The sequence below is a fragment of the Sceloporus occidentalis genome, unplaced genomic scaffold, assembly GCF_023333645.1.
Source record: "Sceloporus occidentalis isolate IW3139 unplaced genomic scaffold, rSceOcc1.0.p SCAF_3, whole genome shotgun sequence".
In the NCBI taxonomy this organism is placed as follows: Eukaryota; Metazoa; Chordata; class Lepidosauria; order Squamata; family Phrynosomatidae; genus Sceloporus; species Sceloporus occidentalis.
In genome coordinates, this window is record NW_028316983.1 from 18,827,463 (window position 1) to 18,899,551 (window position 72,089).

At 41.1% G+C, this 72,089-nt stretch overlaps 1 protein-coding gene across 7 annotated transcripts; it reads left to right on the plus strand.

The window, feature by feature from the left end:
• The first annotated feature begins 1,209 nt into the window (after positions 1-1,209).
• Positions 1,210-38,227, plus strand: LOC149315618 (transcriptional repressor CTCFL-like). Of its 7 annotated transcripts, XM_089513761.1 has the most exons (13): positions 6,576-6,624; positions 7,022-7,266; positions 9,107-9,231; positions 10,776-11,331; positions 14,101-14,362; positions 16,105-16,272; positions 16,791-16,924; positions 19,289-19,409; positions 22,452-22,601; positions 30,146-30,306; positions 33,153-33,335; positions 35,078-35,195; positions 36,034-38,227. In XM_089513761.1, exons 4-13 carry the CDS (start codon positions 10,789-10,791, stop codon positions 36,153-36,155), a joined length of 1,962 nt encoding a protein of 653 aa, XP_089369887.1. In that variant the 5' UTR covers positions 6,576-6,624; positions 7,022-7,266; positions 9,107-9,231; positions 10,776-10,788; the 3' UTR covers positions 36,156-38,227. The 7 variants fall into 7 exon arrangements, with proteins under 7 accessions (XP_089369883.1, XP_089369882.1, XP_089369889.1 ...); XM_089513757.1 differs by lacking the exons at positions 6,576-6,624; positions 7,022-7,266; positions 9,107-9,231 and adding an exon at positions 1,210-1,361 and having other exon boundaries at positions 36,034-36,154; positions 36,759-38,227; XM_089513758.1 differs by lacking the exon at positions 9,107-9,231.
• Positions 38,228-72,089: the final 33,862 nt, after the last annotated feature.

The window sequence follows — 72,089 nt, forward strand, 5'->3', positions numbered from 1 at the left end:
ATGATGTCATACAGTAAGGCACATAGAAAAGCATTACTATCTGGATGCAGATAGTAGGATCCATGGGGGTCCTGGAACCAAACCCCTGCAAATGCCTATGGCCCACTGTGCTGTTATGGAACCATTGAGGAAATATGCCTACATTCAACACTATTCCATTGACCTACATGACCTAAGCTCGACTCAGGCTTGCATCCTTCCGAGGTCGCCAAAATGAGTACCCAGACTGTTGGGGGCAAATTAGCTTACTTGCCAATTAGCTTACTTGCTGTTCACCGCTATGATCTTTGGAATAGCGGTATATAAATAAAACAAATTATTATTATTATTATTATTATTATTTAGAGCCTATGGCCACTCACCTTGTCTGCATGGCATTTGCAACAAGGAGACTTGACTACACTCTGAGGCAGCATGTTCCACTCTTACCATCTTATTGTTTCTTACTGTCAGGAGGTTCTTCCTAATGTTGAGATGGAAACTATAGTGTGAATCCATTGCTATGGCTCCTAGTCTTTGAAGCAGCAGCAAACAAGCTTGCTCCATCCTCAATATGGCACCCCTTTAAATATTTAAACATGGCTATCATGCCATCCCTTAACCTGTCATATTGAGGAGGGAGCAAGCTTGTTTTCTGCTGCTCCAGAGAATAGGACCTGGAACAATGGATGCAAGCTACAGGAAAAGAGATTCTACCTAAACATTAGGAGGAACTTCCTGACAGTAAGGGCTATTCAATAGTGGAACACACTCTCTCAGAGAGTGGTGGAGTCTCCTTCCTTGGAGGTCTTTAAGCAGAGGCTGGATGGTCATCTGTCAGGTATGCTTTGTCTGAGAGTTCCTGCATGGCAGGGGGTTGGACTGGATTGCCCTTGTGGTCTGATTCTATAATTCTCTGGCTCAGTACAGATGGAGCGAAAGTGCCGTGCTGGGACCAAAAGTAGGGCTGGGGAGCGTGATTGCTGTGGGAACAAAGCCAGAGAGAAAGGGGCTGAGTGGCCCCTTTCTCCAATGGCTGTGCCTTTTGAGGTGTTCATGGGGTATGAAGCCCCATGGGCACCCCTTTCCAGGCCATGGTGAAACAGCATTTTGCCGCTTCCCCGTGGCCTGGAAAAGTGCTGGGTTGGAGCTGTAGGGGCTGCCGGTGAGGCTGCCCTGCCTCCAACCCAGCAAGAAAAGGGGCGGCTGCGGACCGCTCCTTTTCTGCCATCTGTACCCCGCGTATGAATGATTCTCTTCTCCAGTCTTTCCTCACAGAGCATAGTTTCCAGACTTTTCACCATTTTGGCTGCCCTCCTCTGGATGCACTCCAGCACGTGCCTATCCTTCTTGAATTGTGGTGACTGGACACGGTATTCCAGGTGATGTCTGACCAAAGCAAAATAAAGATGTACTATTACTTCCCTAAGTCTATATACTATACTACTATTGATGAAGCCTAATATCATATTTACTTTTTTAGCTGCTGCATCATCTTGTTGACCCATATTTTAGCTTCTGGTCTACTCCTAAATCCCTTTCACATGTACTGTTTTCAGTCTAGGTGTCACCCATCCTATATCTATGCATTTCAATTTTTAGTACCTTGCCTTTCTCCCTGTTGAAACTGGATGCAAAAATGATTTTTTGCATGCCAAGGCTGTGAGGTAGGTTCTTGCAGGGAAAATAAATTGTGGGGTCAAGATGTACGCAGATCTGCTTTATCTCTCAGTTCTAAGCATGTATACACCCCCAATTCCTAAGCCACTAGTTTTCACTTGGGTACAGCTGGTGGATCTCAGGGTACCAGAGCAAAAACAAAGCAATCTCACAAACTTAAAGCCTGCCTATTCTTGCCCCAGGATGCCCAGTACCATTTAATACATGTCCAGAGTATTTGACTTGGCGGTTCATTGTCTGCTTCTGTTTGGGCTTTTTGTGCCTTTTTTCTTATCACCATGTGTACCCTCACCCCAACCGTACTCATCCCAAACAACTTGCAACACCTTGCTTGAAGTGATCTGGACATCTCAGCCGTGTGCACGTAATTTTGTGTTTTTTGGGCTGGGCTAAGAAATCTATTACCCCCATTTCATTTTATGGCCAGAGAGGATTTTGTTTTATAGCAGACCAAATTTTAACTCCCAGAACCAAAGTCGGAATCGACTTGAAGACACACAAGAACAACAAAAAGCAGACATACAGTCCAGGGTGGAACCCTATACAACTGGGCTCTAGCAAACTGTACTTTTTTTTCTCTTTAAGTATTTCCCTATGAAAAACAACAACCAGAATCGACTGTTAAGTCCTGCTTTGTTCACTGGAGTTTAGTCAGTAGAAAATTCATTAATATAGGTTGTCTCCATTATCCAGAATTTTGAAATCCCAAATATTCCAAAACCCCAAACATTTTTCATGGCTGGCTGAGATAGTGACACCTTTGCTTTCTGATGGTTCGATGTGCACAAACTTTGTTTCATGCACAAAATGTTAAAAAATATTGTATACAATTACCTTCAGACTATGTGTATATGGTACATATGAAACTTAAATGGATTTTGTGTTTAGACTTGGGTCCATCTCATTATGTATTTACATGCAAATGCAGGTACAGTATTCCAAAATCCAAAACAATCTGAAATCCAAGGCTGCACCTTCACTGCAGAAATAATCCATTTTGGCACTGCTTTAACTGCCATGGTTCAATGCTATGGAATCCTGGGAATTGTAGTTTTGTGAGACCTTTAGCCATCTCTGTCAGAGAGTTCTGGTTCCACAACAAACCAGAAATCCCAGAATTCCATAGCACTAAGCCATGACAGTTAAAGTGGTGTCAAACTGGATTGTTTCTGCAGTGTGAATGCAGCCCAAAACACTTCTGGTCTCAAGCATCTCCAATAAGGGAGACGCAACCTATAACTGCAGTCTTACTAAGCCTCTTTCACACTATACAATTATAGCACTTTAACGGCTAGGCTGCATCCTAAAGAATCCTGGGAGCTATAGTTTGGTGAAGCAGTAGATCTGCCTGGCAGACATTCTAAGTAGCCCTAAAAACTACAGATCCCAGAAATCCATGGGATGGAACCATAGCAATTAAACTACTATCCATGTATATGAAATATATAGTGTGAATGTGACCTTACTCTATCTTACAGCGCTGGGGGGATGTCCCAAAAATATATAGTGGTATCTTGCGCCATATATATAAAGCCACGCTACTGGTCAACACAAATCAGTCCATTGTAACAAACACTCCTACACTGCTTCCAAACAGCTCTTTTAGCACACACAGCCCCTAGGCAGGAATAGTGCCATTTCTTTTTCTTTTAACACATGGAGGGTGTATGTGGGTGGTTTTCTTGTGCAAGACACTACTTTTTTTTATGGTGCAGAAATGAGAAGAGACGATGAGCCAATTAGCACTGCAGAATTAATGCAGTTTGACACCACTTTAACTGCCATGACTCAACGTTATAGAATTCTGGGATTTGTGGGATATATAGCCTCTGCCACCAGAACGCTCTGGTGCTCTAGAACTCTCCAAATTAGATCGCATTGAGCCATGGCAGTTAAAGCAGTGTCAAACTGCATTATTTCTGGAGGGCAGATTAGCCCTATGTCACCTTCATTTTGCAACCCTCCTGTGTTTTCCTTCTTCCATATATATATTTTTATCAACAAGCATGCATACTCAGAACTTATTCCAAACTAAATTCCGAAGCCTGTCCACGGCTTCCTGGAAGCATAATCCTATTACGATGTACTTAACTGCACTGCACCCACACAACATGCACCAATGCGTTTTTACTCACTAGCACTTCGTCTCATGTAAACATATCCAGCATGGTGCAGTGATTTCAACATTGGCTGCAATCTGAAATGCAGAAATAATCCAGTTTGACACTGCTTTAACTGCCATGGCTCCATGCTGTGTAATTCCAGGACTGGTGATTTTGTGAACTATTTCGCCTTCTGGTGCCACAACAAACTACAAATCCCAGGATTGCATGGCATGGAGCCAGGGCAGTTAAAGCGGTGTCAAACTGCATTAATTCTGCAGTGGGCACTATGAGGCTGAAATTCAGAACAGATTCACCATCTCACTGTCCACAAAGGAGGACAAGGCACCGCAAATGTAGGACATTCAAGAAAAATGCAGGGCATTAGGGAATAAAAGGTAAAAACAACAACAGAAATACACATTCCTGCTTCGCAGTCGTGCTCAAAATGAACAACATTTTGGAATTCTTCCTGGACCAGGGTGACCAGACGTCTTCCTGTCTCAGGACATGTCCTACATTTCAAGCTTCTGTCCAGGAAGAATTTATTTTATTTCATTTTTATGTTACCTTTCTGCTCAAAAAAGGGGCCCAAGGCAGCTCATGAAATAAAAACATTTTTTAAAACTTTCCAGTAAAAATTTAAAAAGTTAAAATCATCTAAATAAAACAATATAAAAGAAACATTGAAAACATATTAAAAATTAAAAAATAACTAAAACACCCCCACCTGTTGTGATTATTACGTTATGGAAACAAAAAGTCTAGGGGGGATAAAAATGAAAAGCCAAGTAAACCAATAGGAAGCAAGAGGAATGAGAGAAGATAAAATGTATGCAATCCTGTGGACAGACAGGTTTGTGTTGGCCTGTGTGCCACATCCTAATGTAAACAAGGCTGGTGTTGCCAATAAATACTAGGCTTAAGAACTGCAAATCCCAAATAGTATAACAAACAAAAGGAGGTGTCAAACATACAAAGTGCTAGTGCAATAGCAGATAAATTCCTTTACACCTCGCAGAAGGTAAATAAAAGGGATATCACAGTAAGCCCAATTACAATTAAAAAAATGAACTAACAAAGACCAAACGCATTTCGACTTAGAAGTCTTCATCAGTGGCCATGGTAAACTGATATTACAGCCTTGTAAAATATATCATATAGTATGTTGGGACATCCAGTCGCAGTAAGCAAGTTGTTGGTCCTCTTGGACCTAGTATGGCACATCAGACTTGGATGTCCCACATGTAGAAACAAGCCTGCCTAAACAAAAAGAATTCCAAATTATCCTCCATTTTGAGCACCGATAAAAAGTTCTGTAAGTATATTGCAAACCAAGAAGGCTTTTTAATGAAGATATGTTCATTAGAAAAATATGGTTGAGTAAATAATAATAATAATAATAATAATAGAACAGCAGCATGGTGTAATGGTTTGAGTGTTGGATTATGACTCTGGACATCAGCATTCAATTCCCAGCTCAGCCATGTAAACCCACAGAGTGACCTTGGGCAAGTCACATTTTCTCAGCCTCAGAGGATGGCAATAGTAAACCCCCTCTGAAGAAACTTGCCAAGAAAACCCTATAATACCTTAAGTTCGCCATAACTTGAAGGCACACAACTATAACAACAACAACAACAACAAACAGAATAAAATACAGCATATGTAATATCAGTGTAAGTAAATCATATGGAATGAATTTATATATCTTTGGAGTTTATCACACGGGGGGAAATCCTGTGCAAAAACAGGATTTAAAAGGTAGAAAAAACCCGCAAAAGCGGGTTGATTTTCACACATGTCGTTCTTAAACATGTGTTAACCCAAATGGAAAGTGAACAAAAGCCTCTCCTTTTTACTTTCAGGATTTTCCAAAAGTAAAAAAGCATCGGCCTTTTTTCTACTTTTGCTCCACTTTCCATTTGGGTTAACATTAGTTTAACAATGACGTTGTGTGAAAATCAACATTTTTCCAATTTAAACCTCTAGCTTTGCACAGGATTTGCCCTGTGTTTGTAGCCTTTGATATCGCAAAAAATGGAAATTATTTCTGAATATTAAATTGTTAATACTCAAGGAAACTTTAACTGAGACCAGAAGATTCTCTTTCCCTAACATAGAGGAAGCAAGTATTAGGTTGGAATATTTCTCACTATGCGTGAGGTATCGCTTTCTACCTTTTTGCCATACGTTGTTTGGTATGTGATATATATATATATATATATATATTGTATGTTGGACTCAAAATATAATAAAAACTTATTCTTGTTTTTAATCCTCTTGTTTGGACATTGGGTATTTACTAAACAAGAGGGAATATTTGCCTTTTTCTAGGCGGTAACACTTTTCTTTTGCACTGGGCCACATTTTGTCCTCCTTTGTGGTTATATAGAGTTTCTATATTATTTTTGCAGACTGTGTTGTTATTGTTGTTGTTATTATTTATTTGCGGTCACCCTGTCCGGGACGCAAGGTTGAAATGTAAGGCAGGTCCTGGAAAAGGAAAAACTCTGGTTACCCTGGGAGCCCCTGACATTTCTACCATCCTAAACCGGGCCAAAGTGCAGGATTTCTGCAGTGGAGATCCAGTGCTTGGCTTCTGGTGTGCCACAATGAATCACCATCCCCAGAATGTCATAGCCTTCAGGGTATGGCGGTTAAAGTGCATTATTTCTGCAGTGTGAATGCAACAACTGGTGCTTCCTCCAAAGAGGAAGTGCATCCAGAATCCCATCCCATTCCCAGGCCTCCTCTCCTTTGCAACATTTGGAAGCCCTGCTAGCTCTCCTGCTTTGCCTCTTGGGCAAAGGTGGCAAATCCAGCCCTTTCTGGGGTTCGAGGACAGAGAAGCTCCCTACAGGTCCAGTGTGGGGATCCAGGGAAGGTCTTCTTTGGAGGATGGGGGTCTGGACTAGATCCTCACAAGAGATCTTTGTGGGATGGTGGGGCCAGGCAAGGGCAGACAAAGGAGATGGTTAGATGAGAGATTTCTGCAGAGTTGAGGAGGATGAGTTTTTTTGTTTTTTCCTTAGGGTGAAAAATTGCAAATAAGGATCCAGATATTGGGGCTAAAGAAATGGAGAAAAGGGTTCTTTTTAAAAAAAAAAAAGATGCAAAGTGAATCCTGATCCCACAGTGCTTGCTTGCAAGGAAGCTCCATAGCCTTGCAACCCAAAAAGCCCATGTCTGGAGAGCATGGTTCTTCTTCTTGTTGCCTGCCTTGAAGTTGATTTGTTTTCTTTTTTCCACTTATGCAGGGTGACCAGACATCCTCCTTTTCCAAGACATGTGCTCCATTTCATCCTGCTGCCCAGGAGGAATGTCAAAATGTCCTCCATGTTGATCATGACTTTTATTTTTATGACTGCTTTTAGCTCTTCTACATTTTTCTTGAAGGGCCTCCATTTTGTGATGCCTTCTTCTTCTTTGTGGTTAGGACCTCTGGTCACCCTGGACTTACGGCGACCCTAAGGCCACCCGATCATGGAGTTTTGTTGGCAAGGTTTGTTCTGAGCAGTTTTGCTATTGCCTTCCCCTGAGGCTGAGAGAGTGTGACTTGCCCAAGGTCACGCAATGGGTTTCCATGGCCCTGCAGAAAACTGAGCCCTGGTCTCCAAAGTCACACTCGAACACTCCAAGCATGTAATTTGGTGGAATTTATTTCTGAGTAAATCTGCACAGGGCCCACTTGGAAAATGTGGCTCCAATGCTAGGGAATATTATTATTATTAATTATTGTTATTATTATTTACTTATATCCTGCCTTTCTCCCAATATAAGGACGCCAGCCGGCAAACTGCAAATTTAAAGCACTAGAATTTAAAAACAGTACATAAACATTAAAATGTAAGGAGGCAGAATTGATTTTGGGGGAGCCAAGTGCATAGGGCAGGAATCCTAAAGGCCCAGATTGCTTAAATCTTATGCACCAGAAGGAGCTCACACTGAGTAAACACACATAAGATTGTAAGCAGGATGCCACAGGCTCAAATGGTAGACTTTTATTTTATTTACTTATATCCCACCTTTCTCACAATATGTGGACTCAAGGCGCCGAACAAATCAGTTCTAATCATTTCTTTGAAATGCTTTTTTTTAAGCAATTGCACTTTTTACAAGGTTGGTGAAATCAACTTCTTTAAACTTGCTTTTATCCATCAGCAAATTTTCTAGACAGAAAAGGTATCAACTAAGGCAATAATCAATGAGAACCGTTTGTGTATACAGCTGTTACAACAACACCATTTGTGTGCCAATATTATATATTACGGCTTTTCCCCCCTTGATAATACCTCCTGTACCCGAGATCCTTCACTCCAAAGAAAGCTGTTTAGTAGTTGGGAGGGAATACTTTAAAATGGGTTTAGGATTAAGCCGGTCAGAATTCAAAATATTCTGGGAATTTGGAATGAAGTATGGGAAGTGAAGTGCAGAAGATATCTGGGGTCAGGAAGATTTAAGAAAAAAATTGAGAAGCTAGGACAAGATGTATTACTGATCACTGAGAGGACCAGGGGGAAAATCCTGTAGTGCAGGAGGAAGATTATCAATGCAAGGGATTTAGGTTAGGATTAAAGCCTTGAGACCACCATGCAAATAGGTACACAAAAATTAAGTCATTGGAGACGTATGTCAGCCATTTGTGGCATGGTGCCATGTCATAAATATATAACTTTAAAATAAAAGTAGGCATGGCATGCACAGTATTGCTACTTAGACATTTGGGGGGAGGAACTTTTACAGAGCCAAAAATGAATCCAACAGTTTACTTGAATTAGAACGAACACAGAGGTGAAGAATTAAATGGTTAAAATTATTCAGGACAGACCTTGGAAAAATTATGTTTTAGATTACATTTCTTCAAATCTTCCAGCCAGTGGATTGGCAGGCTGGGAGCATCTAGGATTAGTAATTCCAAAATAACTTGTTTTCAAACTGATTTTGGAGGAACCAAGAATAGAATAAGGTAAATACAGTGCCAGGTGTGTGATCTGGACTATTAACAGGCTCAAATACTCAAATGGACTAAACTGTGTTAGGAATCTGTTGGGGAAATTATTAGTTTATAGTCTGGCATTTTGTTTGCACCTAATGTTGAAATATTCTGGGAATATGGAATGAAGGAAACGGAATGAAATGTGAGTGATGTTAATGAAGGACAGAAGGCAGGAATTTATTAATTTAGAATTAGATGTATGTTCTAGCCAGTTTTAAGTTTTCACTCATGAAAGGACAGATACAAGAGATGGTCAGAAGAATCCAAACAGGGCCAAAAATCCAGGCAGAGTTGGATGTGTTGATTTATTATCTAAATAACTGCGAGGCAACTTCTTTTCTGCAAGGGAGTTTTAGGATGGATTGAAAAATGGTGCACTGGAAAGACCAGAGCTTGCAAGAATTAATTTTGTGGACTCCCAGAATCCCTCAACTGGAATGAACACTTTTACAAGCTTTGGACCCCTACCTGGTTTGCATGTTCTTTTTTTCTAAACAATACTTGCATGGCAATGTAATGACAATGTAGGGCAAGGTACATAGTCAACCACCTGAGGTAGAAGAGTGCAGAGCTATCTTTACTCACAGAACTATATTTACTCCCACTTAGTGGTGGTACTACAAGTTAATTCTCCCTTATCTGGAATTTCAAAATCCAAAATATTCCAAAATCCCAAACTATCCAAGTGGGTGGCTGAAATAATGGCATGCTTTTCTATAGTTCAATGGACATAAACTGTTTCATGCACAATTTTTAAAAAGATATGTATAAAATTACCTTTGGGTTGTCTCTGTGTGGGCGTGTGTGTGTGTGTGTGTGTGTGTGTGTGTGTGTGTGTGTGTATATATATATATATATATATATATACTATGTATGAAACATAAATGAATTTTGTGTTTAGGTTTGGGTCTCATCTTCAAGATATCTCAGTATGTATGTATGTATGTATGTATGCACAATTACAGGTAATCCAAAATTCAAAACACAAGCATATAAGGGTAACCTGTATTAATAGTTATACCAAAAAATGAACAACATATTACTATAATTGATTATTTGTTTTATTATGAATTCTGTGTTTGTGTGTATAGATTTTTCTTCTTCTTTTTTGCATTGTAGTTTGCTATTGCATTTTTAGGATTGTATTTTGGTATTGCATTCTAATATTGTATTTTAGTATTTTATATTGAAGTAGTTATAAATGTTTTATGCTGTTGTAAAGTACATGTACATCAATGATGCTATATAAATTAGTAATTTTTCACTCTGCCTCAGCCCTGGCCCTTTTCTGTTTCCTTTCTAACCTGTAGAGATATAGGGAATACTTTTGAATATTTTTATCCTCAGTGAGACACGGGAAACTTCCCTGATATCCATCAGAAAATTTTTCACATCTCTGTATATATTAGTGAGTGTGTGCATGAAAAGTTAGTTTGTGTGCATTGTTTCTACACAGAAAGATCCTCTTTCTAGCACAGATTCTTTGCAAAAATGACCCAAAGCATGGAAAAAATAACTTTAAAACAAACATAAATTCTTATCATCTTTCCCAGAAAGGAAAAAACTAGAAGTTGCAGATTGAGTCTCTCCTATCCAGAATGCTTGGGGCCTGAAGTGGAGTTTGGATTTTTTAAATTTTGATTTTGATTTTGATTTTGGAATGTTTGCATATACATAATGAGATATCTTGGAGATAGTCTATACACTGCCTTCATTATTGTTTTGCATACACTTTATACACATAGTTTGATGGTAATTTTATACATGATATTTTTAAAGAATATTTGTGTATGAAACAAAGTTTGTGCACACTAAACCATCAGAAAGCAAAAGTGTCACTATCCCAGCCACCCATGTGGACAATTTTAGATTTTGGAATATTTTACATTTTGGAATTGTAGATAATGGGGACTCAAGCTGTATTTGTTCTTGTTTAGCTTACAAGATTTTAATAAGCCAAGATTTGCATTTCTTGTAACCTGAAGCATGGCAACTCTTTCCCTTCCTTTCTGTAGGTCCAGCCCAAAGATGGAGAGCCCAGAAACCCCAAAACTGGGTGAGCAATTCCCCCAAATCAAAGTTGATGAAAGATTGTGGCAGAAAACACAAGAAGTCAACTGTACCTCCCATGAGAAAATGGGGGGCTGTATTTATGGTGAAGCAGAGGTGGCAGACCTACATCCCATCTTGCTTGGTAGTTTCCTGGAAACGGCCATAGATAACGAGCCTAGCCAACCTTTGGGAGAGAGGGAGAAACATCTCATTTTGCTGAAGACAGTGAATTTGAAAATAGAAGAAGATGATTTACACGGAGTTTCTCTGGACAATCAGCAGAATGGGCTCCAAGCCATGATCCAACAAGAGGGAAGCCTCTTGCAACCCTTGGCAGTGATGCCACAGAGTATAGATATTCAGGATAACCCTGAAGAAGTCTTGGCAATAAGTTTGCCTGAAGACGTTTATACAATCCATGAGATGGAAGTGATGCATATCAATGGTCTGAAGGAAGGGCACACATTTAATGAGGATAAAAGGTCAACTGAGGAGTCCTCAAATGTTCTGGAGATCAAGGTATTGTTGTTATTATTATTGTTATTAATCATCATCATCTGAACACTAATATTTTCCCAGTTAGTGGAATTCAAAGACATAGCCATGTTAATTTAGTCTCAAAAATCAGTATGCAAAGGGATCTTGTAGTACCTTTGAGACTAACTGGATGATAGAATTTGGTAACATGATTTTTTGTAGATCTGAGCCTACTTCCTCAAATGCATCCAAATGCATTTGAAGAAATAGGCTCAAGTCTATGAAAACTCATGCTACCAGCTTCTATCTTCCAGTTAGTCTCAATGATGTTGCAAGATTCCTTCTTCCCAGATAGGGACTCAAAGTAGCTTCCAAAAGTCTAGGGGCTTCATTAGCTCCCCAGGAGATATTGGAAGACTGTACTCCCTGCTCACACAATTTGAAAAAAAAAGAAAAATGCCCCCGAACACCCTCAGGGTTGTGGACAGCATTTTTGCCATGTTTTCGCCCCTTCTCCGGGCCATTTTATTCCCAAGATGCATGTTTTTGACAGAAGCAAGTGCACAGCAGACACTTCCTATTCTAAAAAAGGCTTCTCCTGGGACTAAATAAGATCGAGGAACAAACATATGGCAAAAAATGGCCTGCACGCCCCCAGAGGTAATTTTGAGGTAATTTAGTTTAGTAAAACCTGAAAGTTATTTGGACATCCATCTTGGTTTCTTTAGACACCTCTTATTTTTCATCTTTGTTGGAACAGTTTGAAATTGTGTCTTCAGTATCTCCCTTTTGAGAAACTCCCATCCCTTCTCTTTTAGTATTCCTGACCGTGGGATCATACCCAGTATTTCCCTATGTTTATTGAAATCAGCTTTCTTGAAGTCTAGAATGCATGTCTGACTACCATTGGTGTCTCCTTTCTGCTGTATAATAAACGCCAGGAGAACACAGATACTCCAACCTGAGAATCCTGCCACTCCTACCCCATTAACCAGGTCATCAATGTTGGTTAGAATCAGATCCAAAATAGCTGATCCCCTTGTTGCCTCTTCCATCTTCTTGACAATGAAAATGACTGAAGAATTTGTTGGGCCTTGTATTCTTAGCAGAGTTTGACTTCCAACAAATATCAGGATAGTTAAACTCTCCCACTACTATATTTCTACTTTCTGAATGTTCTGAACCCTGGATTCTAGGATTTAAGTCATGGATCCCTTCACAGGTGTAAGCATCTTTGACTTAAAATGATATTCCTCATCCTTTCCTCTTTGGTCTATTTCTCTGAAGGAAGTTATACCCCTTAGTTACTACATTCCAATCATGAGACTCAATCCATCAGATTTCCATGATGCCTATTATATCATATTTGCTTTGCTGCATTAAGAGTTCAAGTTTATCTTGTTTGTTTCCCATGCTTTGTGCATTAGTCTAGAGACATCAAAGACCTTGGATCATATCCCCAATCTGCTTCCCCCCCTCATGTTAGGTTCTTGTATTTTTTTGCTCAGTTTCCTCTATTATCTCAGCACCTGATGAATTCCTGTCCTAAAAAATATTGTCTCCTTCCTCCATATAGTTCAGTTTAAATCCTTCTTAATCAAATTTGTGAGTCTCAGCAAAAATGTTCCTGCCAATTGCTGTGAGGTGCAAACCATCACTTTCCAGGAGTCCATCTTCATGAAACTGCAGTCCCTGGTTCAAGTAGCCAAATCATTCCTCGTGGCACCAACTTCAAAACCAGTTGTTCACCTTCACTATTCTTCTCTCCTTCCTGGGTTGTGTCCTTCAACTGGGAGGAGAGATGAAGTGACAACCTGTACATCAATGTCCTTCAGCTTCCTACCTAGAGCCTTGTAATCCCTTGTTATATCCTGAAGCCTATGCTTTGCAGTGTTATTGGTTCCGATGTGGACCTAAGGGAAGGGGTAATGGTCCGTGGACTTGACACGTCTTGTCAGCCTCTCTGTTACATCATGGATTTATACTGCATGGAGACAGCACACATATCATACAGATTTTTAGTCAAAAATAAAAGTAGCCAGAAAACTTTCTGGGCAGCACACCTATCTAGATAATCAGAAGTAAAGTTCAGGTTTAAATCCTTGATGACTTATTCTTGAGTGTTACATTTGAAAACACTTTACTGGTCAGACTAAATGTTTATGGAGTATTTTTGTGGACTGATATGTGATGAAGTGGCCCCAAGTTCATAAAATCTTATACCACAATGACACATTTGTTAATCTTTATGATGCCACAAGACACTTTTATTGTTTGTGCCGCAACTGCCTAATATTGCTTTCTTGTTGTTGTTATGTGTCTTCAAGTCTATTCTGACTTACAGCAACCTTATCACAGGAGTTTGTTAGCAAAATTTGTTCTGACGTTTGTTTTTTTCTAAAACGGAGAGCATGTGACAAGTTGGTTTCCATGACTGAATGTGGATTCGAATCCTAGTCTCCCTGAGTCCTAGTCCAACACTCAGACTAGTACACCAACAGGTACACCTCTGGAAATTGTATGCTCTTTAAATATCATAGTTGCTTGAATATTAACAGCAATATTTGTATATTGAGAAGGTTCGTGTGGACTGGTGTTTCAACCAAAATCTAGACGAGTTATGAAATAAGCCAAAGCATGAATGATTGTTTAATTAGTGACTTAACATTTAATTATATCTATATGGTTTTGTCTGGACGTGTAAGTATAGAGTACCACTGCAGTTTTAACTGTGTTGAGATCTGGGATCTCTCAGTTCACGTTACATTTCTGCTCCCCCCCCCCTTTTTTTTTTTTATTTTGTCTAAAAAGCAGGCTGATAGAAGAAAATATATAATTACATACATTGAATGTGAGGGTCAGCAATTTCTTGCAGCTGAAGAGGCCAGAATAAGCTGTTCATTTCCAGAAGAGGCAACAAAAATTTTGAATGGTAGGATTGAAGTTGATCCTGTACTGCTTCACAGTTCTGAGAAGAGAGATCAAAGCAATGAATGTGCATCCCAACATCCTGTCTTGACAAGTGCAGCAGTTACTTCAAAGGCCCATGGGAGCACAGTCCAGTGGGGAGATGGTATGTACATAAGCACGATTATGCAATTGGTCTTGTTAAGAAACAGTGCTGGAATAGAGACACCTTTAGGTTAACTAGTAAGAATGACAGTTCTTTCTTTTAGCACTCTGTGGGGCAGTTTTCCTCCCCAATCTCCAGATGAGTTGGACTACACTATCCATCAGCATGCCCAATGGCTATGGAGAGTGGGGGGATGGTGGGTTAAAACACCTGGAGAACCCTGGACCAAAGAAGGCTGCTTTGGGAGAGGAGAGGGATATTGTTCACTTGTCCTTTTATTTCCTTATAGAATGTATTTTACCATGGGTCCTTGGTATTCACTGGGGTTTTGTTTTAGGACCTCCTGTGGACACCAAAATATGTGGATACTCAAGTCCTATTAAATACAAGGGCATAGTAAAATAGTGTCCCTTATATAAAATGGCAAAATCAAGGTTTGCTTTTGGAATTTATATTTCTTTTAATATTTTCAACCCATGAATGGTTGACTCCATGGATAAGGAATCTGTGCATACAGAGGGCTAACTGTAAGATTAATTCCTGTAGTAAGGGGGCTAGTGTACCTTTAACCCTTGGCATTTGCTTACCCCTACTATAAATGACATCTGGGATTATACATCCAGTTAGTTTTGATAGTGAATTCATGAAGCTTCCATTATAAACAGGCCCCTTTATATGAGCAGCTGGTTTCTCCCAAATTGAACTGAAGGCATTTTATGTGGTGGGGAGGAAGGATTCAGGAAGATCAGGCAAAACTGAACACATTGTGGAGTTCCCCCAACACACACCTGAATTCGTGAACTGGGGTTATGTGTAGGGTTGTCATAATTGTCCACTTTTACCAGGGACAAAATGTGGAACAAATTCAAGACCAAACTGTAGGACAACTGCAGGACAAAACTCAGCCCAAAATGTAGGACATTGAAGAAAAATGGTGGACCTTAAATGTCCTACATTTTGAGCTGAGTTTTGTCCTGCAGTTGCCCTACAGTTTGGTCTTGAATTTGTCCTACATTTTGTCCCTGGTAAAAGTGGACAATTATGGCAGCCCTAGTTATGTGAGACAAAGCCAATTTCCATTATATATCTAGGATTGTCAAAGTGAAAACGGGGGATGTTTTTGGTGATTTTAATAGTTAAATAAAAGGATGAATTTCAGCAGGAGTTCCTTGTTACCTGGTTGCACAGAGAGCAACATCTACCGAAATTGCTTCTTCTACATCATTAAAGGTACAGAAGATATCTCCAGTTTTCACTCTGACAACCCTATATACATCTCTTTTGTTCAAGTGTTTCCAATGAGGTTTATCTTGTTTTTCTTAGTGTTAACATTACATTTTTATTACCTTGTAAATTACAGTCTCTTCTTTTACCTTTGTGGCTTTGGTTCCTCAAAAATGTTATTAACAGTTGAAATAGAGATTCCTAAAGTGCAAACCACATGAACATGTTTGCCAGTTTGTGACCTACCTGTTGAATGAACATTGATCAAACATTATATCCATGCTGCTGAAATGCAATGATGGGATTTCAGTGGAAGCAATTCACACTTATGACTGAAAGTCGCTGTGTGGTGAGACATCAGATACTAAATATACATGTATCAGTTTCTCACATGGGAAGAATTCACGTATTGATTTGTTTTTGTTTTCTTTACAAAAAGAAACACTTTTTATGACTTGTTTGACATAAAAACAGCAGAAACTGGGGAGCATTTGATATGAAAACAACTGTTCTTCTAGGGAACATGCCACAGTGCTGCAGGTTTTGCACATTCACCTCTTCCAGTTTGTCAGGCCTGACTCGTCACATGAGAAAACACTCTGATGAAAAGCCCCATATGTGCCACCTCTGCCTTAAAGCCTTCCGTACTGCTTCCATCTTGCGCAACCATATGAACACACATACAGGTATGATTAGTGTGCATTTGTTTTCTTTGGCATCTTTCAGATGGAACCAGCAAATCATAACATAACAGCTTGCGGCAACCATTTTTTTAAAAAACAAATCTTATAAGTGTGGATATTGTAAAACCTTAATCTCTTAATTTTTGATTGCAGGAGATTTGTGTGGGATTTTTGATTGCAAGGGATTTCTGTGACATACAGTTGTCCAGAATTTATGGTGGGTTGTGTTTGCCAAGCCAAACACTGTGGCCTATGTGACCTCATTTGGCTACATCCTTTAGTTCCCCATCATCCTTTCTTAGCAGAAGCATCAATGTGACACTTTTTGGCTTACTGTATTTACACTATTAGCATGATGTAGACTTGGCTGTTAGGTGACTGACAGGCTATTTTTCCACTTGAGCTCCAAAAGCAGGTGGATATAAAACAAGTACAGTTAAATACATATGTGTATAATTAAAGAGGATTGTCCTTCTAAAACAGATTTCATTTAAGGAAGAACATCTGTTTTCTTATTGCAGGGACCAAGCCATACAAATGCAGTGAATGTGATATGGCCTTTGTGACCAGTGGTGAACTTTCGCGACATAGGCGGTATAAGCATACCCTCGAGAAGCCTTTCAAGTGCACATTCTGTAACTATTGTAGTGTGGAGGTAAGGTTAGCATTCACAGCAAAATCACTTTTCATAGTATACTTGTATATACTCTCTGGATAGAAAGAAATGATGGGTTTTTGAAAGAGACATTCATTTGTACTTCATTATTACAATACATGAAACATTTAGTAGTTCTTCAGCTGAAGTTTTCAAAGCAGCTTATAGGAAATAAAAAAGAAAAAAAATCCAAATTCCAAATGAAAACACCTAAGATTAAAATATATTTTAAGACACACCAGTAATAACATCAGAATATAATATAAAACTAAGAGGCTTACTGCATTACAAACAAACCCGGCAAGCAAACAGATACAGTAAATGTGTTTCTCTTTCTGTCTCTACATGATGACGTGAGGGTTGTAAAAGCATCCCTTTTGCCAAACGGATTTTTCCAGCTTGGCAAAACGGACACTTTTACGACCATCTCCCATGCTTTTATGACTAGAAGAGAATGAAAGTGCTTCTATGTTATGTGGAGACCAAAAGAGAAACACGCTTCTCTCTATTTGCCTGCTGGAATTGTTTGTAATCTAATAAGGCTCTAAGTGCAGGTAGAGGCACAGGAGTGCTTTCTACATAACAAAGATGGATTTTGACCTAACATAGATCATGGAAACCTCTCTTGGGAGGAAATTCCAAAAACATAGGTACCACTACTGAAAAGGCCCTGGCCTGTCACCATCTACCATACTTCCAGTGGGAGGTGGACTTGGAGCAGGGCAAGTCTTCATTCTGCTTCTAGTTTCTCGCAGACAGTTCTTGTATAGTTTTAGAAGACTGTTCCAATTTTGTAATTGGCAGCAATGTAAAAATCTGGGGAAATTATGCAAAATGAATGAGGCTAATATTTTGTTATCACCAATGTGTAATAATACCACTTGGTTCCCAACTCATTCTGCTGTATGTACAAAACTGCTTTGGGAGCTTAAGTATCCCTGTATTTATGTCAGATCTAACTTAACGGCAACCTATATTAGGGTTTTCTTGGCAAGATTTATTCCAAGAAAGTTTATCATTGTTTTCATCTTAGAATGAGAGAGTGTGACTTGCCCAAGGTCACCCAGTGGGTTTCCATGGCTGAGTAGAGATTTGAATTCTCATCTCCGAGAATCCTAGTCCAATATTCAAATCACTACACCACACTGGCTTGCATACATATGCTTTTTGTTTTTCATCTTATCTTAGTGCTTTAAAGCTGTTTTTGTTCATTCAGTGTTGTTTTAATCTGACAGAATAATAGAATGTTAAAGGTGGAAGGGGTCACAAGGGTCATCTAGTTCTACCTGCTGTCATGCAGGCATACACAATTATAGCTCTCCTGAAAAATGCCCATCCAATTTCTATTTAACAACCTCTGTTTAAAGGAGAATCCACCTTCCCCCAAAGGCTTCGCAAAGAGCATTTTCAGCAACGGCTCCAAGACTCTGGAACAGTCTTCCTGAGGAGATCTGCTCGGCGACCTCGCTAGAGACATTTAGAAAAGCGGTTAAAACTGAGCTTTTTAACTGAGCATACCCCACCTGATATGAATGACATGCCCTGTCTGTGTATGATCCCTGCCTTGTTATTGTATGATGCTATTGTTATTGTATGATGTTGGATATTTTATTGTTTTTAGCTGCTTTTAATTGAATTTTTATGTAAACACTCTGTGTTTTTATTTAGTCTGTAACCCCGCTTCGATCCACCGGGAGAGGTGGGGAAACATAAATAAATTTTATTATTATTATTATTATTATTATTATTATTATTATTATTAGTCTATTGTACTGTCAAACAGTTCTAAAGAAAGTCTTTCTAGTGTTTAAGTAGAATTTTTTCTTTTCCTGATTGCTTGTTTACTTGTTTTTAAATCAGTTGTTGTTGTTGTTACTGTGATTGATTTTAACTGTTCTCTTTTAAGTTGTAATCTGCCTTGGGAGAAAGGTTGGATATAAATTGAATAAATATGCCCCACCACTGTCCCTGGTAGTTAGAATCCTTGCTAAAGTGTACAGCATTATTAATGCAGAGGAGCAGAAGATTTTAAAGGGGAAAGGGTTTTTTAAAAGTTACTACACTTTTTGAGGATGGCAATTGCTGATGGTAATGGTAGACTATTGCTTTTACCAGAATCATGCCAATGTTTTTCCAATTCGGTCACGGCCAAGCAAATGGCCTCCACTCCCCTCCCCTGCAGCTCTTTGCACTAGTTGAAAACTAGCACTAGAGGGTTTCTCATTCCTCTGGAGCAGGTTTTTGGGGTGCATGATAAGGGGAGATCACTCCCTTCCTGAACTGGCTGGCATAGGCAGTTCTGTCAGTGGATGTAGTTTATTGGCTGCTGGAAATAATTATTTTTCCCCCTGTTTATGATGGTAGGCCAGCAAACTGAAGCGACATATTCGCTCACATACGGGAGAGCGCCCTTACAGCTGTACTCTCTGCAGCTATGCTAGCAGAGACACTTACAAGCTGAAAAGACATATGATAACTCATTCGGGTAAGTATTTGAACTGTGTTGACTGCCATTAAAATATTTTGTTTACTGGGTGATCCAGACTATAGTTTGTTGCATTACTGATTTCTAGATTGTTGGGAGATAGCAAGGAGAACCCACTTGGTAGCAGTAGGTACTGAACTTTGGTCACTTCATGAAACAGCAGGTGTAAATGGATGAATCCCAACAGGAATGAAAATAGGGCTCCCGAGAAACAAGGGGGAAGAATCCATATTCTAAGGCATATCTAAGGTTTGCAAAAATGTATTCTTGTTATTTACCATCAAAGCAACCTTGACTTATGTCAGATTTCCAAGAGCCCCAGTCATCAACTACCCTGCTCAGGTCTTGCAAACCTGGGGCCATGGCTTTCTTGATTGAAACAATCCACCTGTAATGGTGTAGAACAGCAGAAAGCAAGCTCACTCTATCTGCCATATGGCAACCCTTCAAATATTTAAAAATAGCTATCATATCACTTATCAGTTTTCTTTTCTCCAAGCTAAACGTTCTCACTGAGCTCCCTCAACTGTACTTCATAGGGTTTGGCTTCCAGACTTTTGCACACTTGATCACCCTCCTCTGGACAAGTGCTCAGCAGTTTAAAAGTGAAGCAAGAATATCTTATATTAATGTTATTCCTAGATATGTAGAAGTGTATACACTGATAAATAAAAGGAATTTAAAAAAAAACAGTAGCCAAAAGACTGAGCTTGCTATTTGGAAAGAGAAAATGGAAATTTTGGCCTTGAGGGGTGGGATTGAAGGAGAATTCCTCTGCTGAAGATCCTAACAGCTATACAGTAACCAGAAGAAAAGTCAATCTCTAGCATACTCCATTGCCATGGATAGAAAGCATCTAAGGGATACTGTGTTTGAGCAAGTAGCTCTTGAATTCACATGTAGGTATATCTTACTAAACACAGTAGATGTATTCCTGGGCATTAGTTCCTGAATGGAAAATTTAATGCCAGAAATAATGTGGACAGAATAGGAATAGACTCCTAAACCCACCAAAACAATAGTCCTACCCCATGTTTCAGTAAACTTTTTATGTACATGTAAAATGAAATAAGCAGATAAGGTAAACCTTGCATAGGCGAGATACAGACCGCCCAAAAAGGGTGGTCTCCTGCCGCCCTGGTTTGCTGCGTGAAGGAGCCACAGCGGACAAACTGCGCGGCTCCCTCGCACAGCAAAAAGAACCCGCAAAAAGCGGGTTCTTTCTGCAGTGCGGTTGTGACGCCGCAGTGCGCCAATGATGCCGGGACATGCGGACGCTAGGTGTCCGTCACATCAAAATGGCAGTGCCCATATGTACAGGGCGTCACCATTTTGACGTCCTTGTCATGTGCGAGGGGCGAGTCGCGTCTGGAAGCACCGCCCCTCGCACATAACAACGGCGCCCCGTAGGACCCGTCTGTACAGCGCCATAGTTAAACAAAAACATTGTGAAATTTCTAGAGACACTTGAGGGCTACTTTCAAAATCCAACTAGGTATGACTTTTTCTTTTATTAACTTCTACTTTCCTTATTCCCATTTTGGTGGCCATACTTACAGATGTAAAAATTGAGAATGGCTTATTCAGAAATCTGAAACACTCCAGAATCCAAAATCATCCACATGGGTGGCTATGATAGTGACACTTTTGCTTTTTGATGCTTTGTACAAAATTACAAATTTGTTTCATAACAAAATTATTAAAAATATTCTATATAAAATTACTTTCAGACTATGTGTATAAGGTTTATACCAAATTGAACTGAATTTTGTGTTTAGACTTGAGTTCTATCTCCACGATACTTCATTATGTATATGCAAGTATTCAAGCATCTAAAATTTTTTTTTGAAATCCTAAATACTTTTGGTTCCAAGCATTTTGAATAAGGGATACTCAACCTGTACACTTTTTAAAGATGCTAGTAGTAACTGATGAGGCATTTTTAATTGCTCTTCCCTTTTCTTTCTGTTTTGCTGTTCATGCATGCCTACTAAGGAACTTAAAGGGAGCTGCTGTTTACCTTGCCTATTATATACAGAAATTAGCTAGAGTAGTCTCCTACTCTTTCCCACTTCAAGCTTTGTTTATTGCATTGTTTACTACGTGTATGTGTGCATGTACACACACAGAATCTCCAGTCTTCTTCACCATCCTCCCATTGCTGATGTTGCCTATAAATGTCCACCTAAAGAAAGGACAAGGCGGTCTGGGCAAGCGTTAAAAAGCCTTTGTAAAAAGGAGTTTTTTCATCAGAGGCTTTGTTAACTGAGGTGTGCCTGTATTTAACTGGTGCTAACTATGCTGACATGACTGTGCTGGTATAGGTGTTGATGGTAGGAGGATAAAGACTGTGGGTTTATAGGACATAAAGAAAGGAAGTCTTTGGAGAAATAAGCTGCTTGGCACTGGCAAATTTGGTCTGCCTTCATTTATTATTACTGTTCAGCCCCGGTAAAATTGCAACTGCTTGGACAGTGCAGTAGTGAGTTTCCAGCCTTTATTTATACCCCATTTTCTTCCCATCTCTTAAGAACCCGTCATTTGCCAAAGCAAATAAAAAGATCTTTGTTTGACTGTAGAAGAGGAAGAGAGCTCATGTGGCTTCCCTTGGAAGGGTGTTTAATACTCTGGGAGCAACTGCCAAAAAGGCCCTTCTAGTGCTTCTACCAAGTGTTTTTCTGAGGGTGGCAGGACTGAGAAAAAGGTCCATTGATTTCAAAATCTTGGCATGCTCATCTGGGAGCATGTTGTTCTTCAGATGGCGTGGAACCAAGCTATAGGACAAAAGAGCATGGCAAGGTTTCAACATTTTCTTTCTGAGACTGAGCTAAATCTTGTAGACAAAACAGAAATAAAAAAATCTCAAATGAACTGTATGTCTTAAGACACCATAGAGGAGAAATATGTAAGTGATGTTTGTCAAAGAAAACAGACTGAAAAGAAAGTGTGTTTTGTGCATATTTAACTGTGCCACCATTTTCAGTTGTGACATTACACTTTTACTGTACCTCTTACTCTTTTTTTCCTTTTACTTTTTTTTAGGAGAAAAACCCTTTGAGTGTCTGATCTGTAAGGCCAGGTTCACACAGGCTGGAACACTGAAGTTCCATGTATTGCACAAACATGGGACAAATGTGCCAAAATATCAGTGTCCACACTGTAACACAACTGTTGCTAGGAAGGGTGATTTAAGTAAGTTCCATTTTTGCCTTTTTAAAAAGTGTGATCTTTTAAATCAGTAAAAAATTTATTGTTGGCATCCTGAACAAGTTCTGACTTAAGGAAAAGCAGTCCCAAATGTGGCTTATTTGTTCCAAGTCCATAACTAACTTGCAGAAAATAATAATTTTTCCAGTGTGACCAGCATGGAAAAAAATGTGGCCAACAAGCATGATTCCTGTTTCCTATATTTGGGAAGGTTATGAAACCTACCTACCTATCCCAAATTCTCTGTGGGTTTTGAGATTATCAGTTACCATGTTTAATCTCTGGGTCATCATCAACCAATGCTTTGGCAAGCTATAATTATCCAGTTCTTAATTTGTACTGACTTTGCTGAGATTGCGTTGGTGTTGTTTTGTACCTTCAAGCCATTTCTGACTTATGGTGACCCTAAGGTAAACCTATCATTTTTTTCTTGACAAGATTTGTTCAGATTTGTCATTGCCTTCCTCTGAGACTGTGACCATGTGAAGGGCGGTTGCTCTTCAACTCCAAGCTGTCTTGGATGAAACCAGTTATCTAAACCCATTTCAAACTGGCTTCAGGATAGGCTTTGGGGTTGAGACTGCCATGGTTGCCTTGACTGACGATCTGCGTCTGAGCATTGACAGGGGCAGTGTGACCCTGTTGGTGCTCCTAGACCTCTCAGCGGCTTTCGACACGATAGATCACAGCATCCTCTTGGACCACCTGAGGGGGTTAGGTATCGGAGGCACTGCATTGCAGTGGTTCCGGTCCTTCCTCTCGGGCAGGTCCCAGAGGGTGCTGCTCGGGGACAGCTGCTCCAGTAAAAGGGAGCTCTCCTGTGGGGTTCCACAGGGTGCTATACTGTCCCCAATGTTATTTAACATCTATATGAAGCTGCTGGGTGAGATTATTCGGAGTTAAGGAGCTGGATGTTATCAGTACACTGATGACACCTAGATCTATTTCTCCGTGTCTTGTTCATCGGCCTCGAATTCTAATGGCATCTCCTCTCTCAATGAATGTCTCCAAGCAGTAATGGGCTGGATGAGGAAAAACAGATTGAAACTGAATCCGGACAAGACGGAGGTGCTCACGGTAGCGGCCCCGAAACCAAGAATTGGGTTGCAACCTCCAGTCCTGGATGGGGTCACACTCTCCTCTAGTGACTGTGTTCACAGTCTGGGGGTGCTCCTTGACTTGTCGCTCCTGATGACAAATCAGGTAAATGCGACAGTCAAGAGCGCCTGTTATCAGCTTCAGCTGATACGCCAACTGCGCCCTTTTCTGGAAGTAAGGGATATCGAGACTGTTGTACACGCACTGGTAACCTCACGTCTAGATTTCTGTAATGCGCTCTACCCTTGTGCTTGATTCGGAAACTGCAATTAGTGCAGAACATGGTGGCCAGAGTAGTGTCAGGAACATCGAGGAGGGACCTTATTACTCTGGTATTAAAGTCCCTCCACTGGCTACCTATTAGTTTCCGGGCCCAGTACAAGGTGTTGGTTATCACCTTTAAAGCCCTAAATGGCTTGGGTCCAAACTATCTCAGGGACCGCCTCCTCCCATATAATTCCCCGCACACTCCAGTCCTCTGGGAGGAATTTGCTGCAGCCTCAAAGATCTAGGCTTTCGGCTACCTCCCAGAGGGCATTTTCTGTTGTCGCCCCCAGACTATGGAACGGCCTGCCGGACAAGATCTGTCAACTGACATCTTTAGACAGCTTTAAAAAGGCTGTCAAGACAGATCTCTTTCGGCAGGCCTTTCCAGGATAGATAACCCCGGCCTCACGAATCCCTCTTCTCATGAGAGTCCCCAAGGTCCTCCCTGGAAATGCTACCGTAGTTTACTGTTTTATTTGTTTTGTTTTGTTCTGTTTTGTTTTTGTCTTGTAATAATGTGTATGTGCTAATGTTGTTTAATTTGTTGGTTTTAATTATAATTGATTTAATAATTTTTTAAGGGGGGTGGAATTTTGATGTACAATGTATTGTATTTTATTGCTGTTAGCCGCCCCGATTGACCTCAAAGGGGCGGGATATAAATTTATTATTATTATTATTATTATTATTATTATTATTATTCCCAAGGTCACCCAGTGGATTTCATAGCTGAGCTGGGAATTGAACCCTGGTCTCCATATTCATAGTTTTTTTGTGGGTTTTTCGAGCTATGTGTCCATGTTCTAGCAGAGTTTCTTTCTGACGTTTCACCAGCATCTGTGGCTGGCATCTTCAGAGAATGCTTTGCCTGGAAAAAGTTGGGTGTATATATACTGTGTGAGCCTGGGAATGCAGGAGTGATTTGCATGTGTATTGTTCTGTGTTGATGACTGGCCTCAGGCTGGGAGGCTAATGCAAAAGAGGATTAATGTCTGCTAATTGGTGATCATTATCTGCTGGGAAAGCCCCTGCAATCCTCTTTTGCATTAGCCTCCCAGCCTGAGGCCAGCCATCAACACAGAACAATACACATGCAAATCACTCCTGCATTCCCAGGCTCACACAGTATATATACACCCAACTTTTTCCAAGCAAAGCATTCTCTGAAGATGCCAGCCACAGATGCTGGCGAAACGTCAGAAAGAACCTCTGCTAGAACATGACCACATAGCCCCAAAAAACCCACAAAAAACTATGGATGCCGGCCATGAAAGCCTTCGACTTTCCATATTCATAGTTCAATGCCCAGACCACTATGCCATGCTGGTTGTTCATTGTGCTATATCCATTTAATTTATTGTGTAGTTATTTAAAATACAGTCCTCCCTCTGTTCTCACAGACTTGGGCTCCACGCCCCTTGATTATACATGGAGGCGAACGGAGGGAGTTAAAATGGGGCATGCCCCATGGTGTGCATCTGCACACCCCTGCAGGAGTGCACCTCCATTCAAGCCATTTGGGCTTGAATATGCACGGTTTTCCATTTTCGTGGGGGATTCTGGGACGGATCCCTCGCGAAAATGGAGGGAGGACTGTATTTCTTTATAAGACGAGACCTTGAGCAGCTAACAACAAAATCAGTTGAAATAACTTAAAATTAGAACAATTACAACTTAAAGCCATAATTATAAAGCCCTTGATTATAAATAATATAAACAATCTAAACACATCTTAAGCAATGAAATAAGTTTTAAAATTAAACTTAAAACAATCTAAAACCATATACGTATTTGGAATTGGATGAAGTCATTAGGCCCAAAAGGCAGTGTGGCTAACTTTGGCACCAATCAACTGAGGTGCCAAAGCAGAGGAAGCTTTCTCCCATGCCCTCTCATAATCCATTGCTGCCACTGGTGGGACACAGAAGAGGGCCACTTCAGCAGATTGCAGCTCTTGGGCAAACATATATAGGAGGAGGTGTTCCTTCAAATATTGATGTCCCAAAGCATTCAGGATTTTAAATATTTTTACCCTTACTTTGATTTTAAGCCAGAAACGTATTGGCAGTTGGTGCAGTTCTTTTAAAAACAATGTTATGTGATTTTTATAAGCTGTTCCAAACAGGAATCTAGCTGCTGCATTTTGCACTAGCTCCAGCTTCTAAGTTATTTTCTGGAGCCGATCCACATTAATTGTATTGCAGTATTCTGACTTTGAGTGTTGCATGAGTTCTTGCTCAACCATGGAAACCCACTGGGTGACATTGGGCAAGTCACACTCACAACCTCCGAAGAATTTATTTCATTTCATTTTTTTCCTGCCTTTCTCCCAGAAAGGGAGAACCCAAGGCAGCTGACAAAAGCAACCCCTCTCTGAACAATCCTGCCATGAAAAACCTATGACAGAAAACCCTTAGGGTCTCCAGAGGTCAGAAATGACTTGAAGGCACATTACAATGTGGATGGTTACAAGTATGGCCATGTCTTCTTTTCTTCCTTGATGTGTCCAAAACCTATGTGCATTGTATCCAGATCCAAGATTCTATATTATGATCTTATTTAATCATAGCACAGATGTACTGGTGTGCATTGGTAGTGTGTGTGAGGGAGGAGAGAACTGAAAACCAAAGCAACTTACATTTTTAAAAATGTATCTTTAAATATTGTGCCTTTCTCTTAATATGGGACCCAAGATGGCTCATAACAGAGATTAAAAATAAAATAAAATTTAAGAAATTCACTGTTCATTGCATGCAGCCTTTGAAGTGGTTTATAGCCTCAAAGGAACAGATGAAGGGCCAAATCTCAAAGGGAGTGCTGCCAATGGAGAAGGATATTTTATTGTACAGACTGAGCATCCCAAATCCAAACACTGAAACGTTTTGCCCCCAGACACCTGCTTTCCCCTTTGAGACAGTGGCTGTGGCGTTCTTGCTCGCTTGTCTCGCAGATCTTCTGTCTCTCCAGTTTTGCGTCTCATACACAACACAAGTAGTGAACGAATGAGATGCATGGCTGGAGAGAGATATGAAGATCTGTGAAATAATGGGAGGTGTGGACTCAAGCTGAGGACTACGCTTGGATTCCTGCCATTTTACAAAACCTCAGTCTCTTTCTAGCCTTGCCTCTCTCGCGTCTCTCTCCCATCTTGCAAATACCTGTGTTATGTATTGAGTATTATGCTTGTGCAAATACAGTTATTCCAAAATGCAAAAATTTCTGTAATAGGAAACACTTGTGCTCTGAAGCATTTCTGATAAGGGGTACTCAACTTGTATTTCTTTTACTGCCTTTGTTGCATGTCCCCTTAAGGCTAATAAAAAGTGTAACGTCCAGACCATCTTAAAACAGATGTGCAACGGATCCTTCATTTCTTGCAGCAAGCATATGTAGGAAATTTTGCAAGCCAGTTAGGTCTGGACTTTTCTTATGCAAAGCTCTTTGGCTGTACTTTTGGTACCTCTTGGTAAGAACATGCAGATTTCCAGATTTATTTATTTTTCTAATAAAGTGAGGTGGCACCACCTTGTGGTTGTTCTGAATTAAATGAACATATGTGACACAGCAGCCTGAGAGAAGTCTCCTTTTTTCCCCTCATTATGAGGATCCATCTTGAAAGATATCACCATGTCGCTAAGAACATATACAGTCTTACCTGCTTATGGAATCTAAATAGTGTTGAGCCTGGTTAACACTTGCATGAAAGACCACCAGGGAATAATGAATCCAAATTCCACAAAAGAGTGATATCTTTATTGGGACAAGTAAAAAGCAAACAGGCAAGATTTCAAAGCTTCACTGTCTTCTTCATGAGGCAAAGAAAAGTCATGATATTAGAGTCACAGGGCCACGTGTTATCTCAGATGTTATTTCTGTTGTCAGTAAAAATGGTCTGTAGACAGAGGCTATTCCCTCTATGCTACCATTCAGGGCTGACTGTACTGGGCCACCTGGACCAGTACTGCCTCAATGTAAGTCCTGGTTTGGTCTGACTCAGTATAAGCCAGTTTTGTACATTCTTGTATTTTGTTGGTCCTTTCCATTTTTCTATTTTTGGACGTATCCTGTGTGATTTTATTAAACTGTGTTATGGGCTTTATTCTCCTCTTGCTTCAGCATGTTCTAAGTATGCTTATTCCTTATTGGGGGGCATTGTCTTTGATTTTTTCCTCTTAAAGGTTTCTTGTACTTTTGAAAAACTTGTAATTGGCCTTCCTCACTCCCCACCCTCAAAAAGGATCTCTTGTACTACTGGAAAACATACCTATTATGGATGGATGGATGATGATGTAGGCTGTCTATGAATTGATATGCTCTCCCTCCAACCAGTTCAGATAGATGCAATGATGATTATTCTAGAAAACCATAGAATTGAGGTGTGGGTTGTTGTTGTTGTTCCAGTATCCAAAAAAGGTTTCAATTGTTCAGCAGAAGTTCATATACACCTCTGTGTATGCACGCCCTTGAATATTGCTGTGGCATGTGCATGCCTGCCTGCCCTCTTGCACCTAAATAATAAAATGCTTATTTGTGTGAATGGCTTAGCTTAAGTCCAAAGGGAGTTGAAAGGAGAGGTGGAATTGCAGTGGAAATGAATTTACAGCACACCCAGAAGGCTTCATCTGAGGTTGCTGGGAGGATTCTATGGCCTTTTACTGCAGTATGGGCCTGTTGCCCTGTTATTAACAGTCCTGCTCAGGTCTTGCAAGCTAAGGGCTGTAGCTTCCTTTATTGAGTCTATCCAAGTGTAATAAAATAAATAAATAAATAAAACTATATATATATATATATATATATATATATATATATATATCCCGCCTCTCTGTCAATGACAATCAAGGTGGCTTACAACTTAAAATTACATATAATCCCATGTCCCAACATCCCACCCTCCCCTAAAACATCAATTAAACAATTATAATTTAAAATCATACATTAAAATAACAAATCAGCGGATAGGCATAGCAAGTTCAGAGGGGTGGTTTTCCACTTTTCTTACTGCTTCTTACCTTGCCAAACATTCCTTTCTAACGAGTCATATCTTTTCATGATATGTGATAGCCTCAGTTTAATTATCTTGGCTTCTAGGGAGAGTTTGGGCTTGATTTGCTCTGGGATCCATTAATGTGTCTTTTTTACTGTCTATGGCAGGGGTAGGCAACCTGCGGCCCGCGGGCCGGATGCGGCCCAGCGAGGCCTTGGGACCGGCCCCAGCCTGGTCCTGCCACTGATTGCCGCCGGGGCCTTTGGCCTCTCACGCGCAGGGGCAAGGAGGGCAATTGTCTATAGACGCCTCAGAAACATGCATTTATATTAACATTTTTTAAAAAATCAGCAAATTTTTTTGTGTGTCCTCCACTTTTTTAAAAAAAAGTGTCCACTATTTGAAAATGTTGTCCTACATTTGTCCCGGTTTGTTTATTTATTTAAATTTTTTAAAAATTATTTAATTATTTATTTTTTGGCTTCGGCCCCCCAGTTGTCTGAGGGACAGCAACCCGGCCCCCGGCTCAAAACGGTTGCCTACCCCTGGTCTATGGTATCCATAGAAGTCTCCTCTAGCACCACATTTCAGATGAGCTGATTCTGTTCCTATTAGCTTTCATCACTATCCAGCTTTTACATACACAGAAACTGAAAAAAACAATGGCATATAGATAATCTTGACTGTGGTATTCAATTATGTATTTTTGCACCGCAGGATTTTATCTAGTTCTTCCATAGCTGCCCTTTCAAGTCCTAATCCTTTTTTGATTTTTTGACTGCAGTCTCCATTCTCATTAATGACTGAGTCAAGGTATGGAAAATCTTTAATTATTTCAATGTCTTTATCATCTCCTTTAAAGCTGAACATACAGTTAGTTAAAAAATGCCATTTATCTCTGTGCAATGTGTGAAATGGCCCACTGTGAGCCATTATGAGCTTGGTGGCCATGTAAATTTGCCATAGTTCTGAATTCACTACTGTACTAAGATGGAGACGAAGAAAAGTGCTCATTTCTGAAACGTACTCCCCCCCCCCCCCCAACCTCCACCATCTTGATATAGTACATCGACTTAAGATTCTATGGGTGGGGATAGGGTGCTCCATAGAAACGTTTTTAAAAAATGTTCAATGACTTTTTCTGCAAAGGAAAAATAAAATTATGGCACACCTTTTTCAGGTATCCACTTGCGAAACCTCCATTCTTACATTGAAGTGCCTCTGAAGTGCAATTACTGTGAAGATGCCTTCCATGAGCGCTATGCTTTCAGGCAGCACAAGAAGACACACAGAAATGAAAAGAGATTCAAATGTGATGAATGCAATTATGCATGCAAACAGGTATTTAAGATAGTCAGGGTCTGATTGCTGGTTTGATGGGATTAGCAGAGGGGCATGTATTTGCTTTGAACAGCATGCAGATGTTTATTGCTGCAGCTAAACTTTTGTAGAACATCCAGGTTTGCTGGTGCAAATATTGGAAAGGAAATATATGTATATTTTAAGGCTTGTGATGTGTTGATTTATTTGCTTGCTGTCAGTGTGAATGGAGGAGAAATATATTGCAAGCCAGTTATCTATGCAACAGAGTAGGGAAACCTCTGGGTTGCAGACCTAACTCATCTGAGGCACAGAGATATGTGGTTAGGGTTGCAAATCCTGGCTCAGTTTGTCTTTGTGCAGTAAAAATGAAATAGTGTATATTCAAAAAACAATATCCTTTCCATGAAATTTTCTTTCTATTGGTACTGGAGACATTTTGCACATTTCTGATACATATTTTGGTGCATTTCTTTGTTGTTGTCATTTCTGATTTATGGCAACCCTAAGGCAAACTTAGTTGCTTTTCTTGGCAACTTTCTTTAGAGGGGGCTTGCTATCTGCAGTCCTTGGAAGCTGAGAGAGTATGACTTACCCAAGGTCACCCAGTAGGTTTCCATGGCTGAGCTGGGATTTGAATCCTGGTCTCCAGAGTCATATCCAGTGCTCAAACCACTACACCTATTCCGGTAAATTCAGAATGATGGTAAATGTTGTCTTGTTGCGTGGACTGTTAAAAAATAGTTGGAGGGGCTATGACTTTTTGATCAATCAGTCTGTCCTTTGCCCTTATTCTGTGTGTGTGCGTGTGCGTGCGTGCGCGCGTGCACACACACATGCATGCATGCTTAGCTACAGAAAGGGAGGAATTGCTAGTCCTGAACAGTGACTTTTTGCACAAAAATTGCCTTGCTCTCACCCTGGATGTGGGAAGCACCTTTGCTTTACTGCACATTGAAAACCATAGTTAAACTGTAGGAATGAAAACAGATGAAGTTAATTCCTGCTGTATTTTCTGAGGGGGGTTACTGAACAGGACAAATCGCTCTTCTAACTTCTCTTTTTTTTACTGAGAACAGGAACAATATTTTTAATGAGACAGAGTTTTCCCCTAATACAGCTCAGCTGCTCACTTTTATATAGGTTGATTTTTTTAAAAAAATCATTATTATTTTCATTATTGTTAAAATAACCATACAGATTATTGTATTTCAAATGTACTGTTATACCAACAAAAACTTCCTGCCTTCAAGTAGTTTGTACTAATTAAATCACAGTGGCTTTCCAGTCTGCTTATATTCATGAATCTCTACCTATATCCAACTCTTTTATCTGTCATATTCATCCTCTTAATTTTACTTCTGTAACATCAAAGTAGGTTCAAAGAGATGTTAGCTTAAATATTTAAGTAATCAAAGATTCTTAATATTCCTATTACTTCCTTAATGTGTTTTCTAAGAATTTTTAGAGGCTGGTTCTTTTTTAAGGGTAGTACCAAGGATTTTATCTAAGGACACTGCCTTTGAGCATAGGCAGCATGCTTTTCCATCCTGACATCATAATTTCAGTGTCAGATCTGGGATGAGAGAAAATACCTTCAATATAGGGGTGGCATCCTAGCAACATGAATCCCCCTTTCAACCATATTGCAATGGAGGTTTGTGGGTCCCAGGTGGTCAGTGAGGTAGTGAATGTGTTCTTGTTGTTGGATATCTTTTATAGAACTGTCCAAGGTGCTGATCCATCTCCATAAAATAGGTTATAGCATCTTGGATAGGTCCTTGCTTAAAGCTGTTGGCCACCAGTGTTGCAGAAACCTTCACTATGGCTTCTCTTGTTGTTTACCTTGAAGGTAGAGAGGGATCAAACAGCTCTTTTACGATGGTCTTTCATTGAGTAGTTGCTGATCAGTGCCTAAATGTGTGCTTCCCATTGTTTCTCAACAAATGTCCTATAACTGTCACATCAAGGGGAAAACTTTTTTTTTGCTAAACAAAGAAATGAACACCAAGATTTTAATAATACAGTGATCCCTCTTCATATGTATCACTCTGTTGTTGTTGTTGTGAAATGAACATCAAAATATATAATAATACAGTGATTTCTCCTCACATGTGTCATTCAGTTGTTATTGCTTTTGTTATTGTTGTTGTTATCCCAGCTTTAGCTTTTTGAAAGTCAAGAATGCCCCCAAAATGGCTCCCCACATCAGGTTTGGGACATGGGAGGCAATTTTGCCATGCTTTGGAGGAGGACCCTGGATCATTTCAGATTCAAGAAAGGCATTTTTTAAAAAAAACAAGAAGATACCAGAAAGTGAAGTTCTGTTTCTTTTTATTCTTTGGCTTCTCCTAAGCCTAAAATGTCCAGTTGTTAGTCAAAAACATGATTAAACTGCCCCCCCCCCCCGAAGGTATGTGGGACTATTTGGAGTTAAAATGTTAAGGGAAACAGGCCTTGTATAATGTCCTGGACTTTATTTGTTTTTTTAACAGTTTCAGTTTTTAAGTGGTTTTAATTTTATGAATATTTTAATGATATGCTTAACTTTCATAGTCAGTATATTTTAGCCATGTTTCTTTTCAGTGTTGTAAACCACCTTGAGTTCCAAATTGGGAAAAGGAGGATATATATAGTCGTTGTAGTTGTAGCTGTAGTAGTAGTAGTAGTAATAACAACAACAACAATGGGAGGCTTGGGTGCTGAGGACCATAGAAGCCTCAAAGACAGACTTTGCGGCCACATGTGTCTTGCTGGTCATATTCCCCCTACCACTGTCTTAAGTGATGCTTCTTCAAATTTCTGGGCCTTTATTGAGTTGCTTGACCTCATTTTGGCTATACTGTTTTCCTTCTCCCAACTCCCAGGAACGCCACATGGTTATGCACAAGCGGACCCACACGGGTGAGAAACCCTTTGTTTGCATGTCTTGCAGTAAGTGCTTTCGACAAAAACAACTTCTGACAGTCCACTTCAAGAAATACCATGATTCCAGCTTTCAATCCAAAGTCTTTGAATGTCCACAATGTGGCAAGGAATATTCACGCTGGGTAAGCTAATTTGTTTCTTAGAGTGCCTTTCTGGAGGTTTCTGCAATCAAACCAGAACTGTGTGGCATTTAGTAGGTTCCATGCAAGGACACCTTAAAGAAAATCTGAAATTAGTAGCAAAATTCAGCATTGTGACAGCCAGAGGTTTTGTTGTTGCTGCTGTTGCTTGGCATAAAGACAGAAAATAGAACTCTTTTCTTGAGATGGTAAAGATGTGCAGCCAGGCAGAGTAAGCAAAGGAGGGCAAAACATCCATTTGTGCATGATTTGCAGATGGTGATCAAATTGTAGTTGGTGATCAAAATGATCAATAGGTTGATCAAATTAATCTATTGCAAATGGTTTTGCAATAGGAATTTTAGATGTACAGTAAATGATTAGAAGTGAAGAAGAGTGTAGCCATTTCTTGCAGAAACACCTATGTGCTCACAGAAATTATAAACACATAGAAGTCCCTGAGATGGTCCTTCTTTGTATTACAGGGGTGGACAACTTCAGCAGATGTAGGGGCACCAAGACCCCCAGGGGACATAAGGGCTGCCAAAAATGCCAGAAAATTGGGGGGAACACCACAAAGTAGATGGAAATCTACTTCTGGTTTGAGAGACAGATATCTGATCTTAAAAAGTTCAATATGTGTTTGTGTGTGAGAGAGACCTAGTCAAAGAAGGTTTGTCATTGTCTTCCCCTAAGGCTGAGAGCATGTGACTTTCCTAAAGTCACCCAGTGGGTTTCATGGCCAAGCCAGGAATCAAATCCTGATCTTGAGCGTCGTAGTCCAACACTCAAACCACTACTCCATGCTGGCTCTAGGAAGACCAAGATTGAAATCCCTGCTCAGCCATGGAGCCCACTTTCTCAGCCTCAGAGGAAAGAAATAGCATTCCTTCTCTGAAGAAACTGTATCAAGAAAACCTTGTGCTAGGTTTGCCTTGGGTCACCTTTGGGAGCTGAGAATATGGTTGGAGTTCAGGGAGAAGTATGACTTCTTTTGTTTGTAACTGAGTTGCTACTGTCTGTCTAATCAGCATAAGGCTAGATTTTTATTGTACACAATATATCTTTACTATTTTAATTTCTACATTTCTGTGTGACTGTTTTAATTTAGTAATTACCAAGAAAGCCTGGTTAAACATTACTACACTGAATCCAGCAAGCACCACATCCACTTGCCCAAAATAGTGGCCACCTTGAGACCTGAGACCCTGAAAGGGTTTTAAAGGTAAAATGGGAAGGTGAGTGATAGGAGCCCTGGAGTTGGAACTAAGCGTCACCCTGGATAGGCGATATTCTCTCTCTCTACAACTGCCAAGCCCCATGGGTCCACTGCTGCTGCTACTAAATGACTGAAGAGGGGGGAGAAGAGTTACTGGGTAGCAGAAGTTGACTTTCTATCCCCCTGCAGTTTGCTGTAGAGAGAGGCAGAAGAATTATGATGGTCTTGTTCATCTATTCTCTCATACACAAACTGCCGGGGGATGGAGAGGCAGCCTTGGTTGACCAGTCATCACTTCTTTCTCCTTCCCCATAGTAGTGGCTCCACTGGGTTTGGCAATTGCAGGAAGGGAATGCTTGAATGGGGTGCAAATGTTATTAATAGGATTCTACCCTTGACATTTGGTATACTTTCTCCCTCTTTATAAAAGTATATAGAAGCTTTTTAATGCAGCTAAGTATAACTGCTATTAACCATATTAGTAAGTCTTTAAAAAAACAATAACAACAACCTTTGTTCTGAACAGAATAATATGCGTAAGCATGCCATGAACTGTACAGATGAAAGACCTGTTTGGCTCAGCCAAGAAAGCAAGCAAAAAAAGGAAGAAGACAAGAAATCAAGCCATGGCAATGAACAAGAAGGTAGTAATTGTGGTGATTTCAGGTAGAACTGTTGAAGCTTATACATAGCCACCATTCTATATGTTACTTTTCCTAGGATAATTAGAACAAATGTTGTTATAAAAACCTAGTACATAGTCAGTCCTGAATAATGCCTAATGTCTCCTGGTTTAGTAGCTGGTTATTCTTGTTTAACTTTTCAACAAACAGAACATGATGAGTCAGTTTAAGCATAGCATCAGGAGTTTCAGATCCAGTGATACCTGTGATAAGCAGACATTCCATGATTTCATAGGAGCCCTGGTGGTGCAGTGGTTAAATGCCTGTACTGCAGCCACTCACTCAAAACCATAAGGTTACGAGTTCAAGACCAGCAAAAGGGCTCAAGCTTGACTCAGGCTTGCATCCTTCCGAGGTTGCTAAAATGAGTACCCAGATCGTTGGGGGCAAATTAGCTTACAGTTGTAAACCGCTTAGGCACTGCTTAGGCGGTATGAAGCGGTATATAAATGAAGCTTGCTTGTTTGTTTGTTTGTTTGTTTGTTTGTGTAGGCCAGCCCTCCACCATACGCAGCTTGTGGTTTGAGCCATGGGGGGCACCTCACTCAATTATTCCAGAGTGAGCCCCACCATTTGAACTATGAGCTGCCTCCCTGTGCTCCACCATTGTATTCATAGTTGCTGTGGCCAGTTCTTCACTTGGTGGCCAACATTTTGAGGATGGTTGCCTTCTCCTGGCGCAAAGCACAACTGCATATTATTTAAGAGAGCTATTATGGATGCATCCCCACTGTTGTGTGTGTTCACAGATGAATTATTGATAACCCATTTATACCCCACAATTCTCTCTCTCCTCAAGTGGCTGCTTGTGTGAACTCTCAGTTCAGTGCTCTACATGCTGTTCCTGTTGGAGCATGGGGAAACGAAGATAATAAAGAAGGAATTACCTGTGAGATGATCTTGAACCTGATGGACAAATAGTATGAATGACACTTCATATTTCTGTGGCCAAATCAGCAACCTCAGCTGTATCAAAGCATAAAATGCTGGGTTTTATTATGTGTTCCTGTGTAATGTTATTCATAGGTTAAAGGTTGCTAAAAAGGGATTTATTTTGGCATTTGGCCTGTTGGAGCCATGTAGGGCAGATCCATTGTATCTTGCAATTAGCTTTCATGGAGGTTAGACAGTTGGAATTGTTTCAAATAACTTTGCTTCTTTTGCCAAGGGCACATCAGTCCTGAATAAACTGTTGGATTCCAGATTGATTCCATTGTATTCAGTTGAACTAAACTTGAGCTAAAGAGAGTTAGAGTGAAAGTGTGATTTGAATTTATTCTTCAGTAGCATTGATTCAGATGTATTTAGTAAGCAGGCCTAGAGATAGATTCCCCCCCCCCCCCCCGCAAAAGAGTATGGAAGGGCTCTGAGAGAGATTGTAGGCTAAGCAATGTGTATTTCATTCTGTTTCTAAATCAAACAAATTTTGAAGTTTTTGAGGGCCTAAACTACATGGAGCATAACTGTTTTTAAACTACATGTGAGCTTAGCTGCTTAACTGTCATTCATGGTTTTTTTCACCAGATGTTGTCTGTGAGGGGCCCTTTGATGTGACAACTACAAGTTCAGTAACACAACAGAAATTCTTGGGCTTAGATACTGCATAGATTAAATTCTATACTTGTGACCATAATAATCTCTCCACCTTCTAAAATAGCTAATTATTTCAAAATAATAAAAAATCACTAGAATTAAATAGAATAATGTATAGTACTTTGTCACCTTGATATTAATTTAAGAAAGTATGCTGTAGTATTTATTTTAACATTTAAAAATGAATCAAGACAAGACATTGATATCTTTTATACTGAGAGCTCAATCTGCCCAAATTTTGTAAAAATGTTACAGTTGTTCTGAGGCAAAGGTTACTGGAATGTTAGTATTTGTTTACAAGTGGGAAAGAGAAGAATGATTGCTTTTTCCTTAATAAAGTTTTTTTGTGAATTATGTTGTTTTTCAACTGGTATCTTAAGCAGTTGCATCCCTGTGGCTTTCAGAAACCATATTATCTGAACATTATCTGAAGTAAAAGCAGAATAAAGGTTTCTAATACAATATGTGACTTTTCAGAGTCATCAATATTTGGAAATTTGTGTGTAAAACCTGTAAAAGCAATACTGGGAATACCAAGAAAGATAGGGTTTTTTGTTTTTTAGGGTTTAGGTCTACTGATTACTGACAGCTGTCTAGGGTTCATTCCAGAAAAATCAGAAATAAGAACATTATACAAAGATGACCATCATTTGCAGCTGCCAGAAAACATAATTATTGGGCTAAATCCAACTTTTGTCTTATTTAGAATAGACCTATTGAATGAGGTTTGCCAATGATAACTTAAATCCTGTTGTCCAAGAAAAAAAATACAGTGGTGGCTGTGTTTGTCATACCAAAAAAGAAAGGACAAAGAGAGAGAGAGAGAGAAATACATATCATGTTGATATATTTATTCAGCCAACAAAAGACACAAAATACCTCATGAAGAAGCCAGTGGGTTTCAAAGCTAGCTTGATGTATTTCCCCCTTTTAGTTAGCCTCACAAAGGTATCACCACAATGTATATTTTGGATTAAATCCTGTTGCTCTTTGTGGGTCTACTCAAGGTAGGACTAGTGTTAGATTTAGCCCACTGTTCTAAATATGGTGAGGCAGGGCTAGCCTGAGACATTTTGACAGCTTGAAGCAAAGGACAAGGTGGCCTCACCTGTCCATTCCATCTATAGGCTATCAGTTTACCAAAATATTTTCTCCTTACTTATAAAGGAAGAATATCCTCCACTGTATTTGAGCCATGAGGCTAATTTAAAGAGAGAAAGATAAGTAAAGCAGAGAAAGACAACTCTGAAATCAAGCAGTAACTTGTCATGAAGTTCCACCATATCCCCATAGTTTCTGCTGCTTCAGGTGATCAAATGGTATAGTCAGTCCTGTTGCTAGGAATACTTTCTGCAAGAGAAGCCTATTCAGTAATGGAAAACTCATTCAATAAAAATAATGGCTGGAATTCAGTATGGAAGCTGTGTCTTTGTAAGTTGATTTATGTGTGCAGGAATAAAAATTGAGCAGTTTTGCAACTTCCATATTCACCTAGGGTCTATTTTGATGTTACTGCATACAAGCACACATTCCACAATGGAGGAATGATTGATGTGTCATGGCCCAATGTACAATGGGTACCAGTGTCCTTCCAGATTTCCCAATGTCCTTCCAGATACCAGTTAAGAAGTGCTGGAGAACAACAGGAACACCCAGTGCAGATTGCAAATGCTCCAGAAAAGCCCAGTACAGTGCCCACCATACATCAGAAGTGCCCTGTGTTCTACAGAAGAGCCCAGTGATCATAGGAAGACTCCTTATCAGAAGTGTCCAACGTGCTTCAGAAATTCCCAGTGTACATTGGTTCTTCTTTGTGATCTCTGTGACTGAGATCACACTGGGGTGCTGTGTACCTGTGTAGTGTTTTCTTGGAACCTTCTGGAATAGATATTTGAAATTTTGAGGTGGTAGTTCCCTTCATTTTATCCCTCTGTTCCCACTCAATTCCCCCAGTTCCATTTTGTCTGCTGCATGAAGAGCATTGAAAGAAACTGTCTGGTCTACTTGCACTTTCATAACAGTTTTTTCCGGCTTTCTTGGACTCTGGATTTGTTGAGTGGACTTGTTTCATCTCCAGTGGACTGTTAAATGGACATCCAGATTTTCCTCTGATTGTCTTTTTGGCATACACTCACTCTTTGCTTTTATCAGATGTAGAAATCCTTGCATTGTCGATGACAGCATCCTCATCCTTTAAGTGAACTAATCCTTTTAGTGAACTTCGCAATTCACTAATAGGGTTTCTGTGAGCAAAGGATTTGTAAAGTTACACAGTGTAGACAGTGATACAGAATCTCAGCCAACATTTATTAATAAGTATGAGTCAAACAAATAAGAACCAAAACCTGTATATACTCATGTAGAAGTTGGCCTCATGTATAAATCAAGGGAAGGTTTTGGGGCCAAAACTTTGGATTTTGATGTGGTCCATGAATAAGGCGAGGGTAAAACTTAGGGCCAGATAACAAAGAACAAAGCAAAAGGCATCAATGAACCACCAGTCCCCACACTGCCATCTGTGTGCCACTCTCCTTGCTAAAGCAATTGTCCTTTTGCATTTCCCTGGCAAACCAAGGAAACACTCATACTCTCTTCTTGGTAGAGCAGCAGCTCTTGAAATAAGGAGAATGGAGTGTTGGGTAGCACTTCCTTTAGGACCTTGCTGAGTCGTATTACTGTATTGACCCATATACAAGTCAACAAGGATTCTGAGGCCAGTTTTTTGGCATAAAGTTTTCGACTTAACAGGTGAGAACATACGGTAAGCAGTCATGGAAGCAAGAAGCATGTTCTTAAAAACCCTAGTACAAGGACATACTGACGTTAGTGAGTGCCATGACAAGAGCTTGCCTCAAGGTGGTGATATAATTTCATTTCTCTAATAGATGCAAAATGTCTTGCTGTTTTCAGAGAGCTAGCTGTAGTAACAAAAGCAATAGTCTTGCTGCAACCTAAAGTTTAGCAAATGTAGTACAAGCTTTCATGGACTTGAGTCCTGCAATGCACAGGTTTATGAACTGTAGCTTACAGCTTTATGAACTGCTGTTCTGTTCTCACATTGCAACCTGTTTTTGTGTGGTCACATTCCATTCTACTTTGCTCCAGAATGGCCACTTGCAGATCAGTGACAGAGTCCTGAGAGGCTGAAACATTCTCACTCTAGTTTGCCAATATGTTTCCTATCCCATATGTATTTACATGGAGACCCAGTGTGGTTTAGTGGTTAGGGCATTGGACTGGAACTTGGGAGACACAGGTTTTGGACCCCATAGAACTGTAAAACATCATGGTTGACCTTGGGTCAGCCACTCAACCAGACCTACCTCACAAGATTGTCCTGAGGGTAATGTGAAGAGGAAGAAAATAATGCTACTTTGAGCTCATTGGGGGGAAAGGCACAATATATACATAACTTGTAAATAATGGCTGGCACCTTGTTAGAGTTAAACAGATATACATCAAACTGTATATATCTGTCTTGTTATTTTTTTTGAGGGGGGTCATTGTGAAAGTCCTCTACTTTTCTTACACAATAGAATAATAAGTTGGAAGAGACCACAAGGGCCATCCAGTCCAACCCCCCTGCCATGCAGGAACTCTCAATCGAAGCACTGCCGACAGATGGCCATCCAGCCTGTTTAAACACCTCCAAGGAAGGAGACTCCACCACACTTTGAGGGAGTGATCCAAACTCGTTGTAAGCCCACCTTTTGCATCCTGATATGGCCATATAGAGGCAGGAGGAGAGTGGGAAGATGTCTGGGAAGCATCTGGCTATGACCCTATAGACAGGCGCACAACAATGACATAATTTTGTAGGACCTCCAGAGGACCCCTGAGAGGTCCCAGAGGATGTCTTCACTGTTACCCATCTGGCTATAGGGACATAGTCAAATGTTTCCCAGATGCTGTTCCCTGTTCTTTACTAGCTAGTATATGGCTAGTATATGTTTGGGTAGGCAACTGATGGAATTCCCACTCTTCAAGCAAGCAACCAATAATGTAAGAAAGGGATTGGAACAGGGACTGTGTGTCTGCCTCTCACAACAGATCTCTCACAAAGAAAGTTGGGAACGTCGGTCGGCTGTTTCCAGATCAACAAAGAAACATATCTCTGTTGATGGCAGCTGCTGCTGCCCAGGGACGGAGGGATCAGGGCTGAAGATGCTACATGCTTAACATAACTACAGTGGTTATGGGCTGATAGAGAACTCTGGCCCATATTTGTTAATCTATACACTGTCTTCTGTTCTAGTCTTGGGGAAAAGGCAGGAAATAAATGGAAGTTCATCATCATGGGCCCTCTATTCCATGGTCTCCTCCCAGCTAAACATACTCAGTTCCTTTGCCCTTTCTTCCTGTGTCTCCCTTTCCACATTGCTGGCAATCTTGGTGTATTCCTCTAAACCCATTCCAGTTGCTTGCTTGTTTCCTGATTTCTTTCTTCAAGTAAAGCTTCCAGGACAGATCACTTTCGAGCACTTCATGATATTTGACACATGGAGAAAAAAAGCTGAACTATTATTTCTCATGGTCTAACTCAAAAGTGGGAATCATGTGGCCCTCCAGATGTTGCCAAACTTCAACTCCCACCAGCCTTAGCCTGGTCAGGAATACTGGGAATTATAGTCCGAACAACATCTGGAGAATGACATGAATCCCACCTCCTGCCTAAATCCTATTGCTGGTCCTAAGTAAAGTAGACCTTTTGAATCAATGGGGTTTATGCAAGGACTAACATACCATTTAGCAATTGATTCAGTGGGTCACCTCTACTGTAATTGGGACCAAGTATTGGGTTTAGGCCCATAAATACTTTTAATGTGGCCTAAATTTATTGTGTGCCTTCAAGTTATTTCTGATTTATAGCAGCCCTAAGGCAAACCTATCATGGGGCTTTCTTGGCAAGAACTGTTCAGAGGTTTGCCATTGTCTTTCCCTAATGCTGAGAGCATGTGACTTGCCCAAAATTACATTAATTTTTTTTTTTGGGGGGGGGGGATGTTTCTTGTACCAGCTGGTATCCTTTTTTGGACTGCCGCTGTCAGTGGCCATGATAGCTGGTGGATTCTAGGTGGTGTAGTCTTTTAAAAAATAACTTTTCTAAGCTTTGGTTTGCACTATGATTGTTTGATTATTATTATTATTATTATTATTAACCTTTATTTAGGAAGCACTGTAAATTTCAGAAGGCGATACCCATCCTTAAATTCTGCACTTGCAAACCTGTCCCTGGAATTTTGATCCTGAATAGCAGCTACACTTTGATTCATGGGAAGTACCACGATGGGTGGATGCATGATGTTTTAAAACAGCTGTTTTTGTGAGGCCTTATATGGCCTCCACTAAACCCTTTTGCACTTGGACAGTGTAAGTAATACCTTTCGAGAAGCTTTTGTTGTCACCTACTAGGCAGCCAAACTAACCCTGGAAACTTGTTTAATGAAGCAATGCTTCCCAGCAAATGGTTTTACTCAGTTCAGGGAGGGTTTTTTTGGTTTTTTTACTTAAATAGCCCACTATTGTTTAAAGTCAACCACTGAAACAGTTGAACTCTGTCTAGCACTGAGCAGTGTGGCTATAATACAAAGATAAAGAACATTGTTAACGGTTTGTGATCCAGCATTTTCAACATGACAGTTGAACACTGCCAATACTTTGAACTGGTCTTTCATTGTCAAATATTTGTTGCTCGTTTGTGGCAGCCCCTTACTGCTTATTTATTCATTTATTTTTAGCTCTTGTCCTCAGTTCATTTCCCTCTTTCCCTTACTTTGGTTTCCATGACATCTGGGCGAGTAAAGCAGCATAGTCTCCAACTGTCTTGAATTGGAAGCCACAGTCCCAATTAATCCTTTGCCATCCTACTTTTAAAATGCCCCAGTTTCTCTTTCCTCCTCCCACTTTCCCCCTTTGTCTCATCTTACTTCAGTTGCTGTAAACTAAATTCAAAGTGAAAAAATAGTTTGTACTCCATTAATTCCCGGCTCAGCCATGTAAACCCACTGAGTGACCATAGGCAAGTCACGCTTCCTCAGCCTCAGAGGATGGTAATGGCAAACCCCCTTTGAAGAAACTTGCCAGGAAAACCCCATGATAGGTTCACTTTAGGGTTGCCATAAGTTGGAAATGGCTTGAAGGCACACAATAACAATAACAACACCAACAACTGGCGAAAGGGGACATTTGTGTACAAAAACAGGGCCCCATGTTCTTTCATTCCCAAGCCACAAGGACTTTCAGGTTTGTCTGATGTGCAACATTCAGAGTTTTCAGGCACTGTTCCTTAGAGAGAGAACTGCAGCTGTGTTCCTTGTGCTTTGCTTGTCAGAAAGGAGAGCAGCCTTCGCTGCAAGAAGCTGTTCTGTCTTTGGTGCTTTGCCATCCCATCTGGCAGATGGCTGCTCGCTCCAGGAGGTCATGCACACACAGCCCAGGCAGACTCTCCTGCTGCTGAAGATTTCTCCCTCTCAACAGCAGGCGAACGAGTTGGAACAATACGTTATTCTCACAGTCCCATGATGAGGGATGACAGGTTACAGGGGACAAGGCAAAGGTTATTGATGAGAAGATTCGTCCAGATAATTGCTATAATTATATCCCGGGGATTCTGCGCCCATCAGATGCATTTATGCTGTAATCCTCTGATGATAAACACAGGTCTGACAGAGAACTTCCATACTTGGCCTTCAAAACTGCAGTGTTCCCTTTTGTACAAACAAAGGGAGAGATGTTCAGTTTTTTTCAGCAGCCAAGCTCTCCCACCTCCCTTCTCTTCTTCATTGCAAATGCAACAAAACAAAACAAAAAACAAAAACAATTGTCACACTCTCTGGGAAAAGTGCTAAAGAAAGCCAGAAAAGGGACAGCTCTTGGAGAGGGTTGATGGAAGAGAAACTGTTCAGCAGAAAGAAAACTGTGTGTGAAAGACATAAGCTTCATCCACTTGCTAGCAGTTTAGTCTGGCATTTCACCCAGATGTCTTTTCCAGTTTTATCTGGATATACCAAGGAATGAATCTGAGAGCCCTTTCACACTGCCCCATCACAGCAGTTGGATATCACTTTATGGCTGCATCCTATGGAAACTTGGGATTTGTAGCTTGGTAAGGCATTACAGTGTCCTGGCTGTGAATTCTAAATACCTCCCTCTAAACTAAAGATCCCAGGTTTTCATAGGATGACCCAGGTTCCCACAGCAGTTAAAGTGGGAACAAAGTACAGTGTGAAAGATCTGTGGATAGCTACATTTCAACCCCTTGGCTAACCCAGACTATATCAAGTCTTTCTTAATGGCTATTTGGAAGTTGAATGTTCACAAAACATGCAGTTCCAAGAGGTTGCTCACAGAAAAAGCTGCCAGAAAAAGCTTCTTGGTTCCTGTTATACTTTCAATTTATTTTGCAATTAGCAATCTCATATCCAATCAAGACAATATATTTTGACCCTGGGGTGGAAAGGCTAGGCCTCGCTTAACTATACGTTGAGTGGGCTGAGCCTGTGATCAGGAAATGGTCAGGCAAAATTGGCTCCAGACTCCTGCATAGTTGAACTGCTCTTCCCTTGAAATTATTGAAGTATTTTTAAAAATGGTTACATACACAGACACTTGACACGGCACTTGAGCTCACCCAGATGTAGCTCATTAAATAATTAATTAAAACTAACAAAATTATTTATAACTAATTAACTAGTAATAATAGGCCACGGTTCAGTGTTCACGTATTGGATGATGATGATTTTAATTTGTATGGAATCATTCCAATAAAGCTATTATAATAGGAGTGCATTTACTCCTTTCTCCTTTCTCTCCAAATCTGAAGATACTTAATGAGCAACTTTAAATAAATATTTTTGATGCACTTTAGAGTTTTAATTTTTGAGTTAAGTCTCGGTGGTCCATGGCAACAAAAGATATTTGAAGGAGTTCTGTAGTGAAGAAAAGGTTAAGAACCACTGCTCTAGAGAAGTGATTTTAAGGTATTCGAGTGCATCCAGCTTTTTCTGGCTTAGGGCATTTATCCAGGATCTATGGTCATCATATCCAGCTTTTTTTTATTAACAGACTCTTTTTCATATAGTTGAAATCACCTCCCCATTGTATAATATGCTTTCCTTTGGTTACAGGAGGATGGAAGAGAAAATGGGGCTTGCTTTGGTAACCTGGTGCACTATTAACTGTTCTGCTTTAATACACAATAGAATTCCTTGCATGTCCAGGCATGAGTTCAGTCTCAAGGTGACAGCAATTAAGGTATCAAGAGAGCCATGCATTTCAAAATACCACAAACACTGATGTAAAAAAGTAAGTTCAATACATTTCTCCAAAAGGTACTAGCACCAGAGATATACAAAAGTGACAAGTGACATACAAACAAACAAAACCTGCATATTATTTTAAAAATATCTCTCCCCCACAAGTAAAAATGTAGATTGTGGCTGCTACATGTATGCATGGGGAGAGAAGTTAAACTTTCTTCCTTCCCTGCTCTGTGCATTGATTTAAACACAAACTCCTTCATTAGTACCAACAGAGATATTTTTTGGTGTGTGGGATATGTCTGTATGTTAAGTCAGATGGCAAATTTTGGGCGAAATAGCTGGCAAAAAAAAAAAAATTTAGTGCTCACCTTATACCTGCACTATGGTCCCAGTCTAGAAAAGGTCGCTGTACACAAAAGGGATGCAGTGGCTTAGTGGTTAAGATGGTAGTTCTGAAGATAAGAAGGTTGGCAGTTCAAGGCCTGAGTGTTGCATGAGGGGGTGAGCTCCTGTTACTAGTCCCAGCTTTTGCCAACCTAGCAGTTCGAAAGCATGCAAATACAAGTAGACAAATAGGTACCACTTCAGTGGGAAGGTAACAGCGTTCGGTGCAGTCATGCTGGCCACATGACCACCGGAGTAGTCCTTGCCACAAAGCTGGCTCTTTGGTTTAGTAATCGAAATGAGCACCACCCCCTATAGTCAGTTACGACTAGACATTCATGTCAAGCGATTACCTTTACCTGTACCTTTACAAGAAAGAAAGAGGGGTCCAGCTTCATGGAACATATGTAAAGTCTGTGTGCGTGCTGTGTGCCTTCAAGTCATTATGGTGACCCTAAAGCGAATCTATCATGGGGTTTTCTTGGCAAGATTTGTTCAGAGGTTTGCCATTGCCTTCCCCTGAGGCTGAGAGCATGTAATTTCCCCAAGGTCACCCAGTAGGTTTCATGGCTGGGTGGGAATTGAACCTTGGTCTCTAGGGTCCTAATCCAGCACTCAACCACTATGCCACACTGGCTCTCAGCTTAGCCCAAAGACTGGAATATTGGCCAAAAGTGGGCCAAAAGCAGAGTGGCACCACTGATACTAGGGTTCGGGAGTGTGCAGCAACCGCACGCTTCCAAACCCTAGTACGTACGGGCGGTGCCATCTTGATGCAGTGCCATCCATACAGCATGCACATCCATGATGTATCTTGTGCGACTCATCCAAATGGTGCAATGCACAAGACATGTCACCGTGACGCCCCAGGGCACAAATGACACCTTGGTGGCATTGTGGGAAAGGAGCTCCATTTCAGAACTCTTTTTTCCAGTGGATCGTTGTTGCAGCCATGCAGTTGCCATGGCAACAATCCGGAGGAGAAAGGGACGGCCTCTGGCTGCCCCTTTCTCCTAATCTGTACCGGGCCATAGATAGAATGACCAAGACCCTAGATCAGCTTGTCAAAGTGTAACAGTTCACCAACCTAGCTTCTATCACTGTCCCACTACCACCTGCCAGCAAGCTCCCTTTGTCTTGTCTGATCCACTTCCATAGACATAACAGAGTTGGAGAGGGTAGGCCAGGCTCTGTCCAGCTTTATATCTGTAGTCAGATGCACTCAAGAAATTTCATCATCTCAGATCTTCCACAGTCCTATGTGTGCTTCCAGCTGCAAAGACACAGTCAGATGCTACTCAGGTGTCTGCTGCCTTTCCCCAGCCATTAAATGTTTTTACCTGATGGAAACACATCAAGGGCAGGAAAGCTAGGTTAGGTAAACACAACGGGTTGTGCAAAGGAGGTTGTGGGTACCTCCTTCTGCAAATATCATAAAAGGATATATACCAGCATGATGTCTGTGTATGTCACTAATGGAATTCTGCCCAAAATTTTCTATATAAAGAACTAAGAAGGTGCCTGAGTTCTGTTTGGTGAGAAATTTGGAAACTGAGAGATTTTATGAATGGAGTACAGCCAGGTGAGCTGACAGGGATAAATTTTGCTATTTTTCTCCCTGCTTTGAGATTATTTGTGGTTTGGAATTTATGAGAACAATTTTTAAATAAATAAGTAAATAACTTGACATAGAAAAAAACAGCGCAACAGCAGTTTGGACATTTTTTAAAAAAGCATTTTTACTCAGCAGTGCTATCTTTTGTGCAGAAAATAATAATAATAATAATAATAATAATAATAATAATAAATTTATTTATATACCGCTATTCCAAATTCCAAATTCAATCACAGCGGTGTACAACAAAAGTGATACAATATAGCATTTAACAAACACGTATCGCCAACAACATGTTAAAAACATCCCAATGCAATTTAAAAAACTATAAAACATACAACCTCTTAAAACACACACACAAAAACTAGCTGGATAAACAGTTGTATATCAGGGGGGAGAACCGCATAACATCAGGACATATGGGGGAAAGCTTGTCGGAAGAGAAAGGTCTTTAGTTTCTTCCTAAAAAGATCAAGAGAGGCGACGGAGCGGAGCTCGTCGGGAAGGGAGTTCCAGGTGTGCAGGGCCAAAAAGGAGAATGCCCTTTGTGAAGACGAGATATATTTTGCCTTAGGAACCCTCAACAGATGCTTCCTGACTGATCTGAGAGTGCGGGGTGGATTATATGGGGAGAGGCGGTCCGCCATGTACCCTGGGCCCAAGCCATTTAGGGCTTTATAGGTAATAACCAACACCTTGTATTGTGCCCAGAAGCGAATGGGCAGCCAGTGTAGATCTTGTAAAATAGGTGTTATACAGCTAGTCCTGGAACATCCAGTGACCAACCTTGCTGCCATATTCTGTACTAATTGAAGCTTCCGGGTTTGATACAAGGGTTGCCCCATGTAGAGTGCATTACAGAAGTCCAACCGAGAGGTTACCAGAGCATGTACCACCGTTTCAAGGTCCCCCCGGCCCAGGTAGGGTCGCAGCTGTCAGATCAGCTGAAGCTGATAACAGGTGCTCCTGACCGTCGCATCCACCTGAGATGTCAGGTGTAGTGACGAGTCCAGAAGCACCCCTAGACTGCGAACTGAGTCCTTCAGGGGGAGCGTGACCCCATTCAGGACAGGTGGACAAATTTCCTTCCCCGGGCCCGGGGAGCCTATCACGAGTACTTCCGTTTTCTCTGGATTCAAACTGAGTCTGTTTTCCCTCATCCAGCCCATTACTGACTCTAAGCGAGCATTTAGAGGAGAGATGCCATCCCTAGTCACTGCATTAGTCGGAGGCACAGAGAAACATATTTGGGTATCATCAGCGTACTGATAACACCGCGCCCTGTGTCTCCGGATGATCTCTCCCAACGGTTTCATGTAAATGTTAAATAGCATAGGGGACAGAATTGCTCCTTGAGGGATACCAGATGTAAGCGCCCTCTTATCGGAACAACAGTCCCCCAGTTGCACCATCTGTGATCTACCCGAGAGGTAGGAACGGAACCACTGGAGCGCAGTGCCCCCGATACCTAACTCCCTCAGGCGTTCGAGAAGGATACCATGGTCGATGGTATCGAAAGCCGCTGAGATGTCCAAGAGCACTAACAGGGACACGCTCCCCCTGTCCATGCCCAGACAGAGATCATTGACTAAGGCAACCATGGCGGTCTCAACTCCATAGCCCACCCGGAAGCCGGTTTGAAATGGGTCTAGAAAATCCGTTTCATCCAAGATCCCTTGAAGCTGGAAGGCAACTGCTCTCTCGATCACCTTCCCCAGAAAAGGCAACAGCGAAACAGGCTGATAGTTATTGCGAATCAGGGGATCTAGGGAGGGCTTTTTTAGCAGTGGTTTTACAAGTGCAGATTTTAAGCTGGATGGAAACCGCCCTTCCCGGAAAGATGAATTAATTATATGGCGTAACATAGTAGTTACAGCCATTCCCCCCTGAGCTGCCAGCCATGAAGGACAGGGATCGAGAGAGCATGTCGTCTTCCTAACGCTTCGTAGAATTCCTGAGCCAAAAATGCCATTTCCCAAGCAATTCCCCCTCCAAAAACAAACTATGGCCCGATACAGATCGGCCTTTCTGATGACCTCGTCATGTGCTAGGGGTTGCCAGGGGGTGGAGCACCCACATGCCCCGCAATCCTCACATGTGATGAGGGAGTAACAATGGCAGCACCCTGTATACATGGGCGCTGCCATTGTTACGTAAGCGCCACGTGGCATCCGCACAGCACTGTGCGGCACTGTGGCACACACATTACGTCGCCACTGTGGCTTCAAAAGAGCCCACTTTTTGCGGGTTCTTTTTCCGCTGGCAGGAAGCCGCGCGGTTTGGCGGCTGTGGCTTCCCTCCAGCGGAAAAACAGGCACTGGCAGGCTGCCCTTTTTAGCCAGTCTGTACCGCACCTATATGAGTTTTCTCATTTGATCCTTGGATTTAATACTTTTGAATATTCTTTCCATCCCTAGTAAGCAAGTCTGGACAATTTCATTCCACTGTAATCCACCACGGATCCTACACATACACTCTTATTGCCATACACCATTATTGCCAAATCACACAATAACTCCTTTCAGTGTCAGAATTTTTGGAAGGCCTGTAAGCCACATAAAGTCTTATGGTCCACAAATGGCCCACATTGGACCCGATGTTGCTGTTCTTAGTGTGCTATGATGATTATGACTCCTACTCCAACCATTCCTACTACAACTATTTTTTCAGTCATTTGATCTCTTCTGTAGAAGGGGTGGGGGTGGGGGACAAGGCAACTTGCATAAAAGTGTATGTCTCCTATACAAAATGGAACTGAACAAAAAACTAAAAAGAAGATTTAGAATACTGCAAAGTAGTTCCACTACTCCTCTTCATTTCATTCCAGTGGGGTGTGCTCAGGAGAACTTGCAGCAGTTCTGGTCAGTGGTTGAGGGCATTAGATTTTCCACCTCATAAACCAAAGGCAAGTCATGATCAAAAGAGGCTTAAATAGTTTAGCTTTCTAGAACACACAAATGCAAACTCAAAAGATGACCTGAAGTCAAGGCACAATGACTGAGGGCAAAGAACTTGGAGAAGAGTCGTTCAGTTTCCCAAGTAACACAAACACAATGACGTGACTAGACAACAAGCATGCTTATGATAAACAAAGGCATTGCTCCAGGGAGGGTCTGGCGCTTAGTGGCAGGACACACACTTTGGTTGGTACCCTGTTAGTGACATCTCAGGTACATGTTAGCCTTATGCCTGTGTATGTCTAATTGTGGTCACTGCAGGGGCTGGTATCCCCTTCCTCTACAGTGACCAAAGCCCTCCTGACCTACCAGAGAGCCAAAGCTCCCCCATGAACATTTTGTGCCTGGTAGAGAGCAGAGTGCTGGTGAGTAACCACAGAAGCATTGGCTATGTCCCTGTAGCTAAATGCAAAATGGTTATTTCAGCTTCTGAGCCCTCAGATGATATAATCACTTCATGTTTGGCTAGGGGCACATAATCAGATAGCCACAGGTGTATCTTCCTCTCCATCAGGCATGGAAGGGCCATCGAGAAGGAGGTTTCAGCAGCTGCACTGTAAGTCCAGGTGAATTGTTCAGCATAGCCAATGCAGAACAATGAATGAAGAAGGTCACAGAATGGACAAAGTTAAGAGCAGTTATTTTTTGGATTTGCAAATCTGAGAATCCTCCAGACAGCATGGTTGTCTGTCAAAGATTAGGCTATCAAAGTCTCTCTGAGACTCTGGAGAGCTACTACTAGTCGTTACAAATTAGAGATGAGCCTCATTGACCTTCTAAATTTTTCATAGTACACTCGTCCCTCCACATTTGCGGCTTTGACTTTTGCAGATTTGATTATTCACGGATTTTATTCATATGTTCTCTCTAGGAATATCTAGCTCCTCCAGTGCAACTCCATGGTCAACTTTAACCAAAAGTCGTACTGAAGGTCCTAGAGATTCCTAGAGAGAACACTCCACTAGGCATTTGCAGCTCCTCAAGCACAATTCTATGGTCAATATCTGGCGGATGTTCTCTCAGGTAAAAACATCGTGTTTTTGTTATTTGCGGTTTTTCCAAATTCAAAGGGATCCTGCGTCCCTAAACCCAACCAATGTGGAGGGACAAGTATATATCTGCCACAGTCCAATGCCAACCCTTCTGGTTGGGCCTGATGGTGTAGTAGGTCAACATATCTGGCAAGGAAAAAGTTCCCCACCTGTGATGTGGATCATACCATGCTAGAAGGAACAGTAGTATGAATTCATATCAGACAGCTTCCAATTCAAATTTAAACTCTAGAACAAATGGCCAAAGGATGCTGTGATGTTCACCAGCATAAAATGTCTTTTTAAAAAGATTAGCTAAATACACATGATATAGATAAGAACTGCTAGTTTGCAGGCTTAGAAGTGCTTCTGTTGTAGCCATTGTTTAAATACTGTTATTGACCTCTAGTTGTTATCGACTTCTAGTTATTCTCTAGTTTCAGCCCAACTATGATCATTGATAAGGGCCAATTAGCAGCACATAATAAAATAGAGAATAATATATAGAATGGATAGAACAAGATCCAGAAAGAGTAATACTTTTATTGACCAACTGAAACACACAAAATGCATCATGCAAGCATTCAGAGGTCCATTGGCTTCATCACTAAGCAAAATATGTTTTTTTAAAAAGAATCATACCGGAGAAGAAATGTGATGATGGATTGTGGGTTGTATTTTATTTTGCTGAATGGCCAACATGGCTAATCCTGAATATATTGAACTGATGAAGCTCAGTAGGGTTGCAAACCAGCAGCATTCCAGAGACTTCTAAGCCAAAACCTGAGGCCAGTGGTGAGTCCTCCTGATGTCACAGAGGCAAGCATAGGCTGAAAGGACTGCTGATTGTGGAAATGGGTGAAACAATTTGGATACGTGGGGCTGGATATTGAGTAAAACTGCTAACTAGGTTGCAGGGCAAACCAGAACCAGGTGTGAGGTTTACGCATTTTTCAGTAGCCAGGCAGGATGCAAATATGTCCACTAACTTCAGCAGCTGTCACCATTTGTGTCACAGCTCACATCCTGTGTGGCCTTATCTGCAACACAGATGTCACATGGGAAGATAATCCAAGCCTTGCAGGGCTGCTGGGGCTTTTTCACAAGCCTTATACCACTATTGCCAGGGCAAGTAGTCATGATCCTGGAACAATATCCCCCACTTTGCTTCAAATAGAATCATAGAGTTGGAAGAGACCACAAAGGTCATAAAGTCCAATGCCCTGCTATGCAGGAATACACAATCAAAGCACCTTCGACAGATGGCCATTCAGCCTCTTCAAAAATCTCCAAAGAAGGTGATTCCACCATACTCTGAAGCAGTGTATTCCACTGTTGAACAGCTCTTACTGTCAGGAAGTTCTCCCTAATGTTGAGGTGGAATCTCTTTTTCTGTAGTTTGAATCTGTTGTTCTGTGTCCTATTCTCTGGAGCTGCAGAAGACGAGCTTGCTCCATCTTCAATATAACATCCTTCCAAATATCTAAACATGGCTATCATGTCACTTCACAACCTTCCCTTCTCCAGGTAAAACATACCCAGCTCACTATACTGCTCCTCGTAAGGCATGGTTTCCAGACCTTTCATCATTTTGGTTGCCTTCCTCTGGACACTCTCCAGCTTGTCAATATCCTTCTTGAATTGTGGTATCCAGAACTAGACACAGTTCTTGATGGGCCCAAGTCCATAAATGCAATGTTTTCAACCCCATCTCTCCCTTTCATTCCTGACTTTTTGGTGTACCAGCACTAACCAAGTGTAATACACAAACACTTCTTCCCTTATCCAGAGTGCCCAGTACCAGCCTGGAAGTGATACCCAGGCCTTAAAGCCACCTTACATCCATCAAACTTTCTCCTTTAGTGTCACTTGCCTAGTGTCACAATTATAGGGCTCTATTCCACTTTAACTGCCATTGTTGTTGCTGTTGATGTTGTGTGTCTTCAAGTCATTTCCAACTTATGGTAACCCTAAGGCAAACCTATCACAAGGTTTTCTAGGCATGTTTCTTCAGAGGGGATTTTCCACTGCCATCCTCTGAGGCTGAGAGAGAGGGTGACTTGCCCATGGTCACTCAGTGGCTTTCAGCAGCTTAGCTGGGATTCAAACCCTGGTCTCCAGAATCATAGTCCAAAACTTAAATCTCTGCATCACACAGGCGCTCTGCCATACCAGCATCCTATGGAACCTTGGGATTTGCAATTCATGGAAGAGTATTTAAGGCACTTTCCAGATCAGCGCTTTGTGCCGGCCTGGATATGTGTGAGGGTTGCCTCGGGGCGTCCTTTACAGGCCCCGCAATCCTAGCACGTAACTGTGGTGTGATAATGGTGGCGCCCTGTATACACGGGCACTGCCATTATGACGTCAGAGCCGCACTGTAGCCAAATGGCGCAGCATGGGCGTGACATCCCCATGACGCTGCAGGGTGCTTGGGGCGCCCTTTCAGCGGTGCTGGAAAGCGCTCCGAAATGGAGCTCCTTCTTGGAGAGTGCCTCGTTTCCACAGCCACCAAACAGCTGCAGGAATGAAGCCGGGGGAAAGGCGCCAAGTGGCCCCTTTCTCTCCTGGCAGCAGCTCACTGAGGTGTCCTGCCGCTTCTCTCTGGTCCTGAAAAGCACTGGATTGGGGCCTCTGGGCTGCCGCTGTGGCTGCCCTGGCCCAAATACGTGGCGCAAAGGGGCGGCTGCAGGCCACCCCAAATGGGCAGTCTGTATCCCGCCTAAAATTCTCAGGCAGAAAGCTCCAGTGCCTCACCAAACTACAAACTCCAGGATTCCATAGGATGGAACCATGCCAGTTAAAATGGAATGTAGCACTAGTGTGAAAGGGTCTCAAGAGGAGCAAAACAATTCCCTTAGACTTCAGCTAGTGCCCTGAGATCCACAACCCTAGAAGAGAGGGCTAGAAGTGCAATACCAGAGACCACTATGATGGGAGGGAGAGGAAGCAGTTCTGCTTCTATTGTGACCTGTTGCACTTAGTACTGACTCAAGTTTATTACTAAAGGTTCATCTACCTGTCAAAATAATGCAGTTTGACACCACTTTAACTGCCATGGCTCCATCCTATGGGATCCTGGGATTTGTAGTTTTGTGGGGCACCAACCCTCTGGCAGAGAATGTTAAAGATCTCGTAAAACAACAAATTCCAGGATCTGATAGGCTGGAGCTACAGCACTTAAAGGGTGGCAAACTGCATTATTTCAACAGTGTAGATGAACCCAAAGAATTGGATGCCTGAGATTGTGGGATGTGGGTGGGGAGGAGCCCTTTCCACATTTCTTTTTGTCTTTTACTTTGTAAATCTTCAGGAAACCAACCGGTGTATTTCAGATAATGATGAGCCTCTCTTGGAGATTTTTTTTGGGGGGGAGGGGTAGCAATGAAAAAATATGAAAAACAAATAAATATTGCAGAATGCAGAAGAGAAGGGAGCATGTGGTCTTGCTATTTTTAATGGGAGTGTATCTAGTTAATCACAAACAAGGTCAAATTAGCTGGTTTATGGAAAGTTCACTCAAGGATACTGTAAAGGAGTTTGCCTGGGGAGAGATGAAGCTTGATCATGACAGAAGATATTCCACTGCCCGTATCACATTAACATTCTTTTTAATAACTAAAAGCTTGCATGGATTAAATAGTCTCCACTTGTGTTTTGAAATGCCTTAATCAAATTCCCCAGGGTTTTAAATTGATCCTCTAATGATACACTATTGTAGTCCCTGAGGATTTAAGTGGATGTGCGCTGGCAATAAACCTTGGCAAGCTTGCCTCCTTCCTTCTGACTCCGAATATGTGCATTTATGGGAAAGTGTTGTGTTTTAGAGATGGGGATGCAGATCTTACTGTATATGAAGCCATTTTGTTGTGCCTTTCTAACATAGGAAAATTCTTGTGCCTCCTCTGAAAACCTTCCTGGTGTGACTTTTTAAAAGATCCTAATCAAGATTAGGATCTTTTAAAATAACTCTTATGTTTGTATTTTTATTCATGTATAGTTTTTAATTTGTATTGTTTTTAAATATGTTCTTCATCACCCTGGTTCTCATTTGTGTAGAGTCAACTATTGCTGATCATCAGGGCCTTACTATCTCTTACTACTTTGGGCAACAACAACAGCATACTTGCAAACTCTAAAACTGTCTCCTTCTCCTCCTTGACTAAAAGAATGTTTTGACAGTGAAAGTGCTTCGGCAATGGAACCAATTGCTTAAAGAAGTGGTGAGGTGTCACTAAGAGGGGGGTGACACCACTGCTCCACAAACATCTACCTTTTGGCAGAAATGAGCTGTGGAGTTTGCCTGCATCCCTTTAAAATGCTAAAGAGATGGTGTGAGTGGGGTGAGGTTCAACTGGAGGAGAAAGGAGTGGCCCCAGGTTTTTTTTAACCACATGAAACTATGTACATGTAAATACATATAGGCTGTGTGTGTGATATTGTCATATAAAGGCATCATTTTAATTTTGCTAGTTGTTTAAAGCAGTTCAAAAGCATGTAAAAGTGCAAGTAAATAAATAGGTACCACTTTGGTGGGAAGGTAATACACCTTTGACAATGCTGCCTCTCTCGGCTTAGTAACGGAGATGAGCACTGCCTCCTACAGTTGGACATGATTTGACAATCTTGTCAAAGAGGACACCTTTATCTTTAGTTGTTTAATGTCCATATTCAGTGATATACAGGAATTACAAAATTAGTACAAAAACATTACAAAGGATTCTGTATGGTGTGGTATAGGTGGAGGCCAATGAGCTGGTGACACCATGACTTACTATACTGGGTGATGCCAATCCTAGTGACACCATTGCTTCTCTGGGCAACTTCTTAAAAAAGCTGGACAGTGACATGCTGGGGATGCTTTACTTGGAGATTTGGCACTGAGCAGAGGGTTGGAATCAATGGCCTATGAGAGCCTTTCCAACTCTATGATTCTATGCAGCATACCCTCCAACATTTTACAGCTGAAAACCAGCCAAGCAACATCAGAGGGGCCATTCAGACTACCTTTTACTTTACAGGAACTGAATTATGCACGTGAAGTTCATATTTGCCCCGAATCTCCCACAAGTGAATCCAAGGCTTGCACACCCGTTCTGGGGCAAATGCCCCTTAGCGCGGGTTACCTGGAAGCAGAGTAAAAGCTGTATCTTTTTATTAAAAAAACAGGTTCAGCGAATATGAACTTGTCCCCAATCATGATCGGAGCAAGTTCAGGGGAGAGATTTAAGTCAGAGGGAGGGCAGTGGGCAGAACATTCCCTCCCCTTCATCAGGGCGGAGGAGGAGGAGGAGGAAGGAGCTGGGGAAAGAGGGATGCCAGGCAATTGGGGTGACTGACGGAGCCAAGGAGACGGAGGAAGGATGCAAAGGGCAATCGGGGTGCCTGAGAAAGGGTCAAGTTCAGAGTAGGTCAGAGGGAGGGCACAGAACAGAACAAGCCTCCCTCTCGCACCAGGCAGCTCTCTTTTTATTTTTTTATTTTTTATATATTTGACGATCTATGTGCATAGTTCTACAGGTAGATGCATATATAGATAGAATGTATCCACTTGTGCTACTTTCCCTTTCATTTCCTTGCTCCCAGCAGCACGCACTTTGCAAAAGGCTATTTTTCTAAATTATTTTTTATATGCGAATGCTACAATGCAAATGCTACAAATGTTTCTTTCTCAATTTGGCAACTTGATACAGAATGCTTTTGCTACTGTCTGTAAGGAACTGGGCTCACTGAGGGAAAGCAAAGGATGCAGAGATGGTATACCAAGGTGAGGAATTAAATTATTATTATTATTATTATTATTATTATTATTATTATTATTATTATTATTATTATTAGTGTATGAGGCATTGGGGTGTTGTCAGGCTCCTGCTTGCAGTCTCCTTTTCCAGTAAGAGGCTGGGCTGTAAAAGTACCAACTTTATTGAAAATAGTGCACATACAAGAGAAGTGACTTTCTTGTCAGGAATGAAGATGCATAGTTACAGATGGGTTATAGTCCCACAAGCATACCCACCCCCATAAAGCAATAAAGGAAATTAATTGGATAAGTCTTTCCCGTGCAGTGAGGAATCTCCTCCCCAATGATGTAATGTCCTCTAGTCCGGGATCTCTGGCAGACTCTCAAAACAATTAAGTTCTCACAAGGCGTTATCTCCTCCTTGCACCTGTGGCCTTGAATCACAAACATCCTTCACCACTAGACTAAGTAATAATGAACCTTAACAGCCTATAAATATATTCAAGCATGGTTATATATCCCATCATCCCACAATCCAACATACATGGCAGCATTTAGAATATAACAGCAACATATATAAGTATCATGAACATATTACCATAACATCATATAAGCAATAGCAATAACTCTTAAGGTTTAACTCCCCCCAACACAGGAACAGTCTCTGCCTGGCTGGCTAACTCCCTAACATTGTAACATTCCAATCCTAGCACAGAGCTAACCATCAATCTATCTCCTTCTAGTACATTCTAACAGACTAATATATATCAAACCCATTATAAACTTATTCTAATAATATCTAAACAAACCCTAAACTTATAATCCTAATGACAGAAACCCCAAATGAATATATGAATGCAGGGGATTTCTGACAGGTAGCAAGGAGGAAGGATGCAGATGCATTAGATTGCATTTTGGGGTTGAAAATGGAGGCAGGGGAGATCTATAATCTATAGTGACCCAAATACACACAACACACACACACACACACCTGGAGGTTTTTAAATTTGACAGCATCTGTGCATACTGGCGCCTGTTGTTTTTTTTTTTTAAGAAGGGGGGAAGCATACATCTGATGGCCCAATCTCTGTAGGAAACGTTACCTCAACGAAAGTGGAAATAAATTTCATTGACAGCAAAGGAGCCTTTTTTAAACCAGTTTGGCAAATGAGAGCTCTCCCCAGAGCTGCATGGCATTCAGGGTTAAATTACCCTGAGGTAAATAGTGGACACTTGCTTCCAGAGGGATTTGGGGGGAGGGGATCCAGATCTACCCCATTCCACCCAGTGCAAATAGGTCAGTCTGAATGGGGCCTGAGTGTAGTTAAGATAGCAAAGTAATGAATGAATGGGCAGAACATTCCCTCCCCTTCAGGCTGTAGCAATTTGCTTTTGCCCTAGCCTACTGAGAAAGACAAGATTTCAACATCTCCTCTCCACATTGCTAAGTTAACTGAGTGTAAATTATGTTTGCACTTTGAAACCAGTCTGCAACAAATGAAGTAAGCTTAATCAAAGGGGAAAAACAAGGGGGGAGTGGATGGAGGAGTAAGAAACCAGGACATTTTAAAAGCAGCTGAAAAGTGGAATGGAAGAGGGTTAATCTGCCCAGTCGGAGAATATGCTGCAGTACTGGCATGGTTACCAGTGGCAACTGCTGATTTATGTATCAGTGGAATGGTGAATCTGCTCCACAGTTTAGCCTGAACTTCAAAGTAATCCTCAATGTCCAAAATAGGGTCAGCACCTGCAATATTTCCATTATTGCTTATATTAAAACACAGAAAGATTCACCATCACCAGCCCTCCCTTCAGCCACCATCTTGAAGGGGAGAGAGAGGCAGGCAAGCTCCAACTGCCTTCCTCGAAGAAGACCAGCCCTCCCTTCAGCCACCATCTTGAAGGGGAGAGAGAGGAAGGCGAGCTCCAACTGCCATCCAAGAAGAAGACTAGCCCTCCCTTCAGCCACCATCTTGAAGGGGAGAGAGAGGCAGGCAAGCTCCAACTGCCTTCCTCGAAGAAGACCAGCCCTCCCTTCAGCCACCATCTTGAAGGGGAGAGAGAGGAAGGCGAGCTCCAACTGCCTTCCTAGAAGAAGACTAGCCCTCCCTTCAGCCACCATCTTGAAGGGGAGAGAGAGGCAGGCAAGCTCCAACTGCCTTCCTAGAAGAAGACTAGCCCTCCCTTCAGCCACCATCTTGAAGGGGAGAGAGAGGCTGGCAAACTCCAACTGCCTTCCTAGAAGAAGACTAGCCCTCCCTTCAGCCACCATCTTGAAGGGGAGAAAGAGGCAGGTGAGCTCCAACTGCCTTCCTAGAAGAAGACTAGCCCTCCCTTCAGCCACCATCTTGAAGGGGAGAGAGAGGAAGGCGAGCTCCAACTGCCTTCCTAGAAGAAGACTAGCCCTCCCTTCAGCCACCATCTTGAAGGGGAGAGAGAGGAAGGCGAGCTCCAACTGCCTTCCTAGAAGAAGACTAGCCCTCCCTTCAGCCACCATCTTCAAAGGGAGAGAGAGGCTGGCGAACTCCAACTGCCTTCCTAGAAGAAGACCAGCCCTCCCTTCAGCCACCATCTTGAAGGGGAGAAAGAGGCAGGTGAGCTCCAACTGCCTTCCTAGAAGAAGACTAGCCCTCCCTTCAGCCACCATCTTGAAGGGGAGAAAGAGGCAGGTGAGCTCCAACTGCCTTCCTAGAAGAAGACTAGCCCTCCCTTCAGCCACCATCTTGAAGGGGAGAAAGAGGCAGGTGAGCTCCAACTGCCTTCCTAGAAGAAGACTAGCCCTCCCTTCAGCCACCATCTTGAAGGGGAGAGAGAGGAAGGCGAACTCCAACTGCCTTCCTAGAAGAAGACCAGCCCTCCCTTCAGCCACCATCTTGAACGGGAGAGAGGCAGGCAAGCTCCACCAGGCCTGCCTGGAAGAAGCAGAGCCCTCCCTCCGGTCCATCTGCCTTGGTCCAGGCCTCAGAGGGAGAGAAGAATGCTGGACCTGATCCCCTCCCCCCCTCACCATTCCCTTCTCCTTTTGTGTCGTGTCTTTTAGATTGTAAGCCTGCGGGCAGGGAACTGTCTGGTTAAAAAATAATAATAAATGTAAGCCGCCCTGAGAGCCATTAGGGCTGAAGGCGGGATATAAATACCTAAATAAATAAATAAATAAATAAAATGGGAGCCACCTGCCACTGTTAGTAGTTAGCAGGATAAGTAGTGAATATCATTCGGGGGCCCATAAAACCTGGGGCCAAATCTGGACCTCCTGGGACCCTAGTCTGTCTCTCTGGGTTTCCTCAGAGGGCCACACCCTTGTCCCCATTATAGCATTGATTTATTGCTTCCCAGCTTTTGTATAGAATCATAGGGTTGGAAGAGACCACAAGGACCCTCCAGTCTAACCCTCTGATATGCAAGAATACATAATCAAAGTACTCCAACAGATGACCATCCAGCCTCTGTTTAAAAACTTCCAAAGAAGGATACTACACCACACTCTGAGGCGGTGTATTCCACTGTGAAACAGCTCTTGCTGTCACGATGTTTTTCCTAATGTTTAGGTGGAATCTCTTTTCTTGTTATTTGAATCCATTGCTTTACGTCCTGGTCTCTGGAGCAGCAGAAAACCAGCTTGCTCCATCCTCAGCATGACTTCCCTTCAAAGATTTAAACATGGCTATCATCATGTCTTAATCTTCCCTTTCCCAGGCTAAACATTCCCACCTCCCTTAGCTATTCTTCATAGGGCATGGTTTTACTTCACCATTTAGGTCACCCTCTTCTGGGCTTGCTCCAGCTTGTCAATATCTCTCTTGAACTGTGGTGCCCAGAAATGGACACAGTATTCCAGGTGAGGTCTGACCAAAGGAGAGTAGAATGGCACTATTGCTTCTCTCAGTCTAGATATTACATTCCTATTGATTCAGCCTAGGATCGTATTGGATTTTTTTCGCTGCTGCATCACATTGTTGACTCATGTTCAGCTTGTGTCTACTAATGAGATTATCAAACAGCAAAAAAAGGATGATAGAGAAGCAGGACGAGGCCATTCCACATCACTGATGGGAGAAGGACAGGATGAGAGTGATGCTGTGGGATGTTGTCTGATAATCTTCCCACAATCATGCAATAAGGATGGAAGCATCCTACTTCTCTCCCATCCCTTTTCACTGTCTGATAATCTCCATAGACTCCCAGATCCTTTTTGTATGTACTGTTGTGACCCAAGCCAGTTGCCAACTATCCTATATCTGAGTCTTTCCATTTTTTTCCCTGCCTAAGTACTTTACATTTTTCCCTGTTGAAATTTATTTTGTTGGTTTTGGCCCAACTCTCTTATCTGTTAAGGTTATTTTGAATGTGGGGAGGGAAGGAGGGTAGGCAAGAGAAGGGAAACAAAGGGAAGAGAGGAGAAGAGGAGGGAAGGGAAGGAAATAGAAGGAAAGGAGAGGAGAGAAGAGGATGCCTTAGAGTTATCTTAAAACCTCTAAAAGATGAAAATAAATTGTTACAGCTGGGGGATCTTGTGCATCTTGTGGAGAGAGATGGCAGCTATAAATGGATGTACCTGTATGTGTAGCTTGGGGACTACAGCTCACAGAATTCCCCCAGCCAGCATGGTTGAGTTATCAGAGTGCTGAGTTATCAGTGCTGAGTTATCAGAGAAGCATCTTTTCTGAGTTGTGCATGTCAGGGATGATGGGAGTTGTAGCTCTTCACCTCTGGCTCGAACTCACCACCTTGTTACGCACCGGCGCTGACCAGTTTTGGCCAGTGGTTAAAGCTTTGCTCTAAAGCAGCAGAGTTACAGAGAATAGGCTGAAGACCCTGACAAACTCTCCAAGCCTTCTCACTCTTGCTTCCACAGAAGTCTTCACACTTCTTCAGGATCCAGCTGGCTCTTGACTCAAGACACCAGACAACTCAGTAGTCTTATATAAAAGATCTACTTTATTCTACTATATACAGCTCCAAAACTATCCAATACTCCACAACTATCCACTACTACCCACAAAATACATTGGGATTCATAGCCATTATTATAGTCATAGGAAAACACCACCCACTCTTGTCAGTTTCCACCCAGTGGGCGTGTACAACCATTTTCATTGGTTCTCTTGGTTCATCCCATAATTAATGATTTCATCATCTCACCTTGTCCACTTAACAATTCTCAGGTGTGTTCAATTATCCACTTTGCATTTCTGTCCTTGGCATTTAGGACTTGCTAATTGCATTACCTTTTACACCTGTGTGGCTCCTAATTGCTTTTGCTGAGTCATCCTGACTCTCACATACATGTTTTATTTCTTTCACTGTATATCCCATGTTGCATTTTCCTTAACAGTGCAGGCATGTTTTCTGAGTTGTCCATGCATATACATCTTGACACAGTACATACCTAACACTGTGGAATGCACTACACATGATCCAGCCTTGGCCAACCAACTTGGATGGCTTTAAAGGAAGATTAGGCCAATTCATGCAGGATAAGGCTATCAGCAGCTACAAGTCATGAAGGTTACATGACCTCCAACATCAGCGAACCAGCCAGGTGTAGTGGTTTCAGTGGTGGACTAAGACTCCAGAAGTCCAAGGTTTGAATCCCTGCACAGCCATGTAAAACCACTTGAATTGAGTCACATTTTCTCAGACTAAGAGGAAGACCATGGTAAACATGTTTTGAATAAATCTTGCAAAGAAAAGCTCTGTGATAGGGTCATCATAAGCCAAAGTAAACTCACAGGCCCATAACAACAATGGCAATCAAGAACTACAGTGACAAATACCTCAACCTCCCAACACATTTGTCCTGTCTGGAGAAACAAACAATATAACTGTTGCAGTATTCTATAATAACTTGCATTCCTAGCTCAGACTGCAAAGTGTTAAGTGGTCCTTGCTTAAACCTTATTTACAGTGCCCTGTTAGAAGTAAGTATTAATTAGAATGAGAACCGTACGGTAAAGCTCTTGTGCATCTGAATGGTATTTAACACTAAGACATTTTAATAATCAGTTGAGGTAGATGAGTTCTAATAAATTACTGTGCCTGGATTGTGAAATTCAGCATGAAAGTCAGATGGGGTTGGCAGCTGGTGCTTTAAAAATAAATACTTTTAAATTGCAGGAACCTATTGCAAGGCACTCTTTGGTGTGTAGCAGTAACATATTGGCCTGTTACAGACTGCCAAAATAAAGCTGCTTCGGGTCTCTTTGGAGGTATGCTATTTAAATGATGCATGGGTCCTAAGAGTCCGGAGGTTGCACCAAAGCCACACTCCGTTCCTAAGCACTGGAGTGCAGCTTTGGTGCAGCTTCCGGATTCTTAGGATGCATGCATCATTTAAACAGCATACCTCCAAAGAGACCCGAAGCAGCTTTATTTTGGCAGTCTGTAACAGGCCTATATGTCTTGATAAACTAGGTTTCCCCTTTGCCTTTTGTAGATCCTGACTTTCCTCCTTAGGAGCATGATGCAAAAATGCAGGTATACAAATGTGAAGGATCCTACTAGAGAAGATGAAGAGGGCAAAACTCTGGCACATATGGCAATGAGACAAATGTGCAATGGAGTAAACAGTGGCATGTTTTAAGCTTTTGAAAGTTTTACCAGCAATTTTCAGATATGTTTGGACAATCCAACTGTGTGCCCAGGCTCATTGTTTAGATAATAGGCTTTTATCAGCTCAGATGCTCATGTACTGTGCATTTGGCATGGACTATCTGCAAATGGATTGTTTTTTGCTTTACAGGTCAGCATGTATGGTTTCTGTGCTGGTCACCCATATAGTGGTTTCCCTCCATTTTTTGAAAAGAAGATATGCTTTGCTCAACATGAGTGGTCAAGCTTTGCACATGTTCAGCTGCAAGGCGTTAGAACATACAAACCAACAAGTAACATAAATGAATATGTTCAGCCCCTGTAAATTAAAATGTCTATGTTAAATAATTTTTTGCTTTCAGCTTACATTTGTTAATGTAAACTAATTGAAATTAATCATGAAAATGACTAGGTTTTTTTTCCTGAATAAAGCTGTGCAGGAGCATTCTGGAGGATTATCTATGGGAATGACAAGTTAACATAGCATAGAGAGAGGAAATTAACTGTGGATCTGCTCTAGAGCTTAGACAAGTTACTTTTGGCGGGGACAACAAATCCAGAATCCCTCAACCAGCTGGCTGTGCTGACTGAAGGATTCTGACCATTGTCGTTTTTAGAAGTATCTTTTCCAAGCTCTGATAATCTAAGGCACAATCCAGACCGGTGCTTTGCACCGGCCTGACCACATACTAGGGTTGCCCGGGGGTGGAGTGTCCACATGCCCCACAACCCTAGTATGTGGTGGTGCGATAATCATGGCGGCCTCCCATCTACACGGGGGCTGCCATGATTACATCATGCACGCACTGTGTCCAAATGGCATGGCACATGTATGATGTCTCTGCACCACCCCAAGCCACTTATGGTGGCCTGGCTGCAGCATGAGAAGGAGCTCTGAAATGGAGCTCCTTCTGGGCACACGCCTCGTTCCTGCAGCCACCAAATGGCTGTGAGAACAACGTTGGGGAGAAAGGGGCCAAGCGGCCCCTTTCTCCCATGGCTGCAGCTCCTGGGATGTCCAGGGGCATGAAGCCCCAAAGACACCCCTTTTCCACACCACAGAGAAGCAGCATTTTGCCGCTTCTCCGTGGTCCAGAAAAACTCTGGATTGGGGCCTCAGGGCTGCCGGTGAGGCTGCCCTGCCCCCAATCCAGAGCTAAAAGGGGTGAGTGCAGGCTGCCTCAAAGGCCGCCTATGTTAGACTAAGGGTCCAAACAGACAGGCCAAAATAAAGCCGCTTTGGGTCACTTTGGAGGTAAGCTGTTTAAATGATGCATGTGTCCTAAAAGGCTGGAAGCCGCGCTAAAGCCACGCTCCAGTCCTAAGTACTGGAGCACAGCTTTGGCAAAGCTTCTGGCCTCTTAAGATGCATGTGTCATTTAAACAGCATACCTCCAAAGTGACCCAAAGCCTCTTTATTTTGGCCTGTCTGTTTGGGTGCTAAGTCTGGATAAAACCCAACAAATGCACAGACAAATGTATCAGATAAAACCTCATGTGTATGCAAAAAACAAAACAAAACAAAACAAAAAAAACCTTTCTAAAGATGAAAGTTTTTGCATTTAAAAAACCTGAGAAGATAGACGCCCTATTGATTATAGAAAATCTGGCTCAGGGGCTAGGATTCCTTTGCACAGTTCTCAATCTACTGCCACCAATAAGTTTTGCTTTACACACAACTAATGATATTGATATGTGGATATAATTTTATCTATCTCTGCCTTAAAGTCCTACTCTCATCCTTATCTCTTTAGTTACCTCACTCTATTTCTAGGTTTTTAAACAGAGCATGGATGCCTACATTGCAGGTGTACATTAGCAATGGACTTCTGCACTCAAAGAGCATTGGTCTAGAATGCACTTGTAGTCTCTTCCAACTTTTTGCTTCTATGGTTCTGCTTTTTAAAGGTCTACTCCAAACATTTTGCAAATTAAACATCCAATTTTATGGTCTTCAAGCTCTTTTGCAAAGAAGCCAAATGTTTGGTAACTGCTGGCCTTGCTATTCCTTTTCCTTTCTTGTTTGTTAATGTGATGCTCATCCACTTCTTAGCTTCATTTTCTTTTAATATACACTCATGAGAGGAGTGCCCTTGATACTGAAGGTTACCATCTAGTTTATACAGAACCACGTGGAGTACTATTGAGTTTATTTTAAAATTATAATTTAATAGGGTTTTTTTTTAATGTAACCAATTAACTTGCTATGGCCTCACTGAGAACAGCCATGCCCAAATTAGAAGTTATGAAACATCCATTATGGAATCTTGGGCATGATCCATCCTCAGCCAAAAACATTTAAATCCTGTTGATTTCATTAGGACTTCAAAAGTGCCTTCTTTTGGCTGAAAACTGATGGGATTGACTCCCATAAGATGTAGTGATTACTTTTAGTTTAGACAGATTTAAGAAGATGTTATATAAATTCATGGACGATGAGGCAGAACTAAACTTGTGTGTTTGCTTTTTTATTTTAACAGTTGTGTTCCATCTTGCAGGGCACCATTACCCAAGGCAGCTTCTGACATAAGAAAACTGCAGCATTCAACAAAAGCTTCATCTCAGTCAATGAAACTACAGGCTGGAGTAAAGCACTAAAAATTACACCAACAGCAATCAAAATAATACAAACTTTATAATAAGTTATTATAATGTTTTCAATTCTCAGTCCTGGTCTTAGTGATACTGTACCAAGTGAATCAGTTGTATATATGAAAACCTTCTATTAATGTATATATAAGATCAAAGAAGCCGAAAATAGGAGATTGAAGCAGCAATGTTAAAAATACAGGCTCCTGAAATTTTAATTTAAAACAGCTTGAAAGAGAAACTCTTCAAGACACCTTGAGTCCCTGAACCAGGAGGAAGGTGGGATATAAATAAATAGAATTAATAATAATATTTTTTTTAAAAAAAAAATCAAACTAGAAGCCATAACATTATCTGGTTAGAGAGAGAGAGTGCCATAAACATTGAAGTTTATAAACTATAAACCAAAAGTTCTTACTGGAATCCTACATGACCTGTTACAGGACTTAATGTTGCGTTCACCTAGCTATGTAGCAGAGATACTAAGAAACCCCTCCAAGAGTGCCTGATGCACATCAGGACCATTGCACATTGGTGTGTAATGCATATATGTGAACAATGCACAACAGTTTGGGGTGTGCATAGGTGTGCAACGTGCACTGATTCATACCAAACACCAATGTGCATTGCACACGGATGTGCATCATGTACTCATGTGCATTGCATGTGGTGTACATTGGGCACTTTGCCAGCTCTGCTATGTACAAATGTAACAGCAGTCCACTATTGGTTATGGACATTATACGACTGCACAAATTTTATTCCCATAGACATAACCCCACTAACAGACATAAGAGGATTCCACCCTCTGTCTCTAATGCATACTACACTGCAGTGGCAGCTGATGGTTTCCATGTCAGTGGGGCAGAGGAAACCACACCAGGTTTTAGTTCAAAAGAAATTGATGGGGTCACCATAAATCCACAGGTGACTTGAAGGCAAACACACATGCTGTTGAGGCCATTTGGATTTCATCAAGGTTTTAATCTGAATTAGGCTCCTATACCCACTGATTTAGATATATACACAGTTGAACTGTTAATGTTTTTAATCTGTCAATGTTTCCTTAAAAATCCATGTTAATGTTTTTGATCTTCTTTTTATTAAATTTGTCTGTTCTTATTGTATAGTTTGATTTTAAATAATTTCACTTTATTTTTTCTACTATGGTATCTATTTTAATGTGTTTTCTTAATTTTGTATCCCAGTTTGAATTCATTTATAAAGAAAAACCGGCTTAAAAATTTAAAATAAATAAATAAATAAATAAATAAATAAATAAAGCCACCCCCCCCCCCCAGGTGTACTTTTAAAATGAGCAGAAAGGTATATAAAATAGCACAGCACCCCTTCATTTGCTTTTACTTTCTTTACAGCAAAAATTGTACTAAACATGTATATCTTATTCGTTTTAAAATTTATGCTTCGTAGGAGGAGGCTATATGTGTCAGAGACTTGCCATTGCAGTCTTCTGATCGCTCATGTTGGAATAGTCCCATCAAACAGCTTTCAATATGATGAATTTTGCATATAAAATGATTTATGGACTGGTGCAGGATTTTCCCAGCTCTGATCATTTCCAGGTACCACCTGCTGAGGGCGCCCTTGCTCCAGTAGTACCCAATCTTGGAGCCAGTGAGAAAGGACAAGGGATTTTAAAGTGACAGTTGTGTGTGTCCAAATGGACACTTGGTCTTACCCTCTGGGCACCCACTAGAGACACATATAATTTAATCAGTTTCGGATTTGGAATTGGCTAATGCTAGAATATAATGTGCACAAATGTATTTGTAAATCTGTTTTAGTTCCCTTTTGTTCTTCACCTAAGTCCAACTTTCCAGATTGTGTGCAGTAAAGAAACTTCCACTTGTGAGCCATTTGAATCAGAAAATGAACATCCAGTAGAAATTTCTTTTTTAAAAAACCTTGAGAAGGGAAGATAAGAGGTACTGTATTTTCTTTAGGAGAGCTGATTTAGCTGAGGACACTTAGGAACCCAACTTCAGAAGAATTGCAGAGTTTATTGCCCCAAATTCTCCCAAGTCAGATGTTTGGAACAAGATTTGTTTCTGAACAAGACAGAAGGAAAATGATATCTGTAAATCCACTCACAACCCTGCAGCTCTTGCCCAGGAGCAAGATATTTAAAAACAACAAAAAGACTGAGGGACACATTGAGATAATCACTGGAACAATTGGTCTTTCATTCTGAATTGTGATGCTGGTCTTTGACCGTAATAAAGAATTTGATTTGATTTGATTTGAACAGTAGCAGCAACAAAACATACTGGTTTTGTACTATACTGCAGAAATTAAGAGACAGTAAAGTAGTCAGGAGTGAAGTAGTTTTTTGTGTGGAAGGATCCTGATCTAGTTTGCATAGTCAAAATGTATTCTTTGGCGCAGAACAGTTTAATTCTAATTGTAAGTCTTTTGTACCAAGCTCTGGTCGGTGGATTTCTGGATCCTGCAAGTTTGCAGTCTCTCTGCTGCTGCTGTTTTTTATCTGTTACAAAAGGAAATCAACAAAAACAAGAGCCATGGAGCTTAAAAAACAAACTACCAATGGTTAATGTCTAGTTGTTGGTACATGCCTGAGGAAATAAGCAAGGGTTCTGCCTTCTCCCCCCTTGTTTGTGTTGTTCTACGGTATTTTATCAGATATTGTAATTTGTGTTTTTAAGTATTTGTGATTTTACGTATGTGTTTTTACGTTGAGTGCCTTAGGCTTCTGTGAGAAAAAGCAAGATATACAGCAAGTAAATAAATAAAACTGGTAAAACCTATAACAAAGGTATTGCAGTTGATCCTGCCAAATAAGCTTTATTACCATCCCGCATTGTAAAAGCCTGTTCTTTTTCATCTTTCCCTCTTCTCATTGTTGTTAGTTCACCACCAAGCAGGCGCATAGCAGCAGCAGGCTGTTCCTAAAAATACTCCAGAAGATCAGTGAGGGTCGGATGAAAGGCAAGGTTCATTTCAGGCACCAGGACCTGAGAATGGCTGGTCTTTGTTTGATATTGCTTCTGCATAGTCTAAACAGGCAGTGGGTATGTTTAAAAATACACCACACAAACCAAAATCCAGAAAGGTTTCATAAGAATCAGACCCTGGTCTAATGAGGTAGAAATGTCTCTCCTCTCTAGTTTTCATTTTTTTTATTCTCAGTGTGTTTGATGGGTGCGAACAAAGAGAGAAATGGGGAGGGGTATTCCATACCCTTTAATATTCCACCCATGAAAACCAGGACTTGTGCATCCAAGCAATGTCAGAATGTGCTCAAGGCAACAAATGTTATTAATGAGGAAGAACACACAAGCTAGGAGAGGCTGAGCAGTTTGCTTTTGCCTGAACCTACAGGGAAGGGCAAGATTTAATTTTGAGAGTAGAGGAGAGAAACTGGAGTATTGTAGAAGCAGCAGAAAAGGGGAAACAAGAGAGAATTATTTTATTTATTATTTATTGATTTCCAGGATTGATACCCCACCTTTCTCCCACAATGGGATTCATGACTGTCCCAGTCAAATTGGGACCCTTGGAGTGTATGAAGTTCAAATGTTTCATTTTAAGCTATTAATTGCTGTTTGCTGGCAGTCTAACTTGGCAGGATTGCTGAACAACTATTGCACTAATGCCCCATAGTTACATGACTGTTCATTATCATTTCCTTGCTTTTCTCATGCTGTCCTTGTCTACCACACACACACACACACACACACACACACACACACACACACACACACCCCATTTCAGCCCTCAAAGTATCATTTAGGGATGGAACATCAGTTTATTGTTGCCTTAGTTGGGAATTAGAATCTTGGTGGATCTACTAGAAATCACCCAGACTTTTACCAGTGGATCACGCTCTAATTTCTGCCAACTCCTGGCTTGCAATAACAGTAATAAAATCTAAAATACAGTTATGAACTAAGAATTACAAAAATATTGAATGCAATATAAAAAATTAAGCAACCATTACAAGTAATAAAAATTGAAATTATCTTCATCTAATTATAGAAAGAGAACAGAAAAGGTGCCAGGTGAGCCTTTATAGAGAAAGATTTCCACAACCACTGTGCCAACAGTGAAAAGGTCATTCTCCTTTTGGATTTTGGCAATCCTATGAATGAAACATCTCCAAGATTCCCATTCATCAACTGCCCTGCTCAGGTCTTGCAAACTCAATCAGTTGCACTAAGCATTGTTAATATTGCCATTATGTGCCCTCAAGTTGAGTCTAACTTATGACAACTCTATCATAAATAAAGTAAATAATATTGTGCCCAGTGATGCAGTGGTTAAATGTCGGTACTGCAAGCCAGAACGTTATAAATTCAATCCTAGAGGAGGGCTTTAGGGTCCTCTCAACCTTTCATCCTTTCATAGGTTGGTGAAATGAGTATCCACCTTGTTGGGGGCAACTGGCTTGCACATTATAAACTGCTTAGGGAGTCTAGTTCGTTGCTAAGTGGTATAGAAATGTACTTACTATTGCTATTTATTTATACTGTTCTTTTAATACTGTGAGCCACTCTGAGTTCCAGTTTTGGGAAAATAGCGGGATACTACTACTGCTAATAATAATAATAATAAGAGGGTTTTTTTTTTTTTGTCAGAGCACAAGATTCACAGGGACTTCTCTTAGCCTTCTTCTGAGGCCAAGTATGGCTTGCCCCAGATCACCCAGTGGGCATCCATGACTGAGTGGGGTTTTTAATCCTGGTCTTCTAGACCCCTAGTCCAGCACTCAGACCTCTGCACCACACTGGTTCTGAGCAAATAGGTCAAATGATATAAAATACTAGTACTAAATGGTAACCCCCTACAAATATTTTTTTCTCTTAGAGTCACACTTCGAGACTGAAGAGATATTTTCTTGATTACTACCTAACAGTCTGTGGCCCAACATAAGATGTTTTTATTTTAAAAAAATAGTATAAATTATTTTTCTGTTCATTCTCTTTATGTTAAAATTTACATTGAAAGCTCCTTGGGGCAAAGACCTAGCCATTTCCTGTGTGAAGTGACACTTACACTGATAGCTTAGTCGGTTACCTGCCTTCAGAAAAGGTGAAATAAACTGAACACAGTAAATAAAATGAAATAATTCCACTGATAATTCTTGTTTGTTTCTGCAAGGCACAACAAAGGGGTACTTTGCAAATTCACCTTTTTTTGTTCCAAGAGTTCAGAGACCAATGGAATTATCTTACAAACCTTATCTCACCTGCCTGGATGTCACTGGCATAGCTAAAGGCCAGGGGCTTGCAACTTCAGCATGCACAAAAGGAAAGTTTAAAATGGGAAAAGGAAAGAGTTGCAAAAGAAAGATATTGGGTACATATGTGAATTTCATGTACCAAAGGAAAAAAGGAACAAAAAGAAGCAGGCAGAAGACAAAAACAGAGCTGAACCATTTGCTAATCTGACTCTATTGTTACTTAAGAGGAACTTTGGTATAAAGTAGCAATTTCCCTATCATTTGACTGGCAGTTGCAACAAGCCCACTGATGTTAACATTATGATGTGCAGTTACTAAAATCTACCAAGCAAGCGTATGCAAATACACACACACACACTGCTGCTGCTGCTACTGCCTGGATCATTCTAGAGTCAGCCTTTGCTATCTCCTGAACCATCTTAACTGGGGGAGGCTCAGCTATAAGGCTGTCTCTCCCACCAAAGAAAAATATATGGGTACATTATGCATCTGTATTCTCTGACATCTGCTGAAACTGAGGGAACTGCATTGAGTTCCTTCATCTCTAAGGACTCCAAAACAGCCCCCCAAGAATAAGTTAGTAGTGCTGAGCCCCTCCCCAAAATGATCAGGCTAAATTGGGCCACTAAGACTTGTGTTCAGTTGAGCCCCTAACAACAAGGATCAATCAGAAGTGTATTACAATTGGGTGCCGAAAAGCATTTGGTCCAACCAAAAAAGGAATGCTATTCCACATATTCACCTTGATGTTTGATGCCTTGGCACATCATTTCTCAAGTTTCTTTAACCTTTTTTTTTTTTTTTAAATGATGTCTGGTCATTGAAATACTGTTCTGCTGCTGCTATCACCTTTGAATCATTTGAATATTTCCT

Bases quoted from the DNA above. Each gene is read 5' to 3' on its own strand.
- LOC149315618 (XM_089513757.1), top strand. From the start codon at position 1,228: ATGATTCTCTTCTCCAGTCTTTCCTCACAGAGCATAGTTTCCAGACTT. The intron at 11,332-14,100 runs GTATTGTTGTTA...TTGTCTAAAAAG, and splicing joins CAAATGTTCTGGAGATCAAG to CAGGCTGATAGAAGAAAATA. The intron at 35,196-36,033 runs GTAGTAATTGTG...TCTCTCCTCAAG, and splicing joins CCATGGCAATGAACAAGAAG to TGGCTGCTTGTGTGAACTCT.